The sequence below is a fragment of the Haliotis cracherodii genome, unplaced genomic scaffold (assembly GCF_022045235.1).
Source record: "Haliotis cracherodii isolate W230 unplaced genomic scaffold, xgHalCrac1.p SCAF_5, whole genome shotgun sequence".
NCBI lineage: Eukaryota > Metazoa > Mollusca > Gastropoda > Lepetellida > Haliotidae > Haliotis > Haliotis cracherodii.
Genome location: NW_027266308.1, coordinates 68,992,168 through 69,064,256, shown reverse-complemented (window position 1 = coordinate 69,064,256; position 72,089 = coordinate 68,992,168). Strand labels below are relative to the sequence as shown.

Genomic DNA, 72,089 nt, shown 5'->3' with positions numbered 1-72,089 from the left:
GCTGGACACAGAGGACATCAGAACAGTTGCAGACTTCCGACATCAGGAAGTAACCGTTACACCATGTGCACAAGATGCATGCACACAGACAAACTTTCCTGTAAGCATGACCGACAATTCGCATTTAACCGACAACAGCAACAGTCACAGGCCTTGGCTCACTGTGGATGACCTTACGGATGCAGAGATGCTGTTTTATACTGGTCTGCCAGACAAGAACAGCTTCACTGTGCTGTTTGATGAACTTACTGAAGATTCTGATACAAACAAACATGAATTAAAGCCCCATGAACTTACTCTAAAGGATCAATTTTTTATGGTGCTCATGAGACTACGTCTTGGCCTTTTGGTGTTGGACTTGGCAAAGCGGTTTCGGGTATCTGCTTCAGCTGTCAGTTCAATTTTCAATTCTTGGATTGACAAAATGTATTTTGGCCTTAGTTTCCAAATATACTGGCCATCACAAGAAACTGTGAGACTTAACATGCCAGAGTCCTGTCAGTCAACGTACCCAACCACGCGAGTTGTCATAGCTTGTACTGAGGTGTATACTGAAACTCCGGACTCACTGGGAAACAGAACTCCGATATACTCGGATTACAGACGGCTCGTGACATGGAAGGTTTTAGTGGGAACTAGTCCATCGGGAGTCGTCACATATGTCAGTGACCTTTGGGCAGGAAGTATTTCTGACAAACAGATTACTGAAGAGAGTGGATTTCTTAATGGATTGGACAGTGGCGATGGAGTAATTGCTGATGAAGGATTTCAGATTGCAGATCTACTGTGTTCAAAGAATGTCCATTTGATAATTCCACCAAAGAAGGAAAAGAACTGTAAATTAACTGAAAGAGAGGTTGAGAGTATGAGAAAAATTGCAAACTTGCGTATTCATGTTGAAAAGGCAATAGAGCGAATTAAACATTTTCGGATCTTACAAGGTGTCATTCCCCTCACAAGAAGTGAACAAGTTTCCAAGATTTTCTATGTATGTGCTGCACTGAGTAACCTCCAGCCACCACTTGTAACCATGGTAACACATTAAGGTCATTTCAAGAGGATTGTAACAAAATGTGGACGGGGTTTAATCACATAATCCAAAACATAACTAATTATGCAATTATCATCACTCTGAAATGACCTTGTGTCTACTGTGCTTCATATCTCAAAATGAATATCATGAATTGTTTGGTGGTCTAGTGGACCAGTTTTGTGCTTGAATTTTCAATATTTCTGTACCATGGCACATGTAGCTTGTATGTACACATGGCAGTAATATCATTAAGTACTAAAAGATCATACCACTGTCTGTATGTGCTGTAATACCATTACTAAAGTCCATTCACATGACTAGAGGCTGTTATCCTGGTAATGTTTTAGGGAGGAAGATTTCTATTGTATTTTCCGTTTGAATGAATCCTGACCTGTACATTGCTACTTTTCACATTGCGCTTTGCAGTTCTACTTTCAACTGGTGCATATGTGTATATGTTTCTGTCATGTTTTAATGTTTTACACCTGTTTGCCATAAAAGGTGACTGTGCTTGTCGTAAGAGGCGACTAACAGGATTGGGTGGTCAGACTCACTGATGTGGTTGATGCATGTTTTTTATCCTAATTGAGTGAATCGATGCACATGTTGTCAATCACTGGATTGTCGACTCGATTATTTACAGACCACCGATTATTTACAGACCGCTGTCATTTAGCTGGAATATTGCTGAGTGTGGCATTAAACAACAAACAAACAAACAACACTTGAGAAATAGCTTAATAATCTCCCCATGCAGGATGTAACATGAAGTACCATTGTCTTGTGTGGACTTCACACTTGCTTGTATTCCAGCTACATTCTAACCCACGTCTTCACGGGATCATCAGTATTTTCATACAGGGAAAGGGAGGTTAACATCACCAACTGTGCACTCATTTGTAACAGTCATAAACATTAAATGTTTCTTGGTCACACTTATCTCAAGTGATGAGGGTGGTGGGGTTGAATTATATTTTATGTTTGAAAGAAAAGAGGAACACTTTTATTTTCCCCACCACCAAGAATGGCAACTAACTCAGCAACACAATGAACTTGGCTATTTAATACAATGTCAGTTGTCAAGCATTTATTTTATGACTGACATTGTATGCTTCACATAACGCAGGAAATTTGAATTAGATTTCTTTTGTTTGGCAAGAAAATATGACTGACACGCAGGATTGAAATTGATACCTGATACCAGGAAATATTTCGATCCAGAATAAGGAAATGGATACGACATACACTGTACCACCTAAGATACTAGATATCATGGATATTGTTTCAAAATAGTGAATGAAAATAATATTTCCTTGATAATCCTAACCTATCACACTGGATCCTATTAGTGAGGCGAGGAGAAATGGGGTTGAAGGTTGCGTTCAAGATTATTGCACTTATAACAACAACCGGCATGCAGCCGTCTGGACTAATGTCGATTTTATAGTTCCCGCCCACTGAGATGTGCAGTTTGACATGGATACCCCACTCAGACACAGAATACTGACTCTGAGCCAACTAGTCTGTGTTTTAGCTCCTTAATGCCGATCGCCAGGCAGGGTAACGAGAAGAACCATCTTTTGACGTCTTTTAGTATGACACGGCCGGGGATCGAACCCCGGACCTTCCGCTCTCCGGGCGGACGCTCTACCCCTAGATCAATTCCTCAAACCATGCTGTGACCTTGCCTTACTTCTGCAATCTCATTAAAATCAGATCTTACTTCTCGCTATCGCTAAACAAAGATCGTTGTCTAGCGGCAGGGAGAACTAAGATCTGATTTTAATGAGATTGTTACTTCTGCAGCAGACTCCCAACACTCTCGGACGGGGAAATATCTGATTAGACAGTTTCATCGGTGAATGCACCCTCGGTTCATTAAATAATACTATGTACACTGCACACAAACTATGCAGAAAAAACACAACATTTTATAAATCTATCCGGACTTTATTCATCAAATACACTGTATCATACATTCATTAATGAGCACATGATGAACAAACAGTTCAGTTCTGGAGGAACTCTGACATGATAGCTGGGCGTAGGGTGTAGGACCAAAACCTTTTGTCTGATTAGACAGATGTTGGATTACACAGTCTACTGTATTGATAATGTAAATATCGGAACTTTATGGCAGATCACACTAAACAGGAATGAGTCTACAACTACAGTTACCATAGGATCAATCCAATAATCACATGCTTTTTTAGACGAAACATTGTATACATTTCTTAATGTGTATGTTTAAGGAATAAACGACTCGTGGACGTTGTTTATCATGCAATAAAACACTGCAGGGAGAATAAACCACGAGGGGCGCATTTGGACCTTAAATATTGCAGTGTTCCGGCGTCTGTTTTCAGCCTAGAAACATTTTGTTAAATTTGTAATTTGGGGGCCAGATCCAATTTTCAAGTGTATACTTTCTTTTGTCCGACAGTTTATAACGATTGAAATCACTCCATATACTCTTTGTCTACTTATTCATATTTTGTTCTGTTAACCATCCCAGCATGATTACCCTTTCAGCACACTGACAAAATGTGTTTCACACATGGCGCGTCTAGGACAAGACTGCGAATCCCAATGAATATGCTCCCCTGGGGGTGGTATGCTTGTTGTAAGAAGCGTTAAACAACAAACAAAGAAACAAAGCTAAAGTGTTTCAATTTAGTATACCAATGCATCACCAATGCGTTTTTTTGTTATTAAAGAAATATGGATAGGAAGGTCCAAACAGGAAACAGCTGGTACCTTTATGAGGTCAAACATAAATCAATTGAATACTGTCTTTCTACCATAGGACACTATATGTAATTGACCCAGTGGCAGCTGTCAGTGCATTGTGTATGTCTGATATTAGATGCTACACGCGTATATGTTGTGCATCTCCTGTTTACAGTACGATGATTGGTTGGTTGGTTTGTTGTTTAACGCCGCACTCAGCAATATTCCAGCTATATGACGGCGGTCTGTAAATAATCGAGTCCGGACCAGACAATCCAGTGATTGATATCATGAGCATCGGTCCACGCAATTGGCATCGACGACATGTATCAACCAAGTCAGCGAGTCTGACCACCCGATCCCGTTAGTCGCCTTTTACGACAAGCATAGTCTCCTTTTACGGCAAGCACGGGTTGCTGAAGACCTATTCTACCCCGTAATCTTAACGGGTCCAGTACGATGGTGTGTGTGTGCGTGTGTGCCTCTTTTTCCAATAAAAAAACACGCAGGCTTACAGCATGTACATCATGATGTAGTCTTTGTGATAAAACCTAGTAACATTTGTTAAAAATTGTTATTTATATTTTAGCACCATTTATATGCGCGTCCAATGTCAGATGGCACGAATAAACGTTTCCATTCCAAACCTGAATTAACATACGAGGCTGCTTGTTGAATTTCAGTCACGTGGAAACCAGGCCATCTGCCTCGCTGCCTTCATTATGTCCGTAAAGTATACAACAGCCTCGTGGAAACCAGTCGAGTCGGTGACGTGGTGGGACTGACACTTTATCTTAAATGTCAGATATATTAGTCCAAATGTCAGCGGACATAGACCTAGTATGTTTATTGGTCGTGCTGAACAGTGTACACGCTATTGTCTATAACCTTATTTTGTTATGCGTCTTATCTACTTGTAATCACAGGCACACACTGTCCAAATTGCACCCACGATAAACATTTATTTAATATTAGCGAGCCAAAGCTGGTTCTCAATGTCATCAGCTGCTCCATCGTCGTCTGTCGCCGTCATCTGCAAACGTGCTAACGGGATTCAATCAAGGTTTCAATATGGCCGCGAGGGCAGCCATATTGGATAAAGAACCAAATTCTTGCCACAAGTAGGTAACCGCGTCCTCGTATTTTCGCAAAACGTGGTCCAGCAACAGGTGCTTGTGTTTGTCGGACCAAAAACCAAAGCGTAGCAACAACCACACACACTTAAATGGTTACTCTGTTGAAGATAAAACAGTTTCACAGTTTCAAGACATAAAATTCGGTATGTATTATTCATCCAAGCTCAATTGTCTTTTTAACTGTCAATGGACTGTGTACATTGATACTACCTTGTCCTCTTAAAATTGACAGACCACATTATATAGACTATAACAGAAGGCGTTCTAAAATACTTGTTTTCTCGTACTTAAGATATTACTGAATATAATGTTTGATTTTATATTATAATGCCATTTGACACAACACATTCGTTTGCTGTTATTTGAGAGTTGCAACTAGCATTGATAAACAGGTTATCAAGAAATAAGTTTAAAGTTTTTATGATTTTGTTTTAGAATGGAAATGGAAACTATTGGTCTGGATAAACTGGTGATCAAGATATTAAGGATAAACTGGTGATCTAGACATTCTGGATAAGCTGGTGATCTAGATATTCAGGATAAACTGTTGATATAGATATTAAGGATAAACTGGTGATCTAGACATTCTGGATAAGCTGGTGATCTAGATATTCAGGATAAACTGTTGATATAGATATTAAGGATAAACTGGTGATCTAGACACTCTGGATAAACTGGTGATCACGATATTCAGGATAAACTGGTGATCTAGACATTCTGGATAAACTGGTGATCTAGATATTCAGGATAAATTGGTGATCTAGATATTCTGGATAAACTTATGATCTAGACATTCTGGATAAACTGGTGATCTAGACATTCTGGATAAACTGGTGATCTAGATATTCAGGATAAACGTCTGATCTAGATATTCATGATAAGCGGTTGATCTAGATATTCGTGATAAACGGTTGATCTAGATATTCATGATAAGCGGTTGATCTAGATATTCAGGATAAACTTGTGATTTGGATATTCAGGATAAACGTCTGATCTAGACATTCAGGATAAACTTGTGATTTGGATATTCAGGATAAACGTCTGAACTAGATATTCAGGATAAACTTGTGATTAGGATATTAACGATAAACGTCTGATCTAGATATTCGTGAAATGCGGTTGATCTAGATATTCAGGATAAACTTGTGATTTGGATATTCTTGAAACACTGTTGAAGGACAAGGTCATTATTTGTTAGGAATGAATACGTTAAAGACTCAATCCTGGACTTGTGACCTTCGCTGTATATACTTCGTCCTGATTGAGTTGACAGGTCAGGTCTCACTCATTGCTTATCTTGGCTTGGGCCAGGTGCTCGGATCCCCAACACTATTACTGTAGGGTGTAACAGTAGTTAAACACTGTTGTTATTGTGCTTATTTTGTTAAGTTGTTTATGATGTAAGTAAAACTTTACACTGATCAATTTGGCTGTGCCAATGGCTGTTGTTTCTCCAACCGTTGAACCATTCAACATCTTCTTTATGCTTATTTAATGTAATAACACCAGATTTCATACCCATGTGAAGATATTAACTTCTATACCAACTTCAAACCCGTGAAGATATGTATGATTTACCACATTTCATACCACTGTGAAGATATTGAGTTTATATCCTGCATTTCATACCGCTATATTGGTGTGATATATGACATTTCATATCATGATGCCATTATCATGATAAGTGTGTGATTACAACTCCAGAAGGGATGTCCTGCAGATCATGATATATCTGCAACTATCCAACTGCCTGATACAACAAACATTTCCATTATTTACAAAGATAACTCCACACATATCAATCATTCTTTTATTATAAAAGCATAATCAAATCCTGTCCACATTCCTGAGCTGCAACACACTCTGATACCTGATACCTCATCTGCCATGTGACCTACAAGGGGCGAAACAATTCTTAAAGTGTTTTCTGGAGCCTGGGCTGGTTTAAATCTGTTTTGAAGTTGTTCACAATTAAATATATTTTCATGATTTTCAATTCCTATTGATATGGACATTCTGAATGAAAGATTAATAAAATCCAGTTTATACCTTCGCGTAGTTAAACAGAATATGCACTTCCTTGGACCATGGCTGAGTACAAGGCATGAACTAATTTGTCCCATGTGAATATCACATCCATAATTTTACCCCCTCATCTTATTATACAAAAGTTGGCGTTTTTACAGTGTACCTATCCAAAAGCTGTAAGCGAAGACAGTGAACCTATTGTGATGTCATCTGAAGTTAACAACACCTTGTAACAATAGCTGTATCAATAATGACTTAAAAATACTACAATATGTACAATGATAAATCAAAAGCCTTTGTCATGAATCGCTTAGCTTAAACCTTTTAGTAACTGGCATCTCCTGCACTGTACCATCAGCCAATGGCACATTGTCAACCTTTCCGTGCTCCTCCGGAAATGTCTGGCCCGGCTTCAGCACTTGGCGTATGTTGACATTGATACGAGAAGTCTTAAGAAAAACATTTAAGGGTTTCCAGTTCATTCTATTCATCTCCTGCTTGATACAAGCATCCATGTCACTTGATGAACCTCTGTTGGGGTCTTGTGTGTCAGCTGGAGAAGGAGTTACCTCCCCCTGGCTGTTCCAGTCCATGTAGGTTGGGTTTGTGGCGGCAAGTATCCGTGGAACAGCGTGATATGCCATCCTCGACTCCCCACCCATCACACAGATGTCACCGCTGCGCAGGTACATAGCAGATGGAGGCATTGCCTTTGTCTTTCCTCCCAGGAGAAAAATAGCATCTTGACCGAAGCTATATGAAGTGTGAAAAAGATCTCATTTAGTTAAATGAATTATGTGAAATGATAATGATAATAATCATAATGTACTATTTCCACAAATAGAATGCCCAACGAACCTAGACTTAGTATCCCAGTCAACATGTGGGTAACAGCCTTTAATTGTTGGGGTTTCTGGTCAAAACATGTGGGTAGTAGCCTTTAATTGTTGGGGTTCCTGGTCAAAACATGTGGGTAGTAGCCTTTAATTGTTGGGGTTCCTGATCAAAACATGTGGGTAGTAGCCTTTAATTGTTGGGGTTCCTGGTCAAAACATGTGGGTAGTAGCCTTTAATTGTTGGGGTTCCTGGTCAAAACATGTGGGTAGCAGCCTTTAATTGTTGGGGTTCCTGGTCAAAACATGTGGGTAGTAGCCTTTAATTGTTGGGGTTCCTGGTCAAAACATGTGGGTCCCAAGTTACAACATGGTACTGGGAAATGTAAAATAATGAATACAAGGATGATGATCCAAATAAAACAGCTTTATTCCTCTGTTAAATGCTAAAAGTTAGTTTATAAATATAACAAGATCTCGCAAGAGTGAGACTCCTTTCATGATGGCAGCGCCAAGCGAGTGATCACATTTGATGTCGCCAGGGAAATATATACCTGGTAAGTGATACTCTATGGGATAGTATATGTGATGTAAGGGAGGGGGCCATATTCCGATCTAACACCTCTTTATCCTCAGTGTTTGATGGAGTTGCACTTGAAGACACACTCCAAAACTGCCCCATTACTAGGAAAAGCATGTCGCCAGCACTCTTCCCCTGGTCATGAGATGTGACTGAGTCTGCTCCATGACCTGGTCGAGTGTACACCTATGGTGTAGGAAGTACATCTTATCAACACGGCAGAGTGTGGCATGAAACAATACACAAGTAACTCCTGTATGGGGCCACGCAGACAGACAGACAGACAGACAGACCTGACAGACAAGAGAGGAGCCTGTTTGTGGAACTCGGAGTGGTCGGTGTGTCCAGCTAGGGTCGAGTCCATGTGGTAGTAGTTGACAATGGCCGCCTCCGGCTTGAAGTTGGTGTAGCCCAGGGCCTCTGTTATACAGCATGACAAGACACTCAGGTCGGCCGGGAACTCACTGTGCTTGTCAGCATAGTACTTCTGGAAGTGTATTAAAGACACACTGAAGTAGAAGGAAGTGTTAGACACTCAGAATGTTCTACTTATGATTATTAGATAGAGACAATTCAGTTAACATTTGGAGAAAATCCTAGTGATCACCCACATCGACACTGACCTTTACTTCCAGATAAGTATGTTAAAGACACACTCAAGTAGAAGGAAGACAGTGAGTGTTCCCATTTACGGGTAAATACCAGTTTTTTACCAGTAAAATCAGGCTTGGACTGGTAATTCATGTGACTGCCAGTCCCTGTGGACCGGCAAATGAAGTACTTATAAATCTTTGTTATTAAACAAAACATCGGTGATATTCAAATAAGTAAATTTTAAAACAAAGTCAGCTTGTCTGTTACAATCAGGGTTTCCCCTTGTCTATTCCTAGGTTAAATATGCATTTGTAGCGACTTTGTTTCGAAATATTAAAAAACAAAGAGAAAATTGTGACTGTGTGAATGATGTATAGATCTAACTAGGTTACTTCAGAGATGACATCTTTGCATGGAACATGAAGTTGAAAGAATTAAAACCAAATAATTTTCATGAAAGTTGGACTGGGGGGCACTGATCATTTCTAGAGTTGCCAGTCCACTAGGATGGGCAGTTTCAAAAGCCAGCAGGAACACTGTCAGGATGTTCTACTTATGATTATTAGATAATATAAGATTCAGATAAAAATTTGGAGAAAATCCTAGTGATCACCAAATGCCTCGACCCACATCAACACTAACATTTACTTCCAATGCTCCAGAAAAGCATAACACACAGGCTAATGATCAGAAATCTCAGCAGCAGAATCCCCTAGATGTGGGGCAGATTAGTGAGAGAGGCTAGCTTTCCTTCAGCATAAATTAAATAATGATCATCCACATCCTCTTCCTACAACTACCACCTCCGTGGTCTAGTGGTAGAGCGTGTGCCCGGAGAGCGGAAGGTCTGGGCTTCGATCCCCGGCCGTGTCATACCAAAAGACATGAAAAGATGGTACACAACTCACACACATGTGCATGCATGTCGCTATATAAGTGCAATAATCTTGGACGCGACGTTAAATCATATTTCACCTCACCTCACCTCTTCCTACTGAATAAATGATTTGTTTGTTTGTTTGTTGTTTTATGCCACACTCAGAAATGTTCCAGCTATGTGACGGCGGTCTGTAAATAAGAGTCTGGACCAGACAATCCAGTGATTGACATCATGAGCATCCATCTAAGCAGTTTAGATATTATGACATGCATCAACCAATTCACCGAAACTGACCACCCAGTCGCCTCTTACGACAAGCAGAGTCGCCTTTACGGCAAGACCTATTGTAACCCGGAGCATGTGTATCTGAATATATGAACTGTAAGTGTGTGGGCATTCTATAGTTGCTGCTAAGGACTCAATAACAGCAGTGTAGCCTACCTTGGCAGTCCAGTCATAGTGATAGCCCAGAGTCACCCATCTCAGTCTCATCAATAAATCATCCTTCTGCAGCTCCTCCCTGCAACACACAGATCATATAGCTCATCCATCAGCCACCGAGACAATGGTGTTGTTGCTGGTAATGAGGTATTGGTTACTGCATGATAATAACACTTTTCTGTACTCAAGTATCACATGATTTGAGTGAGTTGGGTTCAATACAGCTTTACACAATTCCCACATTTCGTTCACATGACACGCAATGTGTGAGGGAAAGTCCACGATGAAGCAGGTAGGCTTTCATGTTTCTACTGGGGCGGTCGGGTAGCCTAGTGGTTAAAGCGTTCGCTCGTCACGCCGAAGACCCGGGTTCGATTCCCGACATGGGTACAATGTGTGAAGCCCATTTCTGGTGTCCCCCGCCGTGATATTGCTGGAATATTGCTAAAAGCGGCGTAAAACCATACTCACTCACTCACTCACTCACTCATGTTTCTACATTAGTAAAACCACAGTGCATTGGTTTGGTGCTACTAGACCAAGGTTTGGGGAATTCTGAGATTCAAACCCCAGTGCATTGGTTTGGTGCTTCTAGACCAAGGTTTGGGGAATTCTGAGATTCAAACCCCAGTGCATTGGTTTGGTGCTACCAGACCAAGGTTTGGGGTATTCTGAGATTCAAACCCCAGTGCATTGGTATTCTACTAGACCAAGGTTTGGGACATTCCGAGATTCAAACCCCAGTGCATTGGTATTCTACTAGACCAAGGTTTGGGGTATTCTGAGATTCAAACCCCAGTGCATTGGTATTCTACTAGACCAAGGTTTGGGGTATTCCGAGATTCAAACCCCAGTGCATTGGTACTCTACTAGACCAAGTACATCATTACAAGCTTAGCGGGCCCGAAGTTCTCCACACACAACAATTAGGGCTGTCACAGTTGATATAAATAACTCCAGGAACAGTCACCAGGACTGATAAAAAGAAATAGATTTTTGAAACAAAATAACATATCACAAACCTGTCTTGCTTGGCAAAATCATCAAATATTCGGGCAGTTAGACTTCGTTCCAGATGAGGGTCGAGGTTGGTGACATTAGGAGGCAGGTGGTAGTCCTGTAAACACCGCTTGATCCAGTAGCGTTGAAACCCAACTTCAAATGGGTTTCGAATGACCACAAAACCTGTAACATACACAAATAGAAAAAACATCAGTAGCCGAACTGGCTATCAGAAACTCAAAACCTTTAAACAAACTGTACAAATGGAATTATACTGCCTAGAAAATCAAGTCATGGTAAATTTGGATTCTACAAATACTGCTGAAACATGAGAAATGATTTATGACCTAATAAACATTTTGAAATATAAATGAAGTTGACATACGATAAAGACAAACCTACGTTATAACGGACACCATTAGTAAGCAACAAGTAGTACAGCGTGACATAGTGAGTGAGTAGGTGGGTGAGTGGGTGAGTGAGTGAGTGAGTGAGTTGGTTTTTAAGTTGCTTTGAACAGTTTTCCAGTTATATGATGGCGTTCAACGTGATATACCGTAAGCTATATGGAATCCTACCCGGGTGCTTGTTGAGTGTGAAGGCTTGCCAGTTTGTCACTGGTTTCAGTCCAAGGGGAAGAGGGGTGGCTGGGCTGTCTAGTGAAACTTCAGAAACCTGCATTAAAGTTGATATCAAATTACAAAAATAACATCCACAGATTTGTATTCAATTTAAGAATATCAGAATATAACCTTCCTTTGACTGTGATATATCACAAACCCACATTTAATCTTACCATTCTGATGACGAAATAAGAAGTCGCTGATATGGACCACTCATTAAATAGTGAGTCAAAAAACACTTCACCGTGTTTCCAAAGAGGCACAATGGGAAATGTATTATTAAAGGCCTTGCCCATTTTAATTATCCATCATTTTCAAAGTTAAGAGACAGGATACTACTATATCATCATAAGTAATGTTAAGGAATAACCAGTATTGATTTAAGCCATAAGTCAAGTGTAGAAACACATGGACACAAAAAAGTAAAATCTGCATGTGTGTTCCATTATACCAGTAGTCTTATAACCAAAGATCACAACTGTGTACACATAATAGTAGGAAAATACACTCTAATGTGATCATAAATACATCTGATTTTTAAGACATCATGTTTTGTAATAAAAGAACACCAGATGAAAGATCTGGGATGTTGAAACTACTTAAACAGCCAGTGTTGAAGCCTGTGGTTGAAAACCACATAAAGTAAGTGAGAGGGTAGGATTTTATGAGACTTTCAGCAACATTTCAGCCAAAATTAAGTGGGGAACTTTAAGAATGAGCTTCACACACAGAACCCAAGTGGGGAATTGAACTAAGATGTGTGACCAGGTGTTTAATATTCCCCAATAGGATCCCTGAGTTACATTTATTGGAGTAAAATGAGTTGTAAATGACAGTGTAAATCTTAAATCTTCACCGTAAATCCTTGGTACAACTATACATGCTTGATCAAAAGGATGGGATTTAACCCATTCTTCAGTGTCTTGCCCCTGAATATAAAGCTGTTTAAAATGCGACATCATTTCTATGTCTCACCTCAACATCACATGGATTTGATGAGTTTGAGCTGTTTTGATTTGATAACTTGTTGAAGTCAATCACACTGGAATACTGTGGAGGAGGATTCCTTGCCTTGAAATACTTGAAGCAGTGTCGGAAATGATCTGTTTCCTCCGTCATCACTGGACATCTGACAAACAATCATTGGTATCAAATTGACATCAGGACTCTTTTTGTTGAGGGACAGGATAGTAATTCCTTTTGCAATCTAACCTTTACAAATTATGTACTTTTTACAGAAAATAGGTACGAATAAATTAACTATCACTGTTCAGATTTTGGCTCCTACCAATGATGAGGTTCAAAGGCGTCTGCACAATGTGCGCCAAGTCCCTATAACTGCCGATGAACTACACACAGCTGCTCTGGATGTGTGCAGGAGGATCCCTAGGGCCTTCACAAATCTTCTGATCCACTCAGTGTTGCAAGAGATGTGTGGCAGTGATCAATGCTAATGGTGATCAATTGATCAATTGGTCACACCAGGTATTGACTGACATTTTGGGTATTGACCCGAAACTGCGTAAGCCCTTAACATTTGAAAAAAACAATCATGTCATCTGCCTTTTAATCCATTAGATGTCTTCAGTCAGATTTTTGTCATTGTTGCCCTATTAGTATTTCTTGTCTTTACTGTTAAAAATAAATAACATGTATACTGCATACTCTACTTGCGTTTCTTTTGTGTGTGAGTATATATAACTTACAACTGTTGAGACACACCCTATGGGCAAAGCCTGTCTGATGTCCAACTATTTGTATATCAATATGATAATTCCAGCATGCACTTTCAACACTGAGTTCACTTTTATATCACAAACATTTTCAAACATGCTTCCTGATCAGCTTTGGTGTTAGCTTTGTGTAACCGTGAAGTTTATATTAGTGTTACAAGTGTTGTGTTGACAGTCCACTTAAAGTTTATAGCACAGACTGATATGTAAACAAACAATGATTTGTGAGTATAGGTCATGTAAAAGTCTTCAAGCTGTTATGTTTTGTTTGTTTGTTTGTTTGTTGTTTAACATCACACTCGGCAATATTACAGCTATACGACAGGGGTCTGTAAATACATAGTCTATACCAAACAATCCAGTGATTGACATCACGAGCATCGATCTTTGCAATTGGTGATTGAGTGAGTTGGGTTTAACGCCGCTTTTAACAGTATTCCAGTCATTTCGCGGCGTGTCAGCTCAATGTGGGAGGAAAGCCTGAAGTGATGCAGGTCTCAGACGTTTACCACTTTGGTGAAACCCACGAGCACGGGTATGGTGCTGACAAACCTAGAAACAATTGGGGTGAACCGGGATTCGAACCCACAATCATAGGTTTCTGGCGTGCCCAAGGGACGCAATTCTGCACAGCGAATCGCGGCGCCTTAGACGACTGGGCCACCCGTGCCCCACTTCGCAATCAAGCAAGTCAGCGAGCCTGACCAGACTACCCAATCCCGTTAGTCACCTCTTACGATAAGCATGGGTTGCTGAAGACCACTTCTACCCCGGATCTTCATGGGTGATCTGTCTGGAGACCTGTGTGGCGATCTGTTAATAATTCTCCCACTGCAAGTGAAACTCAGGTTTTCTGTGTGCATCCTCGTGACAATGGCGCAAATTGATGCACAGTGGAAAGATAAAAGGGAAAGATTTCGCCCGTAACCCCTGCCTATATATTGCCTGAGTTTGGGCAACCTAACCCGAACCGTAAAATAATTGTTTAAAACTTCTAGCCAGGTGTTATTAATTTTTAAAGAAATCCTTGCATGGGTCACAGGCGGACGTTTTTACTGAGTCTGGGCATTGATGGTGGGTTTGAGAACTTTGATCTCGGTTATCTGGTGATATTCTGTAACACGAGGATTTTGTAGCTAACTCCGAAGTCAGACAAAAGCAAGGATTTGTCCAGCTATGTCGCCAACAGCAGCAGTATCATATCACCACGGTGATCCCGCTCACTGTGTCACGCGATGAAGAGGAGACACAACACTAGTCAAATACATACCTTATACCAGCAGCATGGGTAAGCTTAGATTCTCTTGTATAAAGATATCTACAGCGTTCCCTGTCGTCGTCTTGATAAATTCGTCTGCATCAACATCCGGTATCTGCTTATACAAAAGTGAATATCCTTGACGAAATCCGCTTGTTCTCTTAGGAGAATGTGTTTCATACAGAGAAGTGCATACAAGAAAAAAATAATAAAGAAATTGTATTAGAGATCTTTAATCATATACACATCATATTTGTACAACAGACATATTTTAGTCACAGTTTATTCGGATATTATTCATCTTGTCATACCATTCCTCCTTTTTAATCAATTCAAGGGAGTTAAGCAAGAGCGACTTCCTTACTAGATCTCCTCATGTGGTCGAGTCAGTGTAAACAAACAATGATAGGATCAATGATAGTGTGTAACATATTTTCGGTCACGTACTCAAGACGATAACAGGTTTTTGATGATACACTTGTTTTTTTTTGTCATTGCGGGTGTCAGTCAGGCGCTTGTGTCAACGATGATTGTAGTTTCACCCGGAACAAATATTGCCAGTGTAAATATATCTATATCTAAGGGAATATTTTCCCCGTTAAAACTGTTCCATGGGGAAAATTCCATTAGAGAAAACAGAGAAAAATAGCTCAAAGTAAAACAAATCTCTACAGTACCAGATACTCTTTGACAGTTCCAGGGTTATTACATTTGTCTTGACCAGTCATATATGGCAGCCATGAAGCATGGTTTGTGTGTACCATTGCCATTGATCTCGAGGGTTACTTACTATAGTTTGAACTTAGTAGGTAATGTCTGGCTTGAGATCTTTTATCACTTTGTTACATAAAAATACAGCATAGAGACATTTTGGTCGCCACTAATAGCAGCATTTGAGTTTAATAATCCCTAAGTGACACATGTCATGGACGTTATGGAGGGGCCACAGATCCTACCGTGGGAATCGAACCAACAATCAGTGGATCCGGGCCTGCTTGGCTAAGGGGTGCAACTCTGTACTCTGTTTCTTTGTTGTTTGACGCTGGACGATTTTAGCTTTTTGACGATCATGTACATTGTATGTTGTACCAGGAAGCACACACACACACCTCTCTCTCTCTCTGTCTCTACTTTGTATAGTCTTCCTAGTTGTACCATCAAAATGCGTTACTGACTTGAAACTAGATATATATGTACTTTCTCTGATATATGTGTGGATGCATTCATGCATACATGTATATATGCATGTATGTATGAATATATACATCGCACACGATCACGCACGCACACTCACACAAGATAGATCTGTGACAAATCGGGACCTTTAGAATGTCTACATGAGATGTGTAGTTCAGTTACATAGTGGATTCTCAACCAAATAATTGAAAATATCCAAAGTCCAAAGGGACAGTGATCGTCAATGATTGCCAACTCCGTTAAACCCAGGATCATTCTCGGAACAAACATGGAATGACGATCAGCTGACCCGTGTACCAACCAGGCCCAGTTGCACAGCTGCTGTATCCCTGCTCCCCATCCTCTTTGCCTGGGTGAGATTGTTGATAGTAATCTACTGCACTCAACCTGACACAACCTAATCCATTCGCTTTCCATTGCATACCCGTGGACTTCCGAGGTGGAATAGGTCTTCAGCAACCCATGCTTGCCGTAAAAGGCGACTATGCCTGCCGTAAGAGGCGACTAACGGGATCGGGTGGTCAGTCTAGCTGCAAGTCAGCATGAGCTGCAGTTATCATCCTCTGGTTGTATCTTGCTCATTTGCTCTATGTTCTAAGAAGATTTGCAAAGTATGTATTTCTTGCTCTCAAGAAAAGGAACACTTTTCTTAAAGATGTGCAGTTTTGTAGGAATAATCCATTGTAGCATTGTGAGACTGATTGTTGCCAGTGTGTGTAACATGTTTTGGGACCCGATCCACAGGGCGTTCATAGGCTATGATCGGCCTCCGTAACAACCTCCGAGGAGTTTTGACCACTAGTCTCACGAACGTTCATGGCTTGTGGGCGCTTCATGGATCGGTCCCCGGATGTTATAGTGAGCGCTCTGTACAGGTGAAATGATAAAACCTTGTATAATGGGAGGATGGCCCCTTTACGGAATAAATGTCATTCACTAGTGGTCATACACCGTCAACACACAGTCTAAAGAGCCTGCCTTACATGTCATCGTTACCTACTTTACATAAACAAAGTATGATGATCATTCTCAACAAACAAACATGTGTTACTATCAGTGTAAACAACAGTTGTTGGTAATTATCACAAGCACGTGAACTCATCACAGAAATGACGTCACTCGTAAACGTGGACCGCCTGATTGATAGTCTGCAGACAAATTAAACAATGGGTTTCCGACCAATATCTATATAAGATGATCTTTCCCGTAGGAATCGCGTGGTAATAAATGCAGCTTGCCTCAGTTAAACGAAGGTGAGTGGCACTCTTTGATGTCTTGATGCCAGTGATGGTGGTGGTGGTGGTAGATTTGTTGGTGTGGGGACGATGACGTTTAGCCCAACTCACTACAGGTCGACGCGATATACAGCTGTCATATTGTTGGCTACATGCGATACAGCTGTCATATTGTTGGCTACAGGTGATACAGTTGTCATATTGTTGGCTACAGATAGATAGATAGATATTCTTTATTTCCTCCAATTGAATGAAGATTACAGGTGGCTTCATACAGCTGTTATATTGTTGGCTACAGGTGATACAACTATTATATTGTTGACTACAGGTGACGTCATACAGCTGTCTTATTGTTGGCTACAGGTGGAAGTGATACAACTATTATATTGTTGACTACAGGTGGCGTCATACAGTTGTCATATTGTTGACTACAGGTGGCGTCATACAGCTGTTATATTGTTGGTTACAGGTGATACAGCTGTTATTTTGCTGACTACCGGTGACGTCATACAGCTGTCTTATTGTTGGCTGTCATATTGTTGGCTACAGGTGGAAGTGATACAGCTGTCATATTGTTGACTACAGGTGGCGTCATACAGCTGTCATATTGTTGGCTACAGGTGGCTTCATACAGCTGTCACATTGTTGGCTACAGGTGGCTTCATACAGCTGTCATATTGTTGGCTACAGGTGGCTTCGTACAGCTGTTATATTGTTGGCTACAGATGGCGTCATACAGCTGTCTTATTGTTGTCTACAGGTGAAAGTGATACAACTATTATATTGTTGGCTACAGGTGACGTCATACAGCTGTCATATTGTTGGCTACAGGTGGCTTCGTACAGCTGTTATATTGTTGGCTACAGGTGGCTTCGTACAGCTGTTATATTGTTGGCTACAGGTGGCGTCAAACAGCCGTCATATTGTTGGCTACAGGTGGCGTCATACAGCTGTCATATTGTTGGCTACAGGTGGCTTCATACAGCTGTCTTATTGTTGGCTACAGGTGAAAGTGATACAACTGTTATATTGTTGGCTACAGGTGGAAGTGATACAACTATTATTCTGTTGACTACAGGTGACGTCATACAGCTGTCATAATGTTTACTATAGATTGCGTCATACAGCTGTTATATTGTTGGCAACAGATGATACAAATATTAAATTGTTTAATATTACTAAGAAAGTGTTATCCGAAATATAATATTTGTTACATTGACCACTTTCTAAATGGCATTGTGAATTCATATTACATTGTTGACTACAGGTGACGTCATACAGCTGTTATATTGTTGGTTCCATTTGTTACAGCTGTTATATTGTTGACTACAGATGACGAGGTATGGGGTTCATTTTTTGATTATGCACTGCAACTCCTGTTGATATATACAGACAACAAACATGGTAATGTGATTGTGTTATAGTGTATATAAAAACGATGCCCAAAGTAGACACACCTTTGGCCCTTATTATCATTATCAACATATACCCCAGACACAATACAAACATGTACACACAGAACATCAGTACTGAGGTGGAACAGCCAAGCGAGGTGGATCACTCGGATACAAACATGCACACACAGAACATCAGTACTGAGGTGGAACAGCCAAGCGAGGTGGATCACTCGGATACAAACATGCACACACAGAACACCAGTACTGAGGTGGAACAGCCAAGCGAGGTGGATCACTCGGATACAAACATGCACACACAGAACATCAGTACTGAGGTGGAACAGCCAAGCGAGGTGGATCACTCGGATACAAACATGCACACACAGAACACCAGTACTGAGGTGGAACAGCAAAGCGAGGTGGATCACTCGGTTACAAACATGTGCCATTGAACAAGACTTGCTCAACTATGTTTGGCCTATTATATCAACACATCAGTGTACCCAGACTCGTCCACTGGTTCCCCGACCCTGGAACCTTCTCACCATACTGAGACAAGGTGTGGAGGATTTTATTACTATTCATGTGATTTCGATAGAAGGTGGTGGTTGTGTTACATTTCAAGCCTGACGTGGGGCAGCCAGTTTGATAGGATAATGTATGAGCAGTTATCTCATGAAAAAATAACATTCGTGGAGACTGTCAAATATAAATTTGCAAACAGATTTGACCAAGTCTATAAACATGCACCAGTCCGACTGAGGGGTGTATGTAACTCTTGTGACAACAGTGGCAGCAAGTGACACAGCAGCCCTAGCAAGATAACTTTGTGTGGTTTCATAACATCGTCACAATACTGGACCCACCTAGGTCATAATTGTGTTGGCCCTCGGGACCACCGGCTCAAGGTCGCTCCTTCCCTGAACAATGTCCCGTCTGTGTGTGGACACAATGGGTAGATGGTCCACAGCTTTAGTCGTCTGCTGTCTGGAGTTAAACCTATGTACCCTACTGTTTCCTATAGGCGGCAGGCGAAATGTGCTCCGCCTTCTCGTGAGATAGGCTGGTGTGGAGGTTCGATCTTTTTCTCGGAGTTTCTCAAAACTTGACCTCAAAAACGTGTCGTGATCTTCCATTAGTGTGTGGAACTTGTCCAGTGATTGATTATAGTCAACAAGACGTCCTGTCGCCTTCCCCTCCACCTTCATCTGCTCCACCTTCCTCAGCCGTCGTTCACGGGGATGCATTCGATCGATGATTGACTGAATCTCAGGTCTGAAGGAGGTCAGGTCCTCCCCCTCGTACATGCCGAACAGCAGCTTTTGGTGGTTCGTGAGGGACGCTGCCTCGCGCTTCCTCCTCAAGCACTTCTGAAGACCTCTCTTCTCCATCAAGGACCTCTTGACGGGCAGGCTCCGTTGCCAGCCAAGGAAGTCCTCCGTCTGCTTATGTCGATCGATGCTCTTGGCGAAGATGTCACTCCTCATCTTTATCTTCTCGTTGTGGACGATGATGTTCTTCCTAGCGCGGGACACCTTGCGGTGGATGTGACACAGACGCTGGTCCCCCAGGGTGGGTATCTGGCTCAGGTTCTCCATCTTGTTGGGGTTCTTGTCCTGCAGTTGCTGTTTCAGAAGCTGTACCCTGAAAGTAGTGAATGCGTGGGGTATAGTTCTCAGAGGGATAAGAATAGGCTCAGAGAACTCAAGTTGGGAAACGAACCCGGATTGATGAATTGGTCTACTGATTGATTGATTGATTGATGATTGGTTGTTTAACGCACTCCAATAGTCCAACCATATAACGGCCTTCTATAAATAATAGAATTTGGACCAGACAGTCAAGTGATTGACATCATGAGCATCGACTACGCAATTGTGATATGATAACTGCATCAACCAAGTAAGTGAGTTGCCCCTTACGACAAGCATGGGTTGCTGAAGACTGGCGCTGGGTCTATAGGCCACACAACGTTCTACTGACGCTCGGTCTGTAGGCCACACATCGTTCTACTGACACTCGGTCAAAGCCCCACAACGTTCTACTGACGCTCGGTCTATAGGCCACACATCGTTCTACTGACGCTCGGTCTATAGGCCACACATCGTTCTACTGACGCTCGGTCTATAGGCCACACATCGTTCTACTGACACTCGGTCAAAGCCACACAACGTTCTACTGACGCTCGGTCTATAGGCCACACATCGTTCTACTGACGCTGGGTCTATAGGTCACACATAGTTCTACTGACGCTCGGTCTATAGGCCACACATCGTTCTACTGACGCTCGGTCTATAGGCCACACATTGTTCTACTGACGCTCGGTCTATAGGTCATACATCGTTCTACTGACGCTCGGTCTATAGGCCACACATCGTTCTACTGACGCTCGGTCTATAGGCCACACATCGTTCTACTGACGCTCGGTTTACAAGTCACACATAGTTCTACTGACACTCGGTCTATAGGCCACACAACGTTCTACTGACGCTCGGTCTATAGGCCACACAACGTTCTACTGACGCCTGGCCACACAGCGTTTAACTAACAATGGTACATTTCTATTGTGTTATACGAACCAACCCTATATCAAACGTATGTTTTACTACCCTATATCTCCAACTATTCAGGGCTGTGGGTTCGTTTGAGGACATAACTGTGGAAGTAAATCAAAATGTATTATTTGAACTTACTGTGAAGAGACCTCCATTTTGTAAAATACCACGAGACCAGCAGTGTGGCAACTATCCGCTACAGGAACTACGCGCTCACCAACACACTGACGACATCGGCCTCCACAACTGCACACGATCAGGTGCTTCAACAACAGGCGTTGGAACGTATTAACTCACGAATTAAGTGATCCATACAACGTTCGTAATCTTAGATCTTATTGCCACAATTGTGTTATTCTGACGGCGCATAGCTGTCCTCGCAAGTCATAGCTTCAGCAAATCACTGCGGGACATCTACCTGTTACCATATTTATTGGCAAGGGAGTAGCTGTGGAGTACAGTATCACAGGCCGATCCGACAGGGGCGCGCCATTGCTTTATTAAAAACTTTAGTTGAGGATCCCTGTTTACCAGTCTTCTGACTTGATGTTACAGTGTTTAAACACGGAAGAAAGATTAGCAGTTTTAAAGTAAGACCGTGTACATTGCCTAGTAGACTGAAAGTTCATTTAAAAAAAATGCTTACATGTTAAATGTGTAGTTGGTTGCACCATGATCTAAGTCGCCCTAATTCGCTGTGCAAAGTTTTCATGTTAGAATCCGCAGGTCCTGGGTTAGAATCCCAAATTCGCTTCTAATGATGCTTGGTTTGGCAGAAACATACCGGAGCTATGGTCACATCTTGACTTCCTCCCAACATGACCATATAAGCAGCTATAAAACTACATGCACACTCGCCTTGCTGGGAGACATCACTAATTATCTTCCCTTGAACGCTTGTCACAATGTCATGGTGAAAAATCAGATTGCTATTTTCATAATTTTCAGTTCTCATCAGCCGACTAATAACGACTTCATAACTGATCTTTTAGCCTTTGATGGTAATATTTAAGCCGGAATAATACCCTTAGGCGCTTGTAACGGCGCACTACGGTACTGGAGACACGGAGCGTGACTCGACTACTGATCTGGCAGTGTAACATTGCGGCAGGGACGGGGTTGTCTGTTTCACCTGCCGGTAACTCAATACGCGGAACGCCTCAGAATGAATATGTCAGTTGTATTGTTGTTTTAACATCATTTATAACAGACTTGGTAAATGATACCAGTTGGGAATACCTATTGTCAAACTGTCCACGGGTCTTCCCAACGCCTGGATTCAACCTTGCGTCTTGACACTCTGTAACAGTACACGTGCGTATATATTTAAGGTTAAATATACACCACACGGCGACTTCAGGTTTAATATACACCACACGGCGACTTCAGGTTTAATATACACCACACGGCGACTTCAGGTTTAATATACACCACAGGGCGACTTCAGGTTTAATATACACCACACAGCACTGGGAGAAGAACTGGCTCAGTAAGCCAATTTGTTTGTTTTTATTGCTGCTTCAGACTGTGCATACAAGTACAGGTAATGGCTGTTGAATGAATACAGTAAACAACGTTTATAATGAACGCACTTATAACGGACTGACTGATATAACGTTTTTTTTGTCCCGGTCATTTGCTTTGTAAATATGTTGAATATACGCTTATAACAAACTGCCATTAAAGTGAACTAAAATAAGTGGTACATTTGAGTTCGTTATAACCGTAGTTAACTGTAGTTATATAAAAATATATATAACGTTACGATAGAACTCTATGGAAAAAAGTGCCGTAAAAAGGTGACTATGCTTGTGGTAAAAGGCGACTAACGGGATCGGGGGGTCAGGCTCGCTGACTTGGTTGATGAATGTCATGGATCCCAATTGCGTGGATCGATGCTCATGATATCAATCACTGGATTGTCTGGTCCAGACTAGATTATTTACAGACCGCCGTCATATAGCTGGAATATTGCGGAGTGCGGCGTAAAACAACAAACCAACCAACCAACCAACTATGGAAAAAAACAACATTTGTTTTTGTGTAACCTACAACTAAATTTCTGTTCAAAGCGGCGCCAACCAAATTACTTATGACGTCGGCTGAGGTTTCAGGAAGTCGTTGTACACAAAGCTGCTCAGTAACAGTGTACCGGAGTGACGATGTGCAAGTGTTTGCAGCAGTCCGCATATGGATTAACACGTCAGTGCATACATGTACAGCTGCACTCGTACAGACAAGGAAGTCACAATAGGAGGAAAGTTCCACCAGGAAACAAATAACAAGCTTATTTTCATCAGTTCCTTGATACTACGTGTTGGGCATATCGTGGTACGTGACATGTAAGAATTGACGTCAGTGTGTTCATTGAAGTATGAACCTTCATAGAGTAAGGGCCAAACTGTATGGACGTGGAGCTGGCATAATGCAATGAACTCCCACAAAGTGAAAGTCAATTGAAAGGTGATTAAAAAAAGATGTGTCAAATAGACCCTAAGGTAAATTGAAAGATTGCCGTAGACTGCCACTGTCAGCCAGACACGGTGTATTTACAATTTCACCACACACTAAATTCGTTATTTACAGAACCAAGTTCTAGTCAGTGTGCAAGTCCTCATTTTGCCGTGAGTTACATTCAGCGTTCCTCGGACTGACTCAAACCCTTGCCCACGTTAACGAATATCGTGACGGAGAAGGTAATGCTCCTTGCTCGCGGAGCCATAACGTGACATAACGACGCAGTGGTGTCAGTGAGTGACCTGGTCCACTGTCTCTAGTCAGGCTTTAGTGCGGTAATTCGGGGTCAGAATGGGTCCCAGGAATACAGATACCAGAAGGTAACGCTCGTCACACGGTATACAAGTAACTGTCTATGAACCAATAAAGTACTGTCTGTGAATGTTGTCGACAGTACATCGGTTGTGTCACGGCTTGATGTGACGTTTACACGTGTTTTGGCGTCGACAAGACCAAGAAGCATACACCGTGAGTGAGTGAGTGAAGTTTCGTTAACGCTGCTTTCAACAGTATTGCAGTAAACAGTGGTGCTTAAAATTAAAACAATGATGGCGAACAGGAATCGGCTTCAAACCACGATCAAAAGTCAAAGGGACGCAACTCTGCCCATACTAGTGTTGATGCGTCCTTGGCCGACATGCTGACACCAGCCAATGTTCATTGACTGTGGTCAGCTGTATGCTCTTGAACGTACCCAAGATTTCCATGCATATTTACATCACGTGTCATACTTCTCACTCAGAGTACCGTGTGTTATATTGGCAGAGGATAACGCGCCTGTCGGAAACCTGGGACATCGCTTTATATGATGCATGCCTAGAATACTTCGACTCCATGGGTGCGGAAATGTCTGATATTTTATGCAAGGAGACCCTTACAGGCCGTAACAAAATGTTATAAAGTCTCCCCTATAGGTGAGGATACATGGTAATATGTATCAGAAAGAACTCTTGAGGGCTGGATTCGGACAGGTCCCGGACAGCTGGCCATCTTTAAACTAACAATGATTATATATTCCAGAGTTTAAATTAGTTCTTCTGCCAGGTCTCTACAGGTTTAGACTAACATCTAGTCTCTGAAATGAACATATTTTACAGATAAAAGGTTGTTAAATTATGGTTCTAAAAATATAATAAGAAGGAGCGCAGAGACACTCTTCATTTTCATCCGGATACTGCAGTAATTTGGACTTGCCATATATTGTAGACTTGCATAGGCTGTATTGGATATATTTGTTTTAGGGTCTGTATGACAGACTACAGGGGGTTGACTTCAACTGTTAATATTGAATCAGTATAGGCGAATATGGTTTAACGTCCCTATGAACTGTATTTCAGTTGTCACGTCAAATCAGCATGATGTGGGAGAAAAGTCCGAGTGAGTGAGTTGGGTTTAACGCCGCTTTTTAACAGTATTCCAGTTATATCACGGCGTGTCAGCTTGATGTGGGAGAAAAGTCCGAGGTTATGCAAGACTTAGACACCCACGAGTTCGGGTAGGCTGCTGACAACCCCAGAAACATAATCAGTGCTAATCTAGGAATCGAACCCAAGGATCACAGGTTACTGTCCACCACTGGGCCACTCGTGCCCCAGCAGCTTACATCGTATGGGTCTTTTAGTTTCAGAGATGTCAATAAGGCAAACGTTGACGACAGACGGACTACCGGACAGGCGGCAGACAACACCACACGTCATTAACTCACTCGACTTGACGACAGAGTGATGAGTTGTGTTAACGACGTTCTGAACAGTCATGTTCCCCACTTGGTGAAACTAACGATCGCGGTTATGGTTCTTACAGACCAATGGTCGTTATCAGGGCGAATCTGTGATTGGAACTCACGACCACACCCTGTTAGCACGCGGGATGCAGCTTTAGGATGAGAACCCGTGACGATCCGAGATGGAATAGGTCTTCAGCAACCCATGCTTGCCGAAAAGGCGTCTATGTTCGTCGTAAGAGGGACTAACGCCGGGTGGTCAGGTTCACTGACCTGGTTGATGCATACCATCGTATCCAATTGCCTAGACCGATGGTCATGATGTCATTCACTGGATTGTCTGGTCCAGACTCGATTATTTACAGACAGTCGTCATATATCTGGACTTTTGCTGAGTGCGGCGTTAAACAACAAACAACAACAACAGCTTTAGGATGAGATTACAGGGACTAAACACTGAAATGGTTTTTGCCAAAACATTTACTTTAACTAGGACAAGGAATTGTACGCTTACCTTAGAAACAAGTACTTTCATCTACGGAGTCGTCTGCCATGCGTCCAGTGGCGGGAATGGGGTCGCTCCGTTTGATGGATCCACGCGCCCAGGATTCGTGTGCGTCGGACACAAGGTGGGTGGGTGAATTCAGTTTTTTGTCCGATTGTCATCGCAGACTAGGGTGGAGGCACATACGGGTCTGCTCCCAGAGAGAAAGTGGTTGTTTAAATGCAGTCACGGTTGGGGGCGCCCTTTGTTCGCGCATTCCCAGATAACTTGTTTCAGTGTCGGGTGGCTCAACACGCGACGATTTTCGGATCAAGGGATCCCCCCTGAGGGAAGTTCGTGGGTTATCGGTAAACATCGGGGTTATGGGATCCCAATATTTACACAACAATCAACAACATTGTAATAGCATAATTCAGTTGGGGGCCACCATTTGAAAGTGATCACGGTCTTTGTAACACGCGGTAAGAACTCGGAGAACTATGTGTCGCCGCGCATGACTAATTATACCTATTCATGAACTGGGATAAAGAAGGCATACATTCTAGTTTTATAAAGGTTGTGTTAAGTATATGTTTTGTAAATATTGAAAGTGTTTCAATAGTGGATACAGGTAAGAAAAATCGCGTGCTTTCCAACTGTATTAGTTTGTATTGTTTACTGCACACAAAAAACATCCGGAAAAGCGAAATTGTTAATCATAATAGTTCACACTTCCACATTAACTTGATGTTGTTTTCATTTTTCAGAAAAATAAAATAAAGTAAAATATTTTGAATACTCATTAACTTGTCGACAAAAAATGCCACAAACCCATTTTTCAATCAAACCGCACCTATATAACCATTACGCATTTGTTCGCATTCTCTGCTTAACTGGAATTCGAAAACAATTTCCATATTAACTTTTTCCAATATAACGCAAAATGTTTCGTCTTTCTCGTCATAATGTCAAAGCTCCATCGTTGTAGGTAACAGTGTACGGGCGGACCATTGCCAAGGTGGAACCCAGAAACACAGTGAGAGAATCGCCATTCAAAGACGTTTGTAGTTAGTGCACAACCCTGAACGGTTTAATAAGGTTTGTGGAACTTATTATGTATATAATTAATATATGTCTTGGAACAGTATGTAACCCTTTAATCTTAATACGGTTGAACGCTCCTTCTCGGTCAATATGAAATACTTACATGTAGTGACGTTATATTTCCAAATAGAGAGAGTCATTCTCAGTGATCCACACACACTGGTCTCTTCAGGGTTTTCGTGATCAAAGCGTTTATAGCCGTCAAATAACTGCATATAATGTTGATTCACACATAACCACTTCAGCACATCAGCATTGATAAACCAAACAATAAAGTGGTCTCGAGAGGCCACAATACGACTTTAAGTGGTAACTCTCCGGGTAGTTCAATGAAAATATTGCTGTTGCTACCGTCGTACACGTTCTAATTCACAAAATTCACATATTCTGTTTGTTTACACCATGCTTGTCTCCCTGTGGAGAATAGGTTCCCAGTTTCTGTGTTGGTATTCTGAGGCACAGTTGGTCCCCAGTGCCTCATGCTTTTCTCCCTGTTGAGGCCCCGGGACAAATAGGTCACCAGTACCTCAGGCTTTTCTCCCTGTATATATTATGTCCACAATACGCAGTGCTTGTCAACTCGAGGAAGTCTCTGGGAGAGAAGGTTCCTTGGAGTTAAGGCACACGTACGCTGGAAATCTGCGTCTCAAGTCACAGTTGTATCGTCCCTGGCTGTATCGTCGGGTGCATGGTCACAACAGGTACCTGTCATAGGGACCATGCATTGACAATGTGGGTCCCGACCGACTGTGTCCAAACGTTCTTTGACAGCCAGGGATCCATTCCTCAAAGCTATCGTAGGGCAAAGGTGAACTCCCATACTTTACAGAGACTTAAGACTGTCGTTGCGCTACGATCGCTTTGTGGTACAGGGCCCCGTTATCAACCACTGTTACGCCTGGACTAGACTTCGGCCTGACCGTATAAAACATTCACCCTCAATCACACACTGCGTTAACTCCGTTTATCATACTGCATTAAAACATAGGACCTAATATAGCCACAAAATACCACCAGCAACTCACTCACTGCGTTAACTCCATGGCAGAACCGTTTATCATACTGCATTAGTGGGTGAGTTGCTTTTAGCAATATTCCAGCAACATCACGGCGGGGGAACCAGAAATAGGCTTCACAAATTGTACCCATGTCGGGAATCGAACCCGGGTCTTCGGAGAGACGAGCGAACGCTATAACAACGAGGCTACCCGACTGGCCCCATACTGCATTAAAACATAAGATCTAATATAGCCACAAAACACCATTCAGCAATCCACTCACTAACTCCGATGTCTAAACGAAACATGTCAGCTATTACAATGTGGACGCAGTGCCGCCCGATTCAGAAATCTTAGAATAACAGAACATATTTTAATAAACTGCTTGTTTATTCTAATAATGGTATATATGTAAATATATAATATATGCGTATAATTTACATCTTAGCAACAACTGACTGAAGCACTAGATTCACAAAATAATCTCTATGACATTCAACAAAATAAACTTAAACGATAATAGCATAACAGTCTAACAACCTATACGACATGGCGCCGCAAACTCCCGACACAATACCCAGGTGTTCATTCTAAAGGGCACGGATAATTATGGCCTTTTTTTCATTAGTTGGTTTACGGATTTACTTGGTAAAAAGCTTGGGTATAGGCGGTCGAAAAAAACTCGTCATTTGTTTTGTTTTGTTAAACAAATATGATATTTACGGGGAATATAAAAAATGAAATGTTACAGGAATGTACGTTTTATAACATTTGCAAAGCCAGACACTGGTTGGGTACTGCTGTATCAATAAATAGTATTCGCGGTGGCTCAGAACTTTCACAGAAAATCGGGGGCCACTGAGCGGTCTTCTTTTGTCTCAGTTAAGGCAGGGACTTAATTTGTAATTTATTTTTCTCCTAATGTGTGTGACTTATACAAGCTTTAAACGTGGATCTATTTAGTACATTCCTGACTTCGTTTCGGTCCGTAAACCAAATAAATAAAAAATTGCAAATACGCGATAGAATTCACATCAAAGTGCTGCTGACCTGTTCCCATTACCTTACCGTCTCTTAATCATCTACACCCGCCAACCCACCCAACCACAACCTGCACTATAATCAACTGTTCGTCGTAATGCTTGTAGATCCATAGCACAATTATACCAACATATAAACACAAAATAATAATTAATGTCTGACAACCAACAGTACATTCAACATTGATTCGATTAACATTACATTTGTTTGTCGTATCAAGAGTCTATCGTGGCGAAGTGTTTTTCTCTATGTGTCATACGACAATACTGTTGGTGTAATAAGAGGAAATGTGCAACTGGATTGAATACTAACTTGCTGACAAATGAACTCTTCCTGTAGTAATACTACTACTCATCTTAGCAGGGATAACGGGACCTGGGTAGGCAAACATCTAATCTCTGACATGAACATATCTTACAGACAAAAAACAGTTATTAAATTATCTTAATAAAAATATGATAAAAGGGAGCCCGGAGACTCTTCATTTTCAGATACTGCAGTAATCTAGATTTGCCCACTAATATAGACTTGCATGGGCTTCATTAGATATATTTGTTTCAGCGTCTGTATGACAGACTAGGACTTTGACGAAGTTGAAAATGAGTCGTTTCCATTGCAATATGAGATACGGCGACATTTGAAACCAATGGCGCACATTCAGCCCCACCGACCCACCCTGTCTCTCCCTTCCAAGGGTTGAGTAGCACATTACAAGTCTCTATCTACGATGGGGGTCATGGTACAGGTCTACCAAGTCATTTCACAACAAACCAATGCTGTCGTCTTCAGTTGCATCCATAGAGTGCAGAAGAAACATATACCACCAACTTTAGATAGGGATATAAGGTCTCAGACATTTACTATTTTGGTGAAACCCACCAGCACGGGTATGGTGCTGGCAAACCTAGAAACATAATTAGGGACGAACCGGGATTTGAACCAATCATAGGTTTCTGGCGTGCTCAAGGGACGCAACTCTGCACAGCGAATCGCGGTGCCTTAGACGACTGGGCCAACCGTTCCCCCACGACGAATTACGAAATTGTAAGCGTTTTATGAAGTCACTCATTGGTACACCTGTAGCAGCTCCCCAAGGGCCTCTGAACATATACATTGAACACGTGATTCATGTGGCGCGACCATCGCATGTGAAACTTGATGAAAGATTAAATGACTGTTTTAAGGACAGTTGAGAATGTATACTGTAGAAAGACATCGTTTGGTGATTTTTTCGAAGCCCAAAAGAACTTGACTTTACCACAATAAAGGCCTGGCATTGCCATACGTCCATGTGTATAAAAGTAGTAAAACAGACTCCCGAAAGCATGAATCTCCTGGAAACAAAATGGTCCATGAAGCCTGACTACACACAACACTTATCCACGCCTATTCTAGTCAACATGTTAGGTGCATATGTAATCATAATACTGACAATTATGACTAGTTATACTTCGATTGCATTATCTGTTATCAATAATGAAGCTCCAATTAACACGTCTATACTGGCACTCAATATCAGAGTTGTGTTAGGATCACTTCCTTGACACAGGTATACTGTCGCTTCTGACTAATACAATTAACTTCACTCAAAGTATTGCACAATATCTGGAACCTGACCTTCCCGAACGATATAGCCATGCCTCTCTCAGGGAAGGTTTCTGTTGGACTGTGCTTAAGTCCAGTTTGAATGCGTGTTCTTCCGGTTTAACATGTCACATGTGACCCAGCTATTCAAACCAAGATGCCAACATGTTACAGCACCCTTGCTTCTATTAATTTAAACACTTTGATTATTTTTATTCTATCGTAAATAATACAGAATAGTGAAGGGATCGACCATTTTCCCAAGCTCTCAAATTACGTTTCACTGTCCAGAAGCTGAACCCGGTATTCTCTCCCTTGTGTTACAATTTATTGTCTTACCCCAATATGTCCAACCAGAAAAGACAAAATGGCCGTTCCTCAACATGACAAACAATATTGACACCACAACACTCCAACCATACTCTTACGACCTTCCTCTGGTTTAGTGACAGATACAACTAGGATTCCTTTACGATCAAAACTTCCATCTAACATTTTTCAAAATTGTAATTATATACTACCATTTACTTGTGACTTAAGCACATGTCCAATTGCCATGATTGGTGTCCATCGTTCTTGGATAGGTATTTACATGACAGCTACCTGGAAGCTGGCCCACACCCCGGAAGCAACCTGCTACTCCGTGAGATCGCTGAAGTCCAGGAAGTTCTTGAGAACATTAGGCAGTTTCAGCTGCCGGATCTTGTTGGTGATGATCTTCCCCTGACCCAACTCAGCTCTGATCTGCTTCCGACAAAGACAAAGCAGGGACTGTGGTGCCTGAAGCTGCTCGTGGACATTGGCGAGGAAGGTCTTGCTCATGGAAGATAACTTGTCTGACTCGGACAGGTGAGATCGAAGAACATTGGCAGCCTCCTCACAATAAGTGCTAATTAGCCAAATGATGACTTGAATTTTTTGTTTGTGCAGAGCGTGCTCTATTGCGTTGCATGGCCCACAGGAATTGCTCAGTGTGGATTTCATGTTGAACCCGCAGTTTGACCTCAGCAACAGCTTCAGGTTCTCCATGGAAGACTGGTCGACGGCGAACCACAGCGGCAAAGTTCCTGCATCGTCCTCAATGTCTGGGTCGGCTCCGTAATCTAACAACATTGACAGCAGAAGTGGGTGGTTGTAGAAGACTGCTTCGTTGAGCGCCGTCATGCCATGAAGGCCACGATAGGTGGTCTTGCATCCCGCCTGCAGCAGTAGCTGTGCGGTCGTCACTTGCTTGGTGTGTACTGAGCTGATGAGAGGCGTGATTCCATCATTGTTTTGGGCGTTGATATCAAAGCCTCTGGAGATCAGTTCTTGACAGCAATCCTCGTTGCCGCCGGCTGCTGCATAGTGCAAGAGACTGTGGCCATTGTTTGGTCTTTTGTGGAGATCAGCACCGCTGGTTATGAGATACTTCATGACCTGCACATGCCCCTTGAGAGCTGCAATGTGAACTGGCGTACATCCCAGAGAGTCTTGACTATCGATGCTTGCGCCTGCGTTCAAAAGAAGACTACAACACTTGAGTTTGCCTCGTTCAGCAGCCAGATGGAGGGCAATACGCTTGTTGTAAGCCACCATATTAACATTGCATTTCCAATCTATGAGCATACCCACTACGTCATCATGGCCGTTCATGGCGGCCATCATGAGCGGTGTGAAGCGGCGGATGTCCTGGGCATCTATCTCGGCTCCGTTCTGCAGAAGTATCCCACAGCAGACGCTGTCACCATGTTGAGCCGCGTAGTGGAGAGCAGTGGCGGCACTATGGCTCATGCGGTTCACATCACACTTGTTGGACAGAAACAACTTCAACAGCTCCACATAGCCCTTCTCGGCAGCACATATCAAGGGAGTATTGCCAAATGTATCTTCTTCCTCTAAATCAGCTTTGGCACTCACTAGAAACCTGCAGACACTCAAATGTCCATTTTCTGTTGCACAGTGTAGGGCAGTTCTCTCGTGGTAACCCCTCCGTCTGACGGAGGCGTGGAAGGCTAGCAATCGCTTCACGACTGGCAAGTGGCCATGCATAGCGGCAAGTATGAGTGGAGTGTCCTCTTGGGTATTCCTGGCATTAATATCTGCATTGGCGTTGATAAGACATTGCACACAATCAACATGGCCGTCTGCTGATGCGTTGTGTAGCGGTGTGTTTCCCAAGGGCCCACTCGGGGATGAGGCACTGCAGTGCCATTGCAGCAGGAGCTCCACGATCGGGGCTGAGCCCACCTTGGCTGCGACGGCTAGAGGCGTGAAGTGGTCAGAATCACGAACCTCAGTTGGAACCCCAAACTTTAAGATGGCAGCCACGCATCTTGGACACTCCTGGTTGATGACGCCAAAGAGCCCCTGATGCAACCCCTCTTCGCTGATGTCACTGTTGACTACGGAGGCAACCACTCGACAGTCATGTTGTTCCACATCACTGAAGACACTGCAAGAGAAGTAAAAGGTCAGACATGTTAGGTCTATTTCTAGAAAACTATTGATTCGTATTTGTTTGTTTGCATTTCAACAATCAGTTATATGACAGTCTGTAAATAAACCATTCTAGGTCAGTAGGTCAGGACAATAAAAAAATACAGATATTATGAGACACACACAACAGGTCACCGAGCATGTCTACCCAATCCAGTCGCCTCTTACAACCAGCATGGAATGTTAATTCTAACCGGGAACTACCTTGGGGGGACAAGTTTTGAAAGCATAATATTTGGGAGTGAATGAATATTTCAATTATATGTAACCTGAATTGAGTGATCCAGGTTTACATTCACCACTTTGGTGAAACCCATGGGTATGGTGTTGACAAACCTCGAAACATTATCAGGGCGAACCGGGAATTGAACCCATGGGCTTATATACGGGAAACCCACAGATGCACTTTCCTGCCTAGAATACCTATCAGCGTCATTTACAGGGTAACCAAGGGGAAACTATTTTGCCTAGAATACCACATCATCAGCATCTGCAGGGTAACCACGGGGCAACTATTCTGCCTAGAATACCACATCATCAGCATCTGCAGGGTAACCACGGGGCAACTATTCTGCCTAGAATACCACATCAGCAGCATCTGCAGGGTAACCACGGGTCAACTATTCTGCCTAGAATACCACATCAGCAGCATCTGCAGGGTAACCACGGGGCAACTATTCTGCCTGGAATACCCGCACGGTGGTGTCTGTGGGGTTCCAGCAGGGGAACTATTCGGAATACCCACGAGAATGGGTTCTATCGGTGTAGCCTTTGGGAACAATTCAACCTGGAATCCCAACATGGATGGGATTTACGGTGATACTCACAGGGGAACTACTCTGCATACGTATCCCCATGTGGGAGGCGTCTACGGGGGAAAACATGAAAGCAAACATTAAGTTAATGTAATGCTGACTATTAATCTTATTGTGCCTGGTAGGTATCCTGGCTGTATCAGTTGCAGTTGACCCATCGATTGGTTGCTGGGCCAGATGAAATAATGTGCAATGATATCACACAGCACAGTATGCATGCTGCTTGTGGTTAATGTCACAATGCTCCTTAGATGACAATTTGATGAACATTTAAAAATACATTTAGGCTCCATATCTGCATGGAGCTCATGTCCAAGAAACACCTGATGTTTCTACTATACATGCCATGACAATATTACTGTCATACACTGTCTGACGTTAATGAAAGGTGAGAATATACTGTCCACTGTACATACTCATCCTGTACAATACAAAGGGAAATAACTCCAAAACACAAAGGACCATGCTACTTACCAATAGCATCTTACTACCACACCGCTTTCGGTTATCACACACACTTGTATCTTGTAATCGTAAATGTGGGTTACCTGTTAGTCCTAACATGGATCAAAGCCAACCTAAAACACTCTAACAGGATCAATGAGGAAATAAGACAGACACATGTCTTGGCTGTCATAACTGATCTATAATACACCATATGCCGTGTTATTACTTCCACCTAACCCCGTCATATTGGACTATTTCCTTGTCATGCACTGTTTTAACTAAAAACTTTACCATTCCTTTCTGGCATTATTGTTGTGTTACCTCCCTTAATTGACCAGCTGTGCTGTATAATTATGTACTAATAGGGTCTTCCTTCAACACAGTCTGTCACTACACTGAAGATGGATGTGTAGAAAGGATGTATTTTTACATAGATTAGTGAAAAACGCCCAAACAATTTTACGAAAACTTTAAAAGTGATAAAAAACATATCAGGAATCAAATGCTACACCTGATAAATAGCATATTTCAAATACATCAATATCATCCTCAAAACACAGGTGCTTTGCATGCTGTGATTCCAGAAGCTGAACACACACCTTCCGTTAGATGATGGAAAATTCATGGGTACAAACAAAAAACCGAATTCCGAACACATGGAATAAATATATTCGTTTAAGTATGCTAGTTCGTTTTAAGAATCAGGCGCACTACTTGTTCCTCAGATTAAGATCTACCTCCTTGTTTCCTTCGTCGGAAAGATGTAGCCGTGACAGACGTCTTAAAAACAAACGCCGCGCTGATAACTTTCAACATACGTACTTACATTCAACACGAAATGTATACAGTAAATACGTCTTACCTCATATTGTTGGTAAACCTATCGAAGGAATCAATCTCCTACTAAAACATGATGTCGCATCACGCAATGCTTGCAGCACGCGACCTCATATTCTTGGAATAATGGTTCGCTAGGATGGGTACGTGGGACTATGTGGTGTAAACTGCAGAGTGGCGCAGACTGGAGTCAACGGCCCTCATCTATCCCCGGTGTAACATTGATGTAAACACGTCTAGCGCGATGCATTATTCAGGCCGCGAAATATTCCCCGCCATCCAGTGCTTGTGGATATTAAGATGCTCTAATGACAGGATACGAGGTTTATATATCAATATTTATCAGAATGTTATCAAAATGACGCGACTCAAATATCTAGTTGCCAAATTTACGCTTGCACATTCCTGAGTAGAAGTCGGTGGGAGCTGAGATGGTAAACAGGGTGATATAAATAGCATATCGTCTGGAGTAAACAACAGTGACCCAGGCCCAGATCTTGGCTCGGCCATTGCCGAAGACTATGAAAATATCATTTACTAGCTGATGTTGCAAAGTTTCGTGCATGGCGGGTGGTGTGGATACTCACCTCATGTTGACAGACAAATAGTAGATTCGTTGTCACTGCACGTACACTGCATTTCTCGTCAGGTCGTGCGTGTCGCTGTAAACACAAGCCGAATCACGGTTCCTCGTCATAATGAGATCATGTGATCAATACGATGAAAGGGACATAACTCCACGGATCTTATCGCCGTTAGAAGCATCAATGAATTTGTCGTTAATGTTCGTGGAAGTAATGAAGGTGTCAACTCGGCTTCCCCTGAATCCCGAATCCTAATTAACAAAAATCGCAAAAGCACATGTCAGAATTCACGCTACAAAGGCTGAATATCGCTCAAAGACGAAACCAATCCAATGTTATACAAGGGTGCGAAAAACTAAACTGAATGTTACACTGAAGAGCTGTCATGAGACAGCGAAAGTACTATGTTTGAAACTGATATAAAGAAGATGATGGACTAACGTGGACTTTTTTATCTTATTATATATTACATGTACACCGAGTGAACATTTACCTCATTTTTGTATGTATATATATATGTATGTATATATATATATATATATATATATATATATATATATATATATATATATATATATATATATGTATGTATATATATATACATATATATTAGTTTTTCAGTATTGCTTCAGTATTTTTTTTTTACATGCACAATTTTGTTTACCATTTTGAATTTTGAATCTGCTTACCAAATACGTTATATTTGTGTTTTTGAGATACATGCATCAAAGCTATAATTATTTTTTACTTGTGATCACGCAACTGGTTGATTACCTCCCTTGAGCGAAGTTTGGGAGTTATCCCCCTTATTTCGATCAGACGTTTACTGTTTTCATTGAGCTTATGAGTGCCGTTCGTTCTAGACAATTTCGAAGTGGAACAGTGCAAGTCAAACAAACTGTAAGTTTAATGTCCAGTTTACTTCTGCTAACTTTAGACATACAATCATGTACGGTTTGAAAGTTCACGTCATCGTCTATTCCCAGTATTGAGACACAGAAACATATGTGATAGGACCACACTCGAGCAACTATAGCGACTACAGTGTGTTTACAATAATATTATTAATGAAAGATATCAGGGATTCAGATCGGTTCACTTTCTAGGACACTGACTAACTGATATCCAAAATGTGCTGAAGATATCTTGAAAATGTTACATGTCACAAGCAATATCACTGAAAATTCATACATTTCGTGCAAAATGTCATGCGTACAGGCCTATGTCAAGGGCCACTTTTGGCCGAGATTTAGGTCTGTTCTGTCACATTGTTTCCAGTATCCCTTCATTCTTATGAAACCCTCTACATGGGAGAGGCATTGGTAATTCGGGGCCAGAACACTGACAAGCTGTGTACCCTGGTGGTGTGGGTCGCCGCTCATGTTTTCAGTCACTTGATCAGACTCGATTAATAACTGGCCGTCGCGATAGCTGGAATATTGCCAGCGACGTAAAGAGAATGGAGACAAATTGGAGAGAAAATATTAAGTTATTAACTTGAAATTAGCATTGGTCAATTTCTTATCAATATATTACATTGTTAATATATGAAAAGGTTTGCACAACATTCCGCAAAATGTTTTTGTTTATTATGGTCATCTTGAATAACTGACTATTTAAAGGACCATGTAGCAATCAGAACATTGAAACAAACGAGAAGTTGAAATGGAGCACATCATTTGGTATCTAGATACGAATTTGTTTCCCTCCCTTCAGATTTGTCATGTCTCATTAATATAATTTACATACCCCGTTTGTTTCATACTTTTTAGCTTCAGTATTCTTTCTATATCAGGGTCATTTTCGGTGACTAGGTAATCCCTTGAAAGTGATAGCTTTCAATAAGGCATCAAACAAAAGAAAATGTATAATAATATCTAATCATCTTTCGTTCACTGTTCTAATGGACTGAATCTAAGCCTGGCAATTAATAATATATTTCTAGTAACTTTATTATCCACGACACCAAGGCAATTACTCTTATTTTGCAGGAATCAAGTGTCTCCACTTGAAGCTGGTCAACAGGCATGCTGGCATGCAACACCTTCCAATTTATGAATCAGTTGTTGAGGTTGTATCTAGAAGCGTCTGTTATTATTATACCGCTGTCTTTAGCTTGTAAATATATGTTCAACAAATATAAAGGACTTCAGTCAATATAGAAGTGTGATTTTAACTAAATTAAAGCAATGAATACTGATGTTTCAATAGCCCTTTGTTTTAATATATTACATTGTTTGCACTAGGTTATACAAGCGTTAGTGTTGTCGTTTCCTCTTGCTGAGTTCGATGTGTCTAGCTGCAGCATAGCTGTTGACATCAAAGCAAAGAAAAAAGTTCATCATGACTATGACAGACAAGTGTTCTATGTTCGGGGTAAGTCAGCGTCCGTCACGTCACGTGTTATTAAGTGCAATAAAAACCTATTTGGTCTGATTTTTCACAACAGGAAATTGACGCCCAAGTCCTCCATTAATATCAATACAAATTCATGTTGTGTGACTATACTAATGTGGAAATATGTATTGACAAAACAAAACTGATCAGTTATATATTCCACTTTCAGTTTCCAGTAGTCAAGACTTGGATTTACAAAATCTGTTCAAAGGTATTCAAATCACGGTTTCACTGAGTTAGAAATTACATAAATCTATTTCAAATACGAGCCCTGGTATAATTATGGACAGTTTTCCCAGTATCTTTGAATACTACACTTTCCTGAACCCCCGTTATTTCCATTTGAATTGGTAAAACAATTACATTTACTCCCAAGGATGGGAACACATTCAGATATTTATCATGCAAATACGTACTTTTTCCATAGGATGAATAATGTTACATTAAGGTTTTAACATGTGCCTATCGTCTATGTCCATATTCGACACAAGAAAACACAGTCTCACATACACTGCTATGAATCTTTGCTGACAGAAAAGGCCCTGACACGATTTACGGAGGTACTGCTGTACATGCAATGTGGCGAGGAGGAGGGTCACTTGTCAGTACAGCGGCCCTGTCAGGACCACACGCGTGGCAGTGTGCAGGAGGTCTTCTGGTTGGAACAGACAGATCTGGGGGACATAACCCTCAAATGTCAGCATTCAACAGAGGCTCCAAATACAGACTTCAACGAGACTCCGCCCCCTTTTGTGATACATTTCAGGGTATGTGTGTCAAGTATATCATAACCTATATGGGACGTCAAAATGTGTTGCCCATGAAGATCCGGTTTGTTTTTCAGCAACCTGTGCTTGTGGTAAGAGGCCACTAACGGATCGGGTGGTCAGGATGCTAACTGGTTGATATATTTCATGGTATTCCAAATTGTGTAGAGCAATGCTCAAGGTGCTCAACTGGATTGTCTGGTCTAGATTCGATTGTTTACAGACCACTGTCATATAGCTGGAATATTGCTGAGTGAGGCGTTTAACAACAAAGAAACAAACAAAATATGTTTATAGCATCCAGAGTTAGAATAAAACAGATGGGATTATATCTGCCTCATTACAGTCACTTGTCCTACTGTGACTCGTCTCTGTAGTTTATTGCATGGGCACTTCACATTGCCTCACATAGATTATGAACATTAGTTCCCTATCAGTTTCTGATTCATAGACACCTATTTCAGATTGTCCAGAGTGAGAGCCACATCGTGTCAGAGGGACAGCTTATACACCGATTCTTACACAAGCTGAAATTCCTACATGGAAAGGTTTGCTTTAGTTGAACATTCCGACAACGTCTTGTATATTTTAGCAGTGGAGAGTTTTAAACAGTATCTGAAAACAGTAAAGGCCCTCTGATGATGGGCGTGTTGGAAATATCTGTAATGCCCTACAACAGATGTGTCATAAAGATAAATGTGTCTGTTCTCTAGATCTAGAACTAGATCCCAAACCGTACCCTACAAGTATACGTATCATGGCTAGACAATTGTCACACTTGGACTATAAATAGTCCTACCATGAAAGGATTCAGATTTGCATTACATGCTAATACTATAACAAATAATATGCTATTTAGTATGCTGGTTCAGTTTGTAACTTCAGTAATATGTGTCTTAGTTGGAGACGACATTTTCCATGAAAGTGTGTGGAGCTGTATGTCAGACAGACTTTAGGTGAGTTGGAAGCTTGTTATAGGTTGTGTTTAAAGTATCAAAACTATTTAGGGCACATTAAAGTCGACCAGTGTTTCATATTAATTTGCTTTTTTATTTTTCACATGCCGTTAATTTTAGCCTATATGATATATGAAGGACAGGTTTCCATTCGTGAATTAGACCAGGAACTAAAATGTTTCAATTTTATCCCATGACCAATCGTCAGATTTACAAATTCACGTTTTAGTCCTGAATTTAATGTATGAAATAAACCCAAAAGCGCAAAATAAGACATTTCTTTTCATGTTTATAGTGTGAGGAATTTCGTTGAAGTCAAGGGTGTGTCGTTAGTTGATGACTTAAGATTCTTCTTTGGGTAAGTTTTTTCATTTCATGTGCTTATTGTTGTGTGACTGGATAAAACGTTCCCATTGTGGTGATGACATTCTGATGGTGTCAGTCGCATAATTGGTGATCCGGGTTATAATTGGTTTGTAGCAACCCTTGATTGTCCCATTACGCATCTAATCCTTTCCCAATTGCATAGATCGATGCTCATGATGTCAGTCACTGGATTGTCTGGTTCAGACTCGATTATGTACAACTATCTGCAGCGTTAAACAACAAATAAAGCAAACCAAACCTAATTAGTCAGTTGACTATTTTGTGTTAGTATTTGTTCTAAAGGTATCTGACAAAACATCCTGTTTCCGGTTGTGTTCAAGGAAGGGTTGTCTGAAGACTATGTGTTGTGGGACTGTGAAAGGGTTCAAGGGAAGAAGCATGGCAGTTGGAGTGAGCTCTGGGGGTCCTCTCTCCCCCTCCCCCCTCTCCGTGTCAACCCTGGCATGTCTCTACCCAGTCACAGAGCGTTACCCACAGCATACAGGCTCCGGGGGAATCACAGGCCATGTCCTCGTATCCTCTGGTACAAGAACTGATAAGACTTGGTGCATTGAATTTGGCCTTCAATCATTGTATTGCATTACGGCGTTAGAAATTGGCACTAGTCCTGTAGTCCTTGCCAATCTGCCCAATAGTAAAGGTATCAAGGGCTAGTAGAAATTAGCCATTTTTAGGGGTTTTGCTATATGTTATCATTATAAGGACTAGTGGACTGAATCTGTTAGTTTCTACCCCTGCATTACAAGAGGGCCCCCCTTGCCACATGTGTGTTGCTGAAATGGGATACCAGTGGATTTGCATTACAGTTGATAGCAGTGTGAGCAGTATAGCCACTTGGAGCAGTATTTCAGTTATATCACAGTGCCTCAACTTACTGTAGGAAGTGATGCAGGTCTCAGACAAAGTGATGCAGACCTCAAACGTTTACCACTTTAGTGGAACCCACGTGTACGGGTTTGGTGCTGACAAACCTAGAAACAAACGAGGCGAACCATTATTCGAACCAACAATCATAGGTTTCTGGCGTAGCCAAGGGACGCAACTCCGCACATTGAGGTCCGTCGCCCTAGACGACAGGAGCCACCCATGACCCGTGATAGAAATGTGTTTCTCAGACCTTGTCCATCCTTAATTGATCCAGATAAATTTTTATGGTCCACAACTGACCCCTTTGCTGATGAGCAGGGGGCATTTGGCGATGCTGGACATACACAAACTGACAGATTGGAACACAGTGTCACTGTGGTTGACAGACGCGGAACAGAAGATGCAAAGTAAGCTGTACATTCGCCAAAATATGTTTCATCGGGAAATCCCAACTAAACCTGCTCGGAAGACTCATGACGTCAATCTGATAAAAACAAACTAGAAAACGTTTATGCTGTCACAGATTATCTCAACCTGCATCAAGGTTCGACTCTGTCCTGTCGTCCCTTAAAGTGAAATATTGTAAACATTGTTCTGATTTCATAGGGCGCCTTATGGTATAAAATTCACACCCAGTTTGAAAATTTAAATTTTATTACATCATATATTGGGAGAGTAAAACCAAACCTACTGTTTTGTAATCTATTGCAATACACTATCAAGTTTGAAAGTTGGAATTATTCTATCATATATGTCAGAAAAATAAGACCAAACCGACTGGGGATATTCTAATGAGAGATCTTTCTTTGACTTTGAAATTACTGAACAAACCTGTCGTCTCAGTAATTTCGAACGTTGAGTTTTGATAATATCGCAGAAGCTCTATGTTGGGTTGCTTTCTACATGAAAAGAAAGAAAGAAATGGTTTGATGCTGAATGTGAATTACTGAAACAAAGAGATATTGACAAGAAACCTTTAGTAGTCCTGGAAATGCCAGTAGGCTGAGCGGCGTGACTGTGGTGTATAACCTATATGCACGTCACCAACTCTAAACATACCAGCACTCAAGGACACATTTCATCCTGTGTGTAAAACTGGATCATCGTCTGGTATAAATATTCCTTTTGTCTGTCTTTAAATTGTTATTCTAGCATGATATTTTAGAATCTGGACTTCTGTTTAGTCGCAGAGCTCCAGATAAGCTGCGTATCTGCGTGAAATACGCATCAGAAATGCAGAAATACGCAGTAAAATATAATCCAAGCGTATCAAATACGCAACGAACATTACAGATACGCTACAAAAATAATATTTGTGCGTATCATCAAAATATTGTGAAGTAACCCTGCGTATTCGATTAGCAAAACTTATTTTGAAATTATAAACGGGCATTCCGTCAACCTTGCCAAACTCCACGATCACAGTCACATCATGATCATTTGCCATCACACTTTCGTGCGGAAGTATCGTGGTATTTTTAAGTCCTATAAAGCTGTCAAACCCACACGACACCAGTTTGCAGGGACTAGATGAGTAGTGTTTTTAAATATTTAACTTAAATACCCACATGTGTAAAAACTAGTGGGTAACAGAAATTTGAATACGCAGATAGAATTACTGATACCCAATTATTTTAAAATGCATGGGTAAAATACCCACAACACCAAAAGCTTATCGGGAGCTCTGTAGTCGGCATGCAGTATGGAAACCTTGTTTCTGGGCGTAACCATAGTTATTTCAAAGAAATGAATAGGAAACCAAATATACCTTTACAGTAGATTGTCAAGACCTATGACATCAACAATCTCCGTTCTCTGTAGAGAAAGGCTAAGGCTAGACCATTTTTAAAACTTGGTTTAGGACTCCAGCGACGCCAAAATATTGAAATGTGAACATTACTTAAAATACTATAATAACCCCATGTTTTAACTTATTTTTTAAAAAAGAAATAAGACAATATATATATTTGAAATTGGAATTTGTATATGTGGGTTTTTTAACCTACCGACCTGAATTCTTGTATATCCATAAACCAAAATTAAAGTAATAGCCTGGCCTAATTGTAGATCGGCACAAGTCTGTTTCTTCATAGGTGACATGACAGCTGCAGCCACTCTGACCAATCAGCGTTATCTACCACCCTGGGCCTCTGGGGCCACCTCGTTCCTTCTGTGCCTGGCTGTGATTGTCTCCGACCCTCGTGCAGAGGACCACACCAGCAGAAATCGAGGTAGGCCAGGAAGATGTTATCAGTAATGTGATGATGTCATCAATTGTTCTCGAAAAGTGAAGATTTTGAGATTGTCTCCGAGCGAATGTAAACACCACGTCAACTTCAATGATGAGATATAAACTTGGATTTTAGACATTTCATAACAGACGGATTTAGATATACTGTTTTAAGGGCTGGTGTGTGCATTGACTTTACTAACATCCTCAGCAATCATGGACATACATGCAAGAAAGGAGCAAGTACACTGTATACAAACGGGCATATACACTGATACAACGAGCATATACAATGTATACAAACGAACATATACATTGTGTACAAGCGGACATACACATTGGATACAAACGAACATATACGCTGTATATTGACCGACAGACAGATTTATTTCGTATGTGTGGCCATGAGGTCATTAGTACAATGACATTTTGTTGTGGAAAATTCGTGGTGCGCACCACTTGTATACTGATAAGGTTGTAGCTGAATAGATGTACACAGTTTTATTAATATTCAATGTATCGTCCTTCTTTCAAATATCTTGTAAACAAAAACTGCAAGTCTGAGAAGAATGTGGCTATTTTTTTCTGTACCACTGTATATTGAGATAAGTATCGATCCCTCTGATGTGATTGGCAATGTTTGCAATCACCCGGCCCAGGTGTTAATCGCATTGATCAGTGACAGTCGGAACAGCCAGATCTACCTGTGTGAAATCTCACCCCAAGACCATTTCCGTAACAACAGTAATGCCATAGCCGAGTGAAAACACTCTTACACACTTGGCTTAAGAGTGCCACCTCCTGGTTCTGAAGTAGAATATGTGAGTGAGGCGGTGTAGAACAGGTTGTGATGAGGACTCCTACAAAACAGTAGAGAATCCTGGATAATCACAAAGTGGGAATTGTAGCCAATCCTTTTGTGCTGTACCAGATAACTTTCAAACCAGGAATATTATTGATATATTCTGACTCTTTAGGATGCAATTGCATTCTGTGCATAATTCTTTACATTCTAGAAACCGCAGCCAGCTGTTGTCAGAGACATGACGAGCCAGCTGTTACAGCTCATCATGCGGTGATCGATGTGTAAAACACTGTGCATAGGATTGTTCTCTGATAGGATACATGTATGTGTTGTATTCAGCACTGTTATTGTATAAGCACAGACAAACGAGTAACAGCCCGTACCCTTCACCACACTGATCTGTCCTAGATAACCATCCACTCTATATCATCTAGAAAGTTTTTATGTACTCAATTGTTTTTTCTGTGTATTTATTCTATTTCCAACAAGTTCAGCTCCGGACTGTTATAGTCGGTTAACTCACTTGCCTTGGGATGATGCACACTCACTAACTTGAGGTTCTTCGTCACTCTACACACTTGGAATACGCTCGAGGCACTAATTGATCAATGTAATGGGGTGCTTTGAATGTGGATCTCCCTGTAGCATTGTATACCATTTCCTAATGTACAGTACATTCAATAGTTGTCATATTAAGTCCCAGAGCTTATTAGAATAAGAAATATAATGTGAAACTCCAAAATATCGTCGTGAAAACAGATCTTCTAAACAACTTCAAATGCACACAGGAACAAATACAACGATATTTAAGATTACTTTGAAACCACATGTTTCTACAAAATAAAAACGACAAACCCTTTCCGTATTCATAAGAAATTTCTGCCAAAGGCAGTCCGTTGTACGATTCCGACTATATCATGAACATGGTTTATGAATCACTGTCCAATAGTTATGATGCCAGGTGTTCTCGAAAAGGTGGGCGTAACCTACCCAACTGGTGGCACCCATTACAAACACATGCAAAGGCAAGTCAATTGTTCAACTGAAAAAACAAAACAACCACGGGATCATCTGGTACAGATCAAAATAGGGAATTGCATCGGACATAATTTTGTCACTAATGCGTCAAATTTGAATATGTCCTCCGCATGTCTACCCTAAAACTTTCGAAAGGTTTGCTGAGGCTACCTTGATCAAACAATTTCTGAGCAGGAGTTGACGTTCTCCGAACTCTTGGTAGAAAGAGCATGCTCGATTTGACCTCAAAGGTTGTGAAATGTAAACTCCTAATGGCTGGAGCTGCTAGAATAGTGCGCGACATAAAGGGAAAGTTGACTATCGGAAATGAAGTCATCCCTCTTGTCATAATCTTGTGGAGAGTCCTTTGTCACTCTGAATTTTATGCACAGATCTAAATATGAAACAGATGAAGAAGGATCGCTGGTCTTCTAAATTTCTAGTTCAGGTGGGCAAATCTGCGGACGGGAATTGGCTATTGAGCGGTTATTAAACGATATCTGATTATAGATATACCTGAAGCTTAAGTTAAACTTCTTGGCCAAATTGTGTTGACTTTGCGAATACGAGCAGAAATTCTGATTCATTTGCATAAAGAAACATATCAGCAAGAAGAGGAGCGCAGTTGGTGCCCATGTGGATGCCTACTGCTTGCCTAAATGTCTTACCCCCAAATTTCACATAGATGTTATCAATCAGGAAGTCCAGCATTTCACATTGAACCTCTGAAGATAGATATGTAACTATACCTATGGTCACCACGTTTTGTAACAAAAGCGCTATGAATCAATGTGTGTGTGTGTGTGTGTGTGTGTGTGTGTGTGCGTGCATGCATGCGCGCGTGTGTGCATGCGTGCGTGTATGTGCGTGGCTGCTTGTACTAATGCCGATGAATACCCCACTCAGACACAGAATACTGACTCCGAGCCGACCACTCCATGTTTAAGCCCATTAATGCTGAGCACCAGGCAGGGTAAGTAGTATATTTTAACGTCTTTTGGTATGACGCGACCGGCTCCACCAGTAGAGCACGGAGGCGGTCAATGGATCAAGGAATGAAGTTTTTTCTTTAGTTTGTCACGTGGGATAGAAGTGTAGAGTTGAAAAATCAAATGGTTTGTCTGAATTGAAAGTCATGCAAATCAATTATTATATGTTCCCTTGTAATACAATGTTCAGCTCATAACCTAGAGTCGTCTGTTAAACAAGAACGAGTTACCTGGTCTGACAAAGATTAGTGTTCCACTGGAACAGTTGATTTATGATGCATAACGGTATATTCTGCAGAGATCATCAAGCATCTTCAAGGTGACCCAAACGTCCTTCCCCAGTTGTATCCGGCCATAGGGGAGAGCCTGCACTCGTCCTTACAACACATCTTTGCTAACAGAGCTACTGAATATGAGAAGATGGTAATAGGTTATTTGTGTTTACTTCTTGTGATGGGTAAAGATGGATGGTATAAGACAATTATAAGTGAGTGAGATGAATTTAACGTGGCTTTGAACAGTGTCCCAGTTACATCACGGCGTGTCAGCTTGATGTGGGAGGAAAGCCCAAAGTGATGCAGGTCTTAGACGTTTACCACTGGGTGAATCCAACGAGTATGGTGCTGACAAACCTTGAAACGTAATTTTTTGGCCAACCTGGATTCGAACCAACGATCATGGGTTTCTGGTACCCAAAGGGACGCAACTCTGTTCAGCGATCGTATTTGCAAAGAAGGAACCTAACATAAACTAACGAAGAAAAGAAAGTATACACTCATGTTTCATAGTGAATAAAAATGACACAAACTAGAAATTACTTTTTTTCGATGTTGATGTATTTCATACAGGTATCATAGCTGGGCTGTGGACCTTAAGTTTGCATATAGAATGTTCAAGTGCATACTTTCCTTTGGATGGCAGTTTATGTTCTATATTGATATATTTCTACGTCAGTAAAGTCAGAAGGCGTAACAATTTCACCGATATTGACCAGGTAGAGGAAACATGTAACAGGAGGATCACTTTGGTTGTAAACATCAAATCTGGAGTAGGTGTCTAGATGAAACTTACAGGATATTTCTAAATCTTCCCAAGACCTGGAGTAGGTGTCTAGATGAAACTTACAGGGTATTTCTAAATCTTCCCAAAACCTTTAACATGGATACCCCTAATGCTTCTTTGAGAATTATTCTAAATGATATTCAAAATTGATGGTTTCATCATTTTGCAATATCTGCCATACAAGAGTTAGGTGTTCGTGTGAGTACCAGAAATATTTCATTTGGTGTCCTATTCTATCTTTTGCCTTTTGGACGGAAAGGCCCATCGTGCAAATAGGGTTAGTATCCGACCCATCTTCCCGAGGCAAGGACGTTAACGGACTATAAGACTGGACTTTCATAGTCAGTTAACGCTTTTGCCTCGGGAAGATGTATCGTATTACCTACATGAACTCCTCATGTATATTTCAGCATGGGAAGACGTACGTCCAGTCAATCCAAATGATAACATCTGCCGTCTGTGATGTCTTCAATCACAGCACCAATGTCAGCTTCAGAAATGACATGAGCCATTTATTACAGGTGCGTGTGGGAAGCTGCTTCAACCAATAACAGAACTATATGTACAGTAACTGAGTGTTCAACAATATAACACGTTTCTCCAGATGGCCGCAAGTACTTATTCATAGCATGTCATTCAAAGGCGCTCGGGAAGCAACTGGAAGGGTAGTCGCCCATGGAACAACTACAAGCAATGTCCTCACATGATCGAAGTTTATGTTTTTATATAAGGGTAGTCCACTACGTAAACCAAATTAAATTTGTTTCGTCAAAATATATATTCAGGATAAGATTTCATGAGATAAAAATATACAGCAAGCAGTGTTTTTCAGATGTATATTTCGGCGAACATATATAGCCGAGTACCACACCTTTACCTTGGCTATAAAATAGCTAGACCACGACTATTTCACGGACTATAACTTCAACTATAGCTCGGCTGTGCCACGGCAATATCAGCCGTATCACACCTTTACATAAGCTACCTGTTGTTCAGCACTCGACTGATAGAAGACATAACACATGAAAATTATTGATTTTATTTCCAATATCAGGTTGACACGAGGCAGACACTGGAAAATGCTCTCAAGGCGCGACTACTGGAAATAGCCCATGTGTCTGATGCTGAGATCCTGGAGGTAAGATACAACCTCACAGTTGTTCGATTCCTTGAATCAGTTAGAAATAGGCACTGTTGCTCACGTGGTACATTCAGAATACGCTGAAAAGTATATGAAGTGACATGTGCAGATGTTTAGAAATTATCATGTTGGTGTTATGTTGGCCGTAGGTGTTATTCATCTGGTTGGTTGTGTAATGTGGTCATGATGTGAGTGAGAGAAGTTAGTTAAATAGTCAGCAATATTCCAGCTATATGAGGGCAGTTCTGACCAGTATTTGAGAGGTGGCTGTTGTTTGTTTGTTTGTTTGTTTGTTGTTAAACGCTGCACACAGCAATATTGCATCTATATGACGGCGGCCTGTGAATAATCGAGTCTGGACCAGACAATCCAGTGTCTGACATCATGAGCATCGATCTAGGCAGTTACGATACGATGACATGCATCAACCAAGACAGCGAACCTGACCACCCGATCCTGCTAGTCTCCTCTTACGACAAGCATAGTCGCCTCTTACAGCAAGCGTGGAATGCTGAAGACCTATTCTCTAGCCGGATCTTCACGGGTCTCAGGGGGTGGCTGAAAAGTTTTGAGCCTAATTATGATAGGCTGTGTTGATGGAGTTGGTTGCTAATTATTTTCACCATCACCCCCTACACGATCCACACCCTTCTGCCAGTGATGCCAGAGTGCCTGGATCCCTCTCGTGTAGAACCCCTTTCATGAAATGAGGTCATTATCAGTTGCATAAATTAAAAATAATGCTTGCCAGACAGATCTTTCTTCAAGTTGGGGAAGAGGTGGGAATCTGATGGTGACAAATCTGGTGCATACGGGAGTTGAAAGCCACAGACATGCATTGCAACCATGGCTACAACAAGTGCACCAGTGCATTGCATGACACCCAATCAACCATTTCACTGAGCCTGACTACTTTAGTCGCCTCTTACAGGCATGTGGAGTCTATTTTTCAGAAAACAGATACTCATTATTTAGAGCCAGTAAAACATGAATTTCAAGTTGATGCAAATGTACTAAAAGCAACACAGTGTTGTCTTTTACAATACCAAGTGCTTTAAGAATTCTTGGTTCTTGTGTAGACCGAGACTGGTGATGCAGACACAGACATAGATGAGTGGGGAGACGCCACGCATCCCAGGCGTGCCCACACTGCAGGTGCTACAGGGGACAACGAGGACACTGCACACTCCATAGCAACCTCACAGGTATCATGTCAGTCTGATCACATGGTATCAGATCTCACACTATTTAGATTTTCTCACCAGCAATTAACTTTAAGCAAGAAGTGTGTTATGAATCGACCACAAGCATCATGCCCGACACTATAGTCCTGCATGGGCGTGGCTATAGACGTCAAGCAAGACTGACCATTGGGCCTACCTAAGCTTTGATAAACTCATCCCTTGATTTGAAGGTGAGGTGAAATGGGTCTTAAGGTTCCGTTAAAGAGTATTGTACTAATGTAGCGACATACATGCATGTGTGTGTCTGATTGTACTAGTTTGGACTAATGCTGCTTTTATAGAGCTACCATGTCCCAGTTTAAGATGGGTACTCCACTCAGACACATTATACAGCCTAGGTCCTTGTTTTATACCCTGAATACTGAACACCAGGCAGGGTAACAACAAGTACCACATTTTAACGTCTGGGATCGGACCACCGATTTTTCGCTCTCGGGGCAGTCACTTTATCCACTAGACCACGGAAGCGTCTTTTCCTTGCTTTTTAACTTAGCCTTTTCTAATGTACACCCGGTCTTCTATAATCTGCAAATGTGTACTTGTGAGACCTGAAGTTGAAAAAGCTTATTCCAGGTTCTGTGGAATGTGTTTTCAAGACAGTAAGTAAACCTTGCCACAAATATGCCGCAGGAACCAGATGACTTTGATGAAGACATTCATTCGAGGTCATATCGTTTACATGGCAACAGTTCACAAACAGAGACTCAGCAAGATTTGTCCTCAAGTGAAAGGGCAAGGCAGGGATCACCTGGTGTGATAAGTGTGGACTCAGATTCGGAGATGAGTTTGAATATTCAGGATATTGATAACTTTGAAGAAGACACTGGATCAAGGTCTCTCCCAAGCAGAACTCTGGATACCAATCAGGTCTCGGTGCAAGAACCCATTTTTTACCCCGGTAAGATAAACCCAGGTGAACACATTTAAATGTAAACCAAAACTCCAAATAAATGACCTTGATATTTCATTTGAATATGTAAGAGATATATAAAAAAATGTATCTCTGCTTTAGTGAACCAAAGGGAAGATGATGATCTGGTTGTTCCGCCGACCACGCTCTCAGACGCTGGCAGACCACACCATCAGCAGCAATCAGTAAGAGAAAGCATGATTTCAAACGTAACTAACATCCTTGAGAGAGTGAGTGTGTGAGTATTGTTTTTTTACGCCGCTTTTAGCAATATTCCAGCAATATCACGGGTGGGGTGGGGTTGGGTGTGGTGGGGAGGTTCACCAGAAATGTTTCACACATTGTAGCCATGTTGGGGAATCATACCCTGGTCTTCCGTGTGACGAGCGAACGCTTTACCACCATGCTATCCTACCGCCCTGGCAGTGTAAGAATACATTTTCTGTTGGGTGTAAAGTGCAAGGTAACTGACGTTTCTTATATTCAAGAAACATTGTCACATTAATCTTTAATGGATTATCAGAAAACTGGTGATGAGCAAATCTGAAGACAACAGTCTACGTAAGATCCGCGTAGGTCCCACGCACCCCATGTCTCATGAAGGACTGGGTGGTAACAATGTGCTGTACTGATGCTGTGTCATTGTACCCTGTAAATGTTGTTCATGCCATCAGGTATTGGTCTGTCTTGCCTGGTTTATACAGGCAGCCTGCTATAGCAAGGATATTCTTGACTGTGTCATAACAGAACATTCACTTTAATCCTGAAGACAAAACAAAAGACAAATGATGACAAAAATAAGGATATTGTATATGAGAATACAGTTTACTTTGTTCCAGGTAGATGACTGGTTGAATGAAGTAATGCTGGATGTTGCAGACTGGCTCTGACTAAATCAGATACACTGAAATTGTATGTTGTAATGTAAGACAGTACAGTTTGGTTTGCTGGCAAAATATCTGTGGTTAAGTTTTACTTATATGTACTTATATCAATGACATTGATATAATGGTATAGTGATGGTTTATCATTTTCAAGTTGAAATAAAATGTGAGTTATTTTCCTGCCTTGTTCGGCCACGTGAAATGGCTGTTGGGGTTACCCCTGTTGAGCTCCGTTCTGTCTGATGTAGTGTGTGTGGCGTGGATCGATGCGCCTCACACTTCCTTCCTTCCTTCCACTGGCTTCACCTCCTCCCACACTGGCGAGTGAATCAGTTAGGTTGATCCCGCTTTGAACAACAGTTCATTGTTGTCACAGGTTGCCAAAGAAATGTGGGAGGAAACGACATGCAGGCTTCAACATAGTTACCTCTTTGCTGAAATATATTTACACTGGTATGGAACCCTACGAACACTGCTCACCTAGAATCATAGCCGAGGCGAAACCTGGAACTGTGCACAGTGAATTGCATTGCATGACTGCAATAAATAAAATATTCATTAATAAAATATCATCTCATGACTCCACAAAACAAACCTGTCACACATTTCCTAGCAGAAGTATACCTCGCAAAATAACCTTCGACAATATTGTTTTATCATGACTGAGTTCATATAGTAGGGGTACAATCAGATCTGATCAGTGTTGATGTGACAAAAATACAACAAAATACCACTCACAAAGTCTTTACAATTCCGCCTTTACCCTGCTAACAAATCAAATATACGGCAATCTGAAAGTACTTTCGGGAAAAGCAAGGGAGATAACTCTGTTAGTCATGACAAGTTTCAAATACACAGTTGAACTCCCATGCCTCGAACTCTTGAGGGATGAGAAAAATAGTTCACCACACCCAACTCAACCTTATTAAGGTCTGATCTATCCATCAGACAACAGTAAGCAAATGTACACATGGTCATCAGTGCTTCCTGGTTGCATTGCCCAGTCAAGTCACCTACTTATGGGAGCAAGTCAGCAGTTTCCTGTCTTTGATGTTTCACATCATATTATGTTTTGGTCATTATACTTGATACAATCTCAAAGTCGTGCTAAGTTGCATTCTGAGTTTGACTTATGAGTGAAAGTTGTACCTTATGTTTACTCTCGGGGCTTTAAATTGAGTTTGAGACAACCAGGAATTTGACACATCTGGTCAAAATAGTGACAGATATGGTAAAGGGGTACTGAGACCAAGCTGTGAGTTTGACACAACGCCCCCAAACTTATTATTTTAAAATGTTATTTTTCAGCATTGCCTGGAACAATTGGTTGTTTAAATATGAATCCCTGGCTCAACCCCTCAGTAGGCATGTATGTAAGTGACAATTACTCAAATATCTCCAAAACGAAATGGTTTTCTATCTGATGACAATGTGCATGACAGAAAACAGAACAGTCAGTTTGTGTGAATGTTTATCCATCAATAACAAAACAAGGAGGTACATGAGTGTTGGCCACGATGTTGTGGTGGTGGTGATGCTGCTGCTGTGTTAATGCAGCCATCCCGTACCAGCTCTCTTCATCTTCAGGGACGACTGGAGGGCTTGTATTCTATCATCTATATCTTGCAAACTCATATCCTGCAAATATCCAAACAGATCACCATATTTGATTATAATCTCATTAAAATTAGATCTACTACTCCGATATGACACCTCTGTGTGAATATCTGCAAGGTCAGATCCTATGCACCCTTCAACTAGTTAGGGCAGTCACAGTTCAGTGAGGGTGACGTGACCTCCAGTGGGTGTCCTCAGATTGTCACACAGGTATCATAACGGATTAAGACAACTGATGTTAATGAGGTGGAGTTTATTATTTCTATGATCTGTGATTGTAGTGACTATTGTAATCATAACACTCAGCCAGAACTACACAGGTAAACAAGACTGTGTGTATACAGAAGACAAGAAAACTTGAGAGTATGTGTTGTTAAAAATGAAGCACTATGAACCACATTGGAGGTTTACTGCAATATCAGTGGCATTCCGAAGCAATGCAGTCAGGCTTCCCTATCATTGGTTCTGGAGTTCAGCATATTTGTATTATATTAAATTTTATTTCAAATGGTTTTGGTACAGATACTTGTAGCTTGATTGATCAAAGTACTAGTGTTCGTATCAAAATGTGGTATTGCTTGCCTCATGAAGGAACTAGTATCTAACCAAACGCTGCATTGAAGAAAACATAAGTCAATCGAGAAGTCAATCCTAATCCTGTCTAAGTCTTACTACCATTTATCTTTTACCTCCAAAATGGTCTGATTAATAACAAAGCTTTAAGTCAAATTTGAACTATTCATTAGGTACACAAATTGCACTGACTCCATTGAAAGGGTGTAGAAGCCATCAGTAGTTGTTTAACTTGTCATGAACATGTGCAACAAGGCCTACCTGAAGCGGGTCTTTCTCCATAGCAGGGGCTTCTACTTTCTGTCTCTTTGGCCCTGGCTGTGTGTGATAAACACCTGGGATTAATCATATACCAGCTATGTGGGTTTATATAATTGTAGTGGGCTGTAAGTGGAATTTTCAGATCCAAAACATCCAATGGGTTAGCTAGGCATCACAGCACATGTATACTACAATAAGTATGAATCATGACATTCAAATAAAATCTCACTTTGTCTACTTGGTTACTCAAACTTATGATGTATATAAATCTATCAGTTACTGATTATTCTAACGTTGCTAACACAGTGACACTGACTCACCATCCAGAGTGACCCTAGATCTCTCTACGGTCCATAACCTATCTGTTAACACAGAACTGTTCCTGCCAGTTCAGGAATAATATGTAAAGCATCCTCATAACACTGTATAAAGAACTTGGGTCATTAGTGGATAGGTTAAAAGAGACTTACAACATTTTGAAAATATTCTGGAGACAATCCTTCAAGGAATAATATTCTGTCTTCCAGTGCTTTCAGTCTGTTGTAAACATCCAACTTGGATCCATCTAAATAATTAAAATATAGTGAAAGAGATATACAGTATAACATTCCATCGAAATAACAAATTAATTATAGGATCATCATATAAACTGCTACCAGAAGCAAGGAGAAATAACTTACTACTCAATTGTATAACTGTACAATTATTATGAATATTCAACGCCTTGAGGTGTAATCCCAAATAAAACAAGTAGTGCAGTTATCAGTGATAACAGATAAAACTGCATGCAATAATAAATTAACTCTAATTAATTATTACTACCTGTTGATGGTAAATTCAAGTGAGCTTCAACATTCTTTATCCTTTCATCAAGGCCACATGACTGGGACTTCAGGTTCACATCCAGTCTGTGTCTGAGTCCTTCTGGACTTAGTCTTGTCTGTGGTCCATATGGATTGACAACTCGAGATATCTTGATGTGACTTTTGCACCCTGCACGTGGCACGAACACAGCATCTGTCCTGGCACAAGAAGACTCGACCTCTACAAGACAAGGAAAAAACTGATGATAGATGCCATTGTTTGTTTGTTGCTTAATGATGCACTCGGAAATATTCACTTTACATGAGAGCAATTTGTAAATAATTGAGTCTGGCTCAAGACAATCTGGTAACTGAAATCATGAGCATCGATCTTCGCAATTGGGATACCATGAAATGCATCAACCAAGTCAGTGAGTCAACTACCCTCTTCCATAAGTCGTCTCTTACAACAAGCATGGGTTGCTGATTACCAATTGTAGCCGGAATTTTCACGGGTTCACAGGATGCCATTGAGAATATTTAGTCCATCTTACATCACTCTGTGAAGAATTATTTTACATAGCATGAAGGTGTATAATGCACATGAACAACTGGTGTGTAGAGGAACAATATATGAAGGGCACAATACCTAACATGACACACTATCCTGAACAGATCAGGGGAGACAAGCGAATCTCACCACTGTTGATTGTTGAACACAATAACACATCATAACATTTTGTAATGGATTCGTTAGCATGTTTTCTGAGAGTCGGATGTTGCATGAAAGGACAACTTTGAATGGCTGACCTGTCTCGGGGCGGATGACACTACAGAACTCCCGGTTATTCTGCTGGTTCACCTCGCTCTGCTTCTTCTCGATGAACGCACACATCCTCCTCTCAACCTGGGCTCAACAGAAGGACACACTCAGCTTTTTAACAACTGCTCATCAACTTCTTAAGAAGTAGACACAAATGCTGTGTTAGATATAAAATGTATTCATCATGTTCACCTGATGAAGGGGCAAGAAGTATCTCTGAACGTCGCACAGAGAATTAAAGAAGTTGCTATCCATAAAAAAGTGTCATGTATTCATATAAAATGTGTTTGCTAAAAACATTTGCATCTATTTATAAGACATCTGTCCTTGGGAATAATCAGTATTATTTTTAAATAAAAAAGTCAGTCATATTAAGTGATTACAGAGTGAAACCACATGAAACAGATGACGACAATATTCAAGTGCAGCACACAAACCTCTGCCCTGGATGCCTTGATCTGCACATTAAGGGGGCTGATCGTTGTTACATTTACAGACAGTACGTCAGTCTTTCTACATTCACTCTTTGACGGAGGGACTGATTCTGACATATCCGAGCCAGTGCCTGTAACTATGGAAACAACAGGTGGATCTGTAAGTGTAGTTCCTGCAGCAGGATCCGACACTAGAACTGGACTTTCCAAGGTTGCTGTTCCTCGTGAGACTTCTATTTCCATGTCTTTGTTTGCCTCCTCTGTTCTATCTTCTTTATCCTGCTTTATCTTGTTTGCAAGTTGTACATGGATTGTCTGAAAATAATGAAGTCAAACTTAAAGAGGTATCATTTCATGCTTTGTAAAACCTTGTGCAACAATGTGAGAGGTGCACCATATGGTAAATATTGATAGGAGCCAATAAATGACCACTTTGAATGATCATCATTTACCTGGACATTGCATAGTGTCCTCAGGCCATTGGTTTCACTCAAGCATGTATATTAAGTAACTTTTGTTTAAGTCGAGTCAGTCCTTTCAGTGATGGAACATTATATGCAAAGATCCTACATAAGTGAGTAGGGTTTATTACTGTTTTGAACATCCAAACATGTCAGGTTGACGTAAGAGCAAAACCTGAAGGGATGCTGGTCTTTGACATCTACTTCTTTGGTAAACCCATGAGCACGGTGCCAAAAACCATGAAACAGAAAAACCTGGAGGCAGAATCATGGGATATTGTTTTATTTCAATCTGTGGTCAATCGACAGTCACTCATACAAGTGACTCCGTCTCAGGTAGTCATGTCATGGACTGCCTCCGTGGTCTGGTGGTAGAGAGTCTGCCAGGAGAGTGGAAGGTCGGAGGTTTGATCCCTGGGCACGTCATACCAAAAGATGTTAAAAGATGGTACTTGTTACCCTCCCTGGCGCTCAAATTTAAGGGGCTAAAGCAAGGACTGGTTGGCTCGGAGTCAGTATACTGTGTCTGAATGGGGTATTCAAATTAAACTACAGCATGGTATCTCATTATTAGTCCGTACTAAAGCAAGCACACGCGCGCGCACACACACTCAACTTCAACCAGCCCAACAACTCGACCCTGTCCCGCAGAGTTTGTGTACAGAGCCTTTGATGATCATGACCTTGTCGAACATGTAAGCAATACCTGCAACTGGCCCACGAGCTTGCCCACAGACTGCAGCACATCCTCCACGGACAAGCGGGGGTCTCGGGACACTTTCAACAAACTCTTCAAGTCCAAGTCATCACTGACGTCAGGCTGGAAGCAGAAAGGGTAACGTTCTGTCAACCACTTGTGGTAAATAGCAGGGACTCTGTTATATCGCATGGTCTTAGAGAGATACTACCAGCTGTAAATAGTGGCCCAATGTTCACGATATATGAAGGCAATATACCACAAAAGAGAGTAAAATCACTGTTGATATCTATTCGTAACAGTATGATGAAAGGTGTTTTACGAGAGCTACTCAGCTAGTGTTACTGTTGGGGCAAAGAGGTAAATTGTAGCTGATGTTTACAGTATACGGATAGATTTCTTACATCTGTCATTAAAACGATCACTGTATCAATGACAATTTACAAACTAAACTGCCTCATTCACATAACTTTCAACAATTCACTTTCAAACCTGCAGCACTGTCTTCAAAAACACAGACAAACACTCAAGAACTTCTGTCAGGCTACCCATGTTGAAAACTCAAAGGGAGGTAACTCTTCCCAACTCTTACTTAGATGACGACCACACTACGAAACAGCATAAAGTCGTATTCATTAGGGCTGGGACGGGTAACTCGGGTACTAGTATTCACATTTACGATATTGAGACTCCTGGACACGTTCATACAAATAGATTTTTGTTCCTCGTCACTTACCACAAACACTTTGTATCAGTAAAATATTTTCATTATAATATCAGATTATAATTTGCAAATTAATTCACATTGTATTGTTTCATGGTAAAAATATTCAGTTTTCTTTCTTTCATCACTCATCATCAGAATCATTATTGTTTGATCGATATCCTTATTTACAGTATTGCCATGGTTACTGCTGCCAGAGTTTTACAGCTACGTGAGTATTGTCTAGTCTCATCCTCTCCAAAGGCCTACAGCTCAATGTATATGCACTGTTCAGTAATAGACTGCCTCATGTTACATAAATTTCTTTTGTACAGTGGTACATGATACAAATAAACCAGAGCGCATTTGGACACGGGGCACATTGAGAGACAGGGCGCTAATTGAGAGACGGGGAACATTGAGAGACGGGGCACATTGAGAGACGGGGCACATTGAAAGACGAGGCACATTGAGAGACGGGGTACATTGAGAGACAGGACACATTGAGAGACGGGGCACATTGAGAGACAGGGCGCATTGAGAGACAGGACACATTGAGAGACAGGACACATTGAGAGACGGGGCACATTGAGAGACAGGACACATTGAGAGACGGGGCACATTGAGAGACAGGACACATTGAGAGACAGGGCACATTGAGAGACAGGGCGCATTGAGAGACAGGACACATTGAGAGACAGGACACATTGAGAGACGGGGCGCTAATTGAGAGACAGGGCACATTGAGAGACGGGGCACATTGAGAGACGGGGCGCTAATTGAGAGACAGGGCACATTGAGAGACGGGGCGCTAATTGAGAGACGGGGCGCATTGAGAGACGGGGCACTAATTGAGAGACAGCGCACATTGAGAGACGGGGCGCTAATTGAGAGACAGGGCACATTGAGAGACGGGGCGCTAATTGAGAGACGGGGCGCATTGAGAGACATGGCACATTGAAAGACAGGGCACATTAAGAGACGGGGCACATTGAGAGACAGGGCGCACATTGAGAGACGGGGCACATTGAGAGACGGCGCACATTGAGAGACGGGGCACATTGAAAGACAGGGCACATTGAGAGACGGGGCACATTGAGAGACAGGGCAAATTGAAAGAAGGGGCACATTGGGAGACGGCGCTAATTGAGAGACGGGGCGCATTGAGAGACAGTGCACATTGAGAGACGGGGCGCATTGAGAGACGGGGCACATTGAGAGACGGGGTACATTGAGAAACGGGGCACATTGAGAGACAGGGCACATTGAGAGACGGGGCACATTGAGAGACAGGGCACATTGAGAGACAGGGCACATTGAGAAACAGGACACATTGAGAGACAGGACACATTGAGAGACGGGGTGCTAATTGAGAGACGGGGCGCATTGAGAGACATGGCACACTGAGAAACGAGGCACATTGAGAGACGCGGCACATTGAGAGACGGGGCACATTGAGAGACGGGGCACATTGAGAGGCAGGGCACATTGAGAAACGGGGCACATTTAGGAAGTGGCATCACACATCCTGGCATTTCGGCTATGGAAAATACCTGCAGCAAGTGTCAATAAGGATTTTTTAAAGTAAAATATGTTTTATTCTTCCAAAAGCAATATCAGAACTATTTCCCAAAGCCTTATGGTTAGAACTCGTGTTACCTTTCGTTAGAGATTAATGAATTGTTTGACTGGCTCGACAGTGGTACCAAGTTCCATGACGTGGTCAACAAGCAGTGAAATAGAATCATCAAATAACAAGGAGGGTCCGTGGGGCACATTGGGACGGCAGCGATGCGGCCGGTTGGGACACTGTCCGAATGTGCCCCACACTGATTGAATGAATTAAGTTAACAAAATTGTGAATTGTTCACGTTGCAATTGTTAAGAAACCTAATGCTAATCTCAAACAAATCTATAGTTTCAGAATCCATGGAACAGATTTAGGACCTGCTTGAAGACTTTGGTAGTCCTGGAAAAGGGTTTCTCGCAAACTGACGGAACTTGTTCTCCACGCATCCTTATAATCTATACACTTTTCCTACACTAACATTACAGACAAGGAAACTGGTCGGGGGAGACCTAGTACTTGACACTGACAGAATCATTTTAGATAGGGGGGAGATTTCTGTTATTCTAGAAAAGGCAGCCAAGCTTACGTCTCTGTATGCTCCATATTCTGTTTTGACTGACTACAGTCTTTGTGAACTTGCATATAACATGGTTTTGTTTTTGTTTGTTTGTTGTTTGAGGCCGCACTCAGCAATATTCCAGCTATATGACGTCCGTAAATAATCGAGTCTGGACCAGACAATCAAGTGATTGATATCATGAGCATCGATCCACGCAATTGGAATACGATGACATGCATCAACCAAGTCAGCGAGCCTGACCACCCGATCCCCTTTGTCGCTTCTTACGACAAGCATAGTCACCTTTTACGGCAAGCATAGGTTGCAGAAGACCTATTCTACCCCGGATCTTCACGGGTCTCATATCACATTAAGAGAAACAGACTTCAGCATCTCTCTATTCGGGGAAGCTCTGTTTCTGATCAAAGTATCAGATGTTTTAACACGTCATGTAAACTACCTGGTTTTATCATCTCAATTAATTAAAAATGTTCGAAACAGGAAACGAAAAAGTGAGAACCAGGTAGAGACGTCTGGTGAGACAGCGAAGGAAGGGGTTCGTCTTGGCAGTTTTAATCACAGGTATGAATTTCACATTTTGTGTTTTCATATGCCACACAAACCAATGGAATATGTGAAGTGTCCCTATCAGCCCACCCCTTGACCCTGTGAACCCAGGCTGGGGTAGGTTGGGATATAAAATTGTAGATTTCAATTCTTCAATATCTCAGGTTTTTGTTGCGTTTATTCGCTTTGCAAAAGATAACATTAAAGATTCTCATGAACACTGCGTCTAGTTCTTAGTTCAAATATAAAAATATTTCAATCTTTGTTAAAGTTCTAATACACTCATTTTAATAACCATGTCTATGTTTGGGAGACAGGGGCACAGCATGTTTATCAAAATTAGTGTATTAGAACATCAGCAAAGATTGAAATTTATTAAAATTAAAGTATTTAGATATTATATATACTTAATTCTAAACTGAGGAGAGAGAGAGAGAGAGAGAGAGAGACAGACAGAGAGAGAGACAGAGAGAGAGAGAGAGAGGGAGAGACACAGAGAGAGAGAGACAGAGAGAGAGAGCGGTGTGGGGTAGCCTAGTGGTTACGCCGAAGACCCGGGTTCGATTCCCGACATGGGTACAATGTGCGAAGCACATTTCTGGTGTCCCCCGCTAGAATATTCCTAGGATATTTCTAAAAGCGGCGTAAAACTAAACTCATTCACTCACTGAGAATAGAGAAGACATACAAGCAGAACATGATACTCATCTTCAACTCTATCGAGGGTACACAATGAACACATTCACGTTCTCCTTGTCATATCAGTATACCGTCCGACTTTAATTAAAAGCTCAGTTGAGGAACATCCTGACTTTGACAGAGCATGTGTAAGTGTGTAAAACATCGAACACATACTGCTCTGCGTAACTATCCTCTGTGTTGACATGTCAATATGCAGAACCTGTCAATAAACTAAACAATGCGGGTGAAATACGCAAGTATCTCATTCCCTCATTAAATATTAACTTTACAAAAAATAATCCTAACCAATCGTCTCTCTGACACATGTATGTGGTCTGTTTATAGATGCATAGTTGTAGATGCATCACACACTGTATGCCGGCGTCCAGCTGTGGGGGTGTTGTCAGTGTGGGAGACGTTAGATGTACTTCACAGAACGCTGTCACGTATGACTCGGTGGAGAGGAAACAACAGTCGTTTCCTCCTTGCCATGTTTAGAACTAAACATGCCGACATGCCCCGACTGTGATACTGCACGGATATGAATCTCTAAGATAAAATTTAATCTGAAACACAGTTTCCTTTGAGTTTGAAATATTTGCGTCAACATCTCTCATGCACACAACTTTCAACATTACCGTATATCCTCAAATACAGGCGACATCTCTCATGCACACAACTTTCAACATTACCGTATATCCTCAAATACAGGCGACATCTCTCATGCACACAACTTTCAACATTACCGTATATCCTCAAATACAGGCGACATCTCTCATGCACACAACTTTCAACATTACCGTATATCCTCAAATACACGCGACATGGTTATATACACAACTTTCAACATTACCGTATATCCTCAAATACACGCGACATGGTTATGTACACAACTTTCAGACAAACGCCGAGTGTTTCAACCGACATGGAGACAATGGGTCGGCCAGGTCACACACTGGAGCAGCCCGATCTCCTGATGTGTCGGGAGTAAGGTAAATAATCAAGTCTGGACTAGATGGAACCCTGTGGAGTTTATTAACGTATATCAAAGACATGCTACAATACATTCATTTTACATGGAGATTGTATGTACTAACAGGATGCCTTCTGACATACACCACAGGATAAATACCATCTTCGTTAAGATTTGCACACGCATTCCCCACATAGCAGACATCACAAGAATAAATATAGTTTTACGGTGCATATGACACTATTTCAGCACTATCCATCAATATTCCAGTAATATTCCAGCACTATTCATCAATATTCCAGCACTATCCATCAATATTCCAGAACTATTCCAGCACTATCCATCAATATTCCAATACTATTCATCAATATTCCAATACTATTCATCAATATTCCAGCACTATTCATCAATATTCCAGCACTATCCATCAATATTCCAGCACTATCCATCAATATTCCAGAACTATCCATCAATATTCCAGTACTATCCATCAATATTCCAGCACTATCCATCAATATTCCAGTACTATCCATCAATATTCCATCAATATTCCAGTGCTATCCATCAATATTCCAGTGCTTTTCATCAATATTCAAGCACTATTCATCAATATTCCAGAACTATTCCAGCACTATCCATCAATATTCCAGTACTATCCATCAATATTCCAGCACTATCCATCAATATTCCAGTACAATCTTAGCATTATTCATTAATATTTAAGAACTATTTCAGCAGCATCCATCATTATTACAGTACTATTCCAGCACTATCCATCAATATTCCAGTACTATCCATCAATATTCCAGAGATATTCCAGCACTATCCATCAATATTCCAGTACTATCCATCAATATTCCAGAGCTATTCCAGCACTATCCATCAATATTCCAGTACTATTCATCAATATTCCAGCACTATCCATCAATATTCCAGTACTGTCCATCAATATTCCAGTACTATCCATCAATATTCCAGAGCTATTCCAGTACTATCCATCAATATTCCAGTACTATTCATCAATATTCCAGTACCATCCATCAATATTCCACTACTATCCATCAATATTCCAGTACTATTCATCAATATTCAAGCAGCATTACAATACGTAACCAGCACCATTACAAAAATTCCAAAATTATTCCAGCATTTCCCAACAGTATTCTAGCAATAGTCCAGCAGTTTTCCACAATATTCCAGCAGTATTCCCGCAGTATTCCTCAATATTCCCGCAGTATTCCACAATATTCCAGCAGTATTCAAACATTATTCCAGCAGTATCACGACGGTGAACCTCAGGAATGTGCTGGCCATGAATTGAACACGGAACTTCAGCCTGACGAGCGACCGGCCAGGCAGGGTAGTGAGATAACATTCTTGTGAGTGAAAAACAAGGAAGTGAACAGACAATGCCTGGAATACCCAACACGGAGTTACCAGGTGGTACGTCGCGCTCTGGCCCTTCATCTGTACAGGATATCTGAGAAGTATGAAGTATACAAAGTGTTGTCCTCCCCTATCAGATGCTACCGATGCATCATAATCATACAGTGTAGGGAGGAGGGCACCACCTGACCAGTCGCCTAAGGCGCCACAATTCATTGCTTGGCCGAATGCTGTGTGATCGTGGGTTCGAATCCCAGATTGGCCCAGGCTATTATCTTTAGTTTGTCAACACCATACCCTTCTTCTCGAGTTGCACCACAGCGGTAAACTTCTAACGAACTGTGCGGCGTTGGGTTAGCCGAGTAGTTTAAGTCTTTGCTCCTCACGCCGAAAACCTGGGTGTGAAGGCCATGTCCGGCGTCACCAGCCGTCATATTGCTGGAATATTGCTAAAAGCGGCGTAAAACCATACTCGCTCACATCATCACTCACTCTGTTGACCTACATTGATATTACACGGTCATTCCTCCACACTGAGCTTGCACGACAGAAATGGTGTATATTCAATTCAAAACGGCGCTAATCCCAACTCACTCACACACCCACGTTGCTTCGTAAGAGGCGACTAACGGGATCGGGTGGTCAGGCTCGCTGACTTGGTTGATGCACGTCATCGTATCCCAATTGCATAGATCGATGCTCGTGATATCAATCACTGGAATGTCTGGTCCAGACTCGATTATTTATCGGCGTTAAACAACAAACAAACCCACGTTGCTGGGGATACTAAGACTTCAAGTCTAAGATAGCCGTTCTGTACCCCTTGTTTCAAATAAAGAGTGAGTGAGTATGGTTTTACGCCGCTTTTAGCAATATTCCAGCAATATCACGGCGTAGGACACCAGAAATGGGCTTCACACATTGTACCCATGTCAGGAATATTAGATTCGCTCATACAAACAAGCCAGTGTAATGTGTTTGCTTGGCGAGGCTGAACTGCACTTGTGTTTTCAAGTAATTGGCCCCGCAACACACTGCGCTACTATGAGCTGGGAGGACCTCGGCGCGACAAGCAGGTCTCATCCCAAAAGTCAGCCTGGTGTGTCGTGTTTCAATAGACCACAAGTGTGTTTATGTCAAATTTCCGAATTAAGTACGCTGGAGTAGCTACGCCTCTTCATATACAGCGATAAGGGATTGGAGTGTTCGTTAAATATATCACTTTAATACCAAAGTTTTTCTTAGATGATATACAAAAATAACCAGAGCCAGGTATTTGACAAAATACAAAGATCTGTATAACGTAACTGGCCATTTATTTTTTATTACAGACATTTTAACATATAGTATTGGTGTAAGTAGTATCAGAAAAATTCTATCGCATTTATATATATGTTTCGTCATGACTAACTGTCATGATGTCATGATCTGCCTGCATCTTCATCCCGGCTTGCAGCATGCGCTGTACCTCGGTTGTCGGGGCTGTACCAGTTAAGCCCTGCGTACAGAGGCGTGTCCGTGCAATCGTGAGTGTTGTGCCATATAAGGAATGCGCGAGACCAGTGTTCTTGCAAGTGACTCGCGTATACCGGCTTCCTATTGCCGGCTATTTAGCGTTACTTCTGTGGAATGTCACAACCAGTCACTATAACTTGCAAAACAATACCATTATTTTCCTATCAACAAGCGACCAAAGTCGAACATTCAATTACAACGGAACTTACGCTGATGTCCTGCACAGAGGCACCTGTCCATTACACCCTAACTGTGAGATCTGCACGGAGCAGGGTAGAGACAGCGTTCAGTCGCCCGAGATATTCTGTTCATTCTGAGCTTTGAATGACAGCAAGCCCTTTCACTGCATTTCGAGCGTTAAGAGCACACGAGGTTCATCAAAACTCTTTTCATCTACAATTGCCAGACAATGTCAAGCTCTGGCAAGCGGAGAGTGGTCAGCAAACACAGGACCTTGAAGGTGACCGTGGTCGGAGACAGTCAAGTGGGCAAGACGTGTTTGTTGCTGACTTACGTCACCAAGAAGTACCCAGCATGCGTCCCGGCGTCGTTCGAGTGGCATCTTGGTGAGTAGACGGATACCCAGTCTGAAGTGGCATGTCATCAGTAGCTCGGTCCTTGGTGTAATGTCTTAAGTCACTGAGTAGACGCGTACCCAGTCTAAGGCTGTCTAGACCCTATGCGTATGTAGACGGATACCCAGTCTGAAGTGGCATGTCATCAGTAGCTCGATCCTAGGTGTAATGTCTTAAGTCACTGAGTAGACGCGTACCCAGTTTAAGGCTGTGTAGACCTTATGCGTATGTAGACGGATACCCAGTTTGATTTGGTATTCCATCAGTTGCAAAAAGCAAATATGTGGTGACTCATTTGGCCTGAACCCTCTCTCTGCCGGGTGCAGTTCTGTTGTCCAATCATAAACGTATATGTCTGCTGTATCATACACAAGCTGTACTCTCAACCCTGATGTTCGGTGTGTTATATGATGTCACGGTTCGATGACCTCACGACAATTTTATGGCTATGATATATGCCTGTGGTTAACGAATGACTGTGGTATATGGCTATGGTATATGGCTATGGTGTATGACTATGGTTTTTAGCTATGGTGTATGACTGTGGTTTATGGCTATGGTATATGACTATAGTATATCGCTAAAGTGTATGACTGGTTTATGGCTATGGTGTATGACGATCGTGTATGACTGTGGTTTATGGCTATGGTATATGACTGTGGTGTATGACTGGTGTATGACTACGGTGTATGACCATGGCATATGACTATAGTGTATGCCTATGGTATATGAATATGGTATATGACAATGGTATATCGCTAAAGTGTATGACTGGTTTATGGCTATGGTGTATGACCATGGTGTATGACTGTGGTTTATGGCTATGGTATATGACTGTGGTTTATGGCTGTGGTATATGACTATGGTATATGGATAGGTGTATGAATGTGGTTTATGGCTCTGGTGTATGACTGTGGTTTATGGGTATGGTATATGACTATGGTATATGGCTATGGTATACGACTATGGTATATGACTGTGGTATATGACTATGGTGTATGATTGTGGTATATGACTATGGTATACGACTGTGGTATGTGACTGTGGTATATCGCTAAAGTGTATGATTGTGGTTTGTGGCTATGGTATATGGCTATGGTATATGGCTATGGTACATGACTATGGTATATGGCTATGGTATATGGCATTAGTATGAGACCTTCCATACAAGTTTACTAGGACCAGTTCTGGGTTCGTTATTTCCGAACAAGTGCGACCCTGGGTGAGCAGGCGTCGAATGAAGACGATAGTTTACCATATTCCACTCCTGCCCGGATGTTACGTCACGTGTGTTGATGTGTGATGCATACCACGAGAATGTCCTATTTAGAAGCTACTCGACCGTTTCCTTTGCCTTGCTACCACACAATGTGCAAGCTGCCTCTCGCTAGCACATCTCATATGACTGACGGATGATAGAGGCGTCGATCCATCACGTTGCTCGTATAAGAGTTATCCAATTCCCCAAAACAGCTGATATTAAACCAGTGTGGTTATGTAGTGGGTCACTTTGTACATTAACGGTTATTAACCACCGACATCAAATGATATGTTAATATGTTGTGCTATAATGTCCCTATGGCCTTCTCAATTGACAGCCGCCCGCCGATGCTGTGACATTTCCACTGTAGTCGGCCCAGCCCGCCTTGTTTACTTTGGCTAGAACAATTACAATTGCGGCATATTCCACATCAGATCAAGCAGTTAGGGTTTCCACAAAACCAGATTCTCCACCATTTTACAATTTTGATGTCCCTAGAATTTGAAAACAAAGACATCAGTGTTTGGGAGAGCAAACATCAACGCATCGGACTCGAGCGTTGTTATATAAAAACATCATTTTGGTTTTGAAAACTTACATGTAATCCCTTGGTAGGCACATTTGAACCTATAACTTTTGTGAAGTTTTTTTTCTTCTAGACTTAAATTGTATGTGTCGATTCAGAATTCTCAACAAAAATGTTTTTTTGAAAACATCACATTTTACATGATTTAATCATCACCGACATACGAAAATGCTTATAGAGAATGTTTATTTTGTATTACATGATAACAGATCAGGTTATGCTGAATCGTGGGAAGCCGGATATCTACAATAAAACACTGCAGGGACAATAAACCATGAGGGGCGAAACAGTACAGTCAGATGATGAAATGTACAAGCTTTAAAAATATGTACCCGTATTTTAAAAATGATGACTCCTTGAATAGAATCCGACCTCGGCAATGTCGGACAAGTCCATTTTATGAACAGGTGGGTTTGGTATTGGTATTTTCCGCATATTCTCAAAATCCTCACGTCGATTACACTCCCCTCAAACCGATAAAGTTTTACATTTCCATTCGTGACCAACACGTGCCATTCCGGGACAAGACGAAGGCACCCCTCCTGTAAGTTACGGACATATGAGAGTGGTGACGAGTGCCTCAATTCAACAGCTGATATACCCTTATATGACACTTTTGTTTCTTGTTCCAGCTGGTACCGGTTTCAACCAGAGCACCTACCCCAATATCCAGGTGGACGGACAACGTTACGACCTGGACTTCACCGACACGCTGGGACTGGTCAGTGCCACAGACAGCCCCTCAACCCCTTGTCATAAACCCCAAATCGAGCCTTAGATTTGCAGGGTGCTGTTGGTTATATAGAATGGTTGTCCCGTTAGCTGAAGTCTTCATGGTCCCAACGCCAACACGTCAGATCTGTGTCTGAGAACGAGTGTCAGTTTCACTCGCCCGCACAGCTCAAAATCCTCACATGCCTTTGTTTATTTTGAAAAAGAAAAGTAAGACGCAGATGACTTTTTTAAAACTCTTCAAGAAAACATATGATATTACATTACATGAAGGATAGGCCCTTGTCTCAAGACACGCACTTACTCTTCGTGACATCATCCGTGGGCTGCCTGCCACCCAAATTGGCGCCCTGGGTGAATGTTGTTTTAAACCGCGGCATCCAAGCTATATTACGACGCCCTGTAAATATTTGAGTCAGGGCCAGACAGCCCGCTGTTGGATAACATGATCAACGGATTAAGCTACAGACCCTGACCAACCAATCCCCAATTTAGTCTGCTCTTAAGGCAAGCACTAGGTTCTGGGGACGTAATCTGACCCCGACCAAGGATACCCTAGACATGTGATCATTGTTCTTTCAAAAGTGATATTCTTTTGGGAAACACAATTTATATTCATATTCTTTAAGTAAATGATACAGATTATGTAGCATCCTTTGCTGTATCGGGTTTCTTGTCTTTTGTAGGACAGCTCCCTGTCTCTACGGTTGCTGGAGTACATGACCACTGACGTGTTTGTCGTCTGCTTCGACATTTCCTGTCCAGAATCCTTTGAAAATGTGCGGGAAAAATGGATGCCGGAAATCCGGTCTGCCCAGCCTGAGATCCCAATAATTGTCGTTGGCACCAAACTTGACCTCCGGAACAATTCTGTCGTCAAGTCAGGCTTAGCAGAGATCGGTAAAAAGCCCGTGCTCCACGAGGAAGGTCAGAGGTTGGCACGTGAATTGAAGGTCGTGGACTATGTGGAGTGTTCATCTCTCAATAACGATGGCGTCAGGTCGGTGTTTCTCACAGCAGCGCACGCAGCTTGTATGACAAAGAAAAGCCGCGTTGGTGGAGGCCAGAATGAGCCAGAGAAAGACTGTTGTAGATGTGTGATACTATGAATAGATTGTCCACTGATTCTGTTATATTATCAAGAAACGACACATAAAATAGTGACATTCCACAGCCCTTCCTGGTATGGAGGAAGTTGAACCCACGACCCTGCTGCTGCAAGGTCAATGACGTGTAAATACAATTGGATGATTGAGGATCAGTGTCTGGATTTGCTTCCAGGATCAGTGTCTGGGCTTGCTTCCAGGATGAGGAGCTGGATTTGCTTCCAGGATGAGGAGCTGGATTTGCTTCCAGGAGCTCCCTCTGTTTCAAGCTGAACCTTCATTGTAGATCACTTCGGTAGAAATGAATTCCTAACACCAGTTCGTAATATCCGAAGAACTATGTATCAACCCTTTGCATGTAATGCTGGACTGCAGCAATCTACGGTATATTGTAAATATGGTATTAGATAGTGTCTCAAATACCCTTCATCAAACATACATTCAAAATGCAACAAGTTGAAACATTGTTCCAAAATGTTACGAAATAGGTCTTGATTTTATCAAGTGTATTTTTATCTGGTGTGACGCCACCGACTCGTTAACCTGAGTCAGTATCGACGTCATTGTAACCTGTCAGTATCGATGTAACTTGTGTCAGTATCGACGTCACTGTCACCTGTGCTAGTATCGACGTCACTGTAACATGTGCTAGTATCGACGTCACTGTCATCTGTTTTAGTATCGACGTCACTGTCACCTGTTTAAGTATCGACGTCACTGTCACCTGTCCCAGTATCGACGTCACTGTCATCTGTTTTAGTATCGACGTCACTGTAACCTGTTTTAGTATTGACGTCACTGTCACCTGTGTCAGTATCGACGTCACTGTCACCTGTCCCAGTATCGACGTCAATGTCACCTGTTCCAGTATCGACGTCAATGTCACCTGTCCCAGTATTGACGTCACTGTCACCTGTTTTAGTATCGACGTCACTGTCACCTGTGTCAGTATCGACGTCACTGTCACCTGTCCCAGTATCGACGTCACCTTCACCTGTCCCAGTATCAACGTCACTGTCACCTGTCCAAGTATCGACGTCACTGTCCCCTGTGTCAATATCGACGTCACTGTCCCCTGTGTTAATATCGACGTCACTGTCACCTGTGCTAGTATCGACGTCATTGTAACATGTGCTAGTATCGACGTCACTGTCATCTGTGTTAGTATCGACGTCACTGTAACATGTTTTAGTTTATCGACGTCACTGTAACATGTTTTAGTTTATCGACGTCACTGTAACATGTTTTAGTATCGACGTCACCGTCACCTGTCCCAGTATCGACGTCACTTTCACCTGTGTCAGTATCGACGTCACTGTCACCTGTGTCAATATCGACGTCACCGTCACCTGTGTTAGTATCGACGTCACTGTCGCCTGTGCTAGTATCGACGTCACTGTAACATGTGCTAGTACCGACGTCACTGTCAACTGTTTTAGTATCGACGTCACTGTCACCTGTTTTAGTATCGACGGCACTGTAACATGTTTTAGTATCGACATCACTGTAACATGTTTTAGTATCGACGTCACTGTCACCTGTTTTAGAATCGACGTCACTGTCACTTGTCCAAGTATCGACGTCACTGTCACCTGTTTTAGTATCGACGTCACTGTAACATGTTTTAGTATCGACGTCACTGTCACATGTTTTAGTATCGACGTCACTGTCACCTGTTTTAGTATCGACGTCACTGTCACCTGTTTTAGTATCGACGTCACTGTCACCTGTGCTAGTATCGACTATGATTAAACCATGAAGGGTTTCTGCCTTCTGTATTTGTTCTTTACACGTGATGAGTGAACGACCTGTGTTGTGTTGCAGTCATCACCTGCATTTGAGAGACATGACTTATATATCAGGGACAGATACGACGGTATGATAGATATAGCACGACTGATATATATTACAGCGGTATGACATATATATCACGACCGTCCGATAGATCCATCACGACGGTAGGACAAAAATACCACAGCTGTAACAAATGTTATATTTGGGACAACACTTGGTAAAGTACAGATTCTTGTACTTTTTTGGGTTGAGTCCCGGCCGGGATTCGAACCAACACAGCCAGAGTGAGGCACCTAACCACAGATTAGTTAGTGGTAATCGCCTGAGTGGGTTAGATCGCTGGCTTTGTGTGCTGGCGATTAGGTGCCTCACTAGTCTGGCAGTTAGGGTTCGAATCCTAGACGGGACTCAACCAAAAAAAGTACTAGAATCTGTACTTTACAAACAAAGTGTTATCCCAATTATAACATTTGTTACATTTGACCACTTTCGAAATGGCATTGTGTGTTCATATCACAGGTGTCCGACAGATATTTCACAGCGGTATGACAAATATATCACGGTGGTATGACAGACATACCACGACTGTCCGAAGGATATAGCACGGCGGTATGAGAGATATATCACAACGGTATGACAGGTATATCACGGTTGTATGACAGGTATATCACGGCGGTATGACAGGTATATCACGGCTGAATGGCAGGTATATCACGACAGTATGACAGAAATATCACGGCGGTATGACAGGTATATCACGACAGTGTGACAGCAATATCTCGTCGGTATGACAGGATTATTACGGCTGTATGACGGGTATATCAGGACGGTATGACAGGTTTATCACGGCAGTATGACAGGTATATCAGGACGGTACGATAGGTATATC

At 41.7% G+C, this 72,089-nt stretch overlaps 6 protein-coding genes and 1 pseudogene across 8 annotated transcripts in view; 3 read left to right on the top strand and 4 right to left on the bottom strand.

Annotated features, from left to right (window-relative positions):
• Window positions 1–3,228, top strand: part of LOC139442645 (uncharacterized) — a 4,053-nt gene extending 825 nt beyond the window's left edge. The window contains exon 2 of the mRNA XM_071223502.1: window positions 1–3,228. This exon is cut by the window's left edge and continues 170 nt beyond it. Within this exon, the coding sequence (XP_071079603.1) occupies window positions 1–1,045 (1,045 nt within the window). The 3' untranslated portion in view covers window positions 1,046–3,228.
• A 3,427-nt stretch (window positions 3,229–6,655) lies between these two features.
• Window positions 6,656–14,959, bottom strand: LOC139443387 (nucleic acid dioxygenase ALKBH1-like). Of its 2 annotated transcripts, none has more exons than XM_071224376.1 (7): window positions 14,884–14,959; window positions 12,856–13,009; window positions 11,836–11,932; window positions 11,278–11,440; window positions 10,256–10,334; window positions 8,634–8,827; window positions 6,656–7,680 (listed from the first exon to the last, which is right to left on the bottom strand). In XM_071224376.1, exons 2-7 carry the CDS (start codon window positions 12,997–12,999, stop codon window positions 7,227–7,229), a joined length of 1,131 nt encoding a protein of 376 aa, XP_071080477.1. In that variant the 5' UTR covers window positions 13,000–13,009; window positions 14,884–14,959; the 3' UTR covers window positions 6,656–7,226. The 2 variants fall into 2 exon arrangements, with proteins under 2 accessions (XP_071080477.1, XP_071080478.1); XM_071224377.1 differs by lacking the exon at window positions 14,884–14,959 and adding an exon at window positions 14,351–14,367.
• A 4,146-nt stretch (window positions 14,960–19,105) lies between these two features.
• On the bottom strand, window positions 19,106–21,439 carry LOC139444161 (uncharacterized). Its single transcript, XM_071225059.1, has 2 exons — window positions 21,394–21,439; window positions 19,106–20,344 (listed from the first exon to the last, which is right to left on the bottom strand). The coding sequence occupies exons 1-2, from the start codon at window positions 21,408–21,410 to the stop codon at window positions 19,567–19,569; spliced, it is 795 nt and encodes a 264-aa protein (XP_071081160.1). The 5' UTR covers window positions 21,411–21,439; the 3' UTR covers window positions 19,106–19,566.
• A 7,013-nt stretch (window positions 21,440–28,452) lies between these two features.
• Window positions 28,453–35,973, bottom strand: LOC139442419 (serine/threonine-protein phosphatase 6 regulatory ankyrin repeat subunit A-like). Of its 2 annotated transcripts, none has more exons than XM_071223231.1 (2): window positions 35,871–35,973; window positions 28,453–33,140 (listed from the first exon to the last, which is right to left on the bottom strand). In XM_071223231.1, exons 1-2 carry the CDS (start codon window positions 35,873–35,875, stop codon window positions 31,343–31,345), a joined length of 1,803 nt encoding a protein of 600 aa, XP_071079332.1. In that variant the 5' UTR covers window positions 35,876–35,973; the 3' UTR covers window positions 28,453–31,342. The 2 variants fall into 2 exon arrangements, with proteins under 2 accessions (XP_071079332.1, XP_071079331.1); XM_071223230.1 differs by lacking the exon at window positions 35,871–35,973 and adding an exon at window positions 35,309–35,704.
• A 737-nt stretch (window positions 35,974–36,710) lies between these two features.
• Window positions 36,711–51,542, top strand: LOC139444187 (uncharacterized; annotated as a pseudogene).
• Window positions 51,543–53,008: 1,466 nt separating this feature from the next.
• On the bottom strand, window positions 53,009–57,761 carry LOC139442216 (MAP3K12-binding inhibitory protein 1-like). The gene is made up of 8 exons (XM_071223000.1): window positions 57,685–57,761; window positions 57,202–57,315; window positions 56,038–56,349; window positions 55,588–55,684; window positions 54,797–55,018; window positions 54,445–54,539; window positions 53,975–54,031; window positions 53,009–53,161 (listed from the first exon to the last, which is right to left on the bottom strand). The coding sequence occupies exons 1-8, from the start codon at window positions 57,742–57,744 to the stop codon at window positions 53,072–53,074; spliced, it is 1,047 nt and encodes a 348-aa protein (XP_071079101.1). The 5' UTR covers window positions 57,745–57,761; the 3' UTR covers window positions 53,009–53,071.
• Window positions 57,762–65,096: 7,335 nt separating this feature from the next.
• Window positions 65,097–71,147, top strand: LOC139442785 (uncharacterized). The gene is made up of 3 exons (XM_071223676.1): window positions 65,097–65,712; window positions 68,201–68,289; window positions 68,987–71,147. Exons 1-3 carry the CDS (start codon window positions 65,556–65,558, stop codon window positions 69,407–69,409), a joined length of 669 nt encoding a protein of 222 aa, XP_071079777.1. The 5' UTR covers window positions 65,097–65,555; the 3' UTR covers window positions 69,410–71,147.
• Window positions 71,148–72,089: the final 942 nt, after the last annotated feature.

Excerpts from the sequence above, each read along its gene's own strand:
- LOC139443387 (XM_071224376.1), bottom strand. The coding sequence starts at position 12,999 with ATGACGGAGGAAACAGATCATTTCCGACACTGCTTCAAGTATTTCAAG. Across the intron at positions 11,441-11,835 it reads CACACTCAACAAGCACCCGG|GTTTTGTGGTCATTCGAAAC; the intron begins GTAGGATTCCAT and ends TGTATGTTACAG. Across the intron at positions 10,335-11,277 it reads GATTTTGCCAAGCAAGACAG|GGAGGAGCTGCAGAAGGATG; the intron begins GTTTGTGATATG and ends TGTGTGTTGCAG.
- LOC139442216 (XM_071223000.1), bottom strand. The coding sequence starts at position 57,744 with ATGGGTAGCCTGACAGAAGTTCTTGAGTGTTTGTCTGTGTTTTTGAAG. Across the intron at positions 55,685-56,037 it reads TCAAGGCATCCAGGGCAGAG|GTTGAGAGGAGGATGTGTGC; the intron begins GTTTGTGTGCTG and ends TGTTGAGCCCAG. Across the intron at positions 53,162-53,974 it reads TGGAGAAAGACCCGCTTCAG|GATATGAGTTTGCAAGATAT; the intron begins GTAGGCCTTGTT and ends GGATATTTGCAG.
- LOC139442785 (XM_071223676.1), top strand. The coding sequence starts at position 65,556 with ATGTCAAGCTCTGGCAAGCGGAGAGTGGTCAGCAAACACAGGACCTTG. Across the intron at positions 65,713-68,200 it reads GTCGTTCGAGTGGCATCTTG|CTGGTACCGGTTTCAACCAG; the intron begins GTGAGTAGACGG and ends TTCTTGTTCCAG. Across the intron at positions 68,290-68,986 it reads TCACCGACACGCTGGGACTG|GACAGCTCCCTGTCTCTACG; the intron begins GTCAGTGCCACA and ends TGTCTTTTGTAG.